Source organism: Balaenoptera musculus, chromosome 15 (assembly GCF_009873245.2).
Source record: "Balaenoptera musculus isolate JJ_BM4_2016_0621 chromosome 15, mBalMus1.pri.v3, whole genome shotgun sequence".
NCBI lineage: Eukaryota > Metazoa > Chordata > Mammalia > Artiodactyla > Balaenopteridae > Balaenoptera > Balaenoptera musculus.
This window is the reverse complement of record NC_045799.1, coordinates 22,135,281-22,206,115: the sequence shown is the minus strand read 5'-3', so window position 1 is coordinate 22,206,115 and position 70,835 is coordinate 22,135,281. Positions and strand designations below refer to the sequence as shown.

General features: G+C 47.9%; 2 protein-coding genes across 10 annotated transcripts; one reads left to right on the top strand and one right to left on the bottom strand.

The window, feature by feature from the left end:
- Positions 1-30,894: 30,894 nt before the first annotated feature.
- On the bottom strand, positions 30,895-59,000 carry LOC118880719 (BLCAP apoptosis inducing factor). 7 transcript variants are annotated; one of them, XR_005016372.1, is made up of 5 exons: positions 58,855-59,000; positions 50,409-50,527; positions 43,501-43,703; positions 36,517-36,720; positions 30,895-31,104 (listed from the first exon to the last, which is right to left on the bottom strand). XR_005016372.1 is itself a non-coding variant. In XM_036824563.1 (2 exons), the coding sequence occupies exon 2, from the start codon at positions 50,349-50,351 to the stop codon at positions 50,088-50,090; it is 264 nt and encodes an 87-aa protein (XP_036680458.1). In that variant the 5' UTR covers positions 50,352-50,527; positions 58,855-58,985; the 3' UTR covers positions 48,579-50,087. The 7 variants fall into 7 exon arrangements, 2 of the variants coding, with proteins under 2 accessions (XP_036680458.1, XP_036680459.1); XR_005016371.1 differs by lacking the exon at positions 30,895-31,104 and adding an exon at positions 33,300-35,364; XR_005016374.1 differs by lacking the exon at positions 30,895-31,104 and adding an exon at positions 33,300-35,364 and having other exon boundaries at positions 36,517-36,714.
- On the top strand, positions 52,339-54,775 carry NNAT (neuronatin). Of its 3 annotated transcripts, none has more exons than XM_036824565.1 (3): positions 52,339-52,524; positions 53,456-53,536; positions 53,764-54,775. In XM_036824565.1, the coding sequence occupies exons 1-3, from the start codon at positions 52,453-52,455 to the stop codon at positions 53,854-53,856; spliced, it is 246 nt and encodes an 81-aa protein (XP_036680460.1). In that variant the 5' UTR covers positions 52,339-52,452; the 3' UTR covers positions 53,857-54,775. The 3 variants fall into 3 exon arrangements, with proteins under 3 accessions (XP_036680460.1, XP_036680462.1, XP_036680461.1); XM_036824567.1 differs by having other exon boundaries at positions 53,456-53,531; positions 53,764-54,370; XM_036824566.1 differs by lacking the exon at positions 53,456-53,536 and having other exon boundaries at positions 52,340-52,524; positions 53,764-54,772.
- Positions 59,001-70,835: the final 11,835 nt, after the last annotated feature.

The following is a 70,835-nucleotide window of genomic DNA, read 5'->3' as shown; positions in this document are numbered from 1 at the left end:
ATCACTCTTGTCCAAACATCAATAGACTATATATATGTGGTTCTACTCCATTTATCCATAGGCCAATACCACATTGCCTTGATTACTATAGGTTTATAGTAAGTCTGGAAACTAGGTAGTGCAAGTCCTCCTACTTTGTTCTTTTTGTCTCAAAATTGTTTAGACTATTCTAGGTTCTTTGCATTTCTATATTGTTTTAGAATCAATTTGTCAATGTCTACAAAAAGCCTACTAGTATTTTGATTACAATTGTGTTGAATCTATACACCAATTTGGAGAGAACTGACATCTTAACAATGTTGATTCACATGCTGTGTGACCCTGGACCAATCACCTGTCATCTCTGAGCCTCTGTTTCCTCCTGGTCCCTGGGGGAGAGGTTTTAGTGAGCAGGCAAAGCTGAGCTGAGCAGTTCTGGGCACACAAGGGAGTGGGTTCAGTGAGTATTTGGGTTGGGAGGCAGGGAGCTGCAAGCCAGCAGAAGGTAGCAGGGCCATGGGGGCTGCCCCAAGCAGGGGTCAACTCCCTGGGCTCGGCCCTACCTTACTTCCATGTTGCAACACTCCGGGCACGTGGTCTCCTCTCCCTGGGCCTTAGTTTCCCCATCTGTAAATCAGAGGTGGCCAGGGTTGCCGGCAGATTAAACTAGACAGTGGATGAGCAGAAGCTAAGAAAACCAACTGTTTTCTCCATTCCACCTCTGGGCTGCCAAGTTCGGCAGGCGAAAATCACATCACCATGCTGATTGGCGCCAACACAGATTAATTTTCTCCAACCTCAGCTGGGTCTTAAATGCAGCTCAGCAACCCCTCAAGTGGTCCCCAAACTCTTTCCCTTTCCACCCTTGCAACAGCTGTTCTGCCTGAGCCCCCCCTCCCGTGCCCCATATTCCCCCAGGCTCAACAGACAACCTGGGCTCCCGCTCCATGGAGGAAACAGAGGCCTTTGCGGGGGCATCGGCTCTCCCTGCTCCCCTCCCAAACGTCTCTGGAGCCATCTGCCAGCACTTCCGTATGTCTAAGGCCAGCTGTCCCTTGCCCAGCTCCTCTTGGGCCTCACACCCCCTTTCTTCTTCTTCCTCCGATTTCTCCCACTCTACAGGTTTTTTTCTCTCTGCCCATAAACATTTTCAGCGGCTCCCATCCCACTGCCTCTGCCTTCAGCAGATCCCTCTCCTCATCTTCCTGGACAAGCATCTCCATCAAGCTGCCTCCATCCCTGCCTGCCATCCTCACCTTCTACCCCCAAGTTGGTGTTCCCAAGGGCACCCAGGGGCTCGCTTGCCCACTCGCCCTCTTGGGGGCTTTCGATGTTGGCCACAGTTAAGCGGGACAGCTAGCGGGGGCCCCAGGCAGGATGCAACCTGCCCTTCCCGGGGCGCATTCGGGACCCCAGGAGGTTCACCCAGGACAGAGGGATAAAGTTTCCCGCTGAGAACTTAATTAATTCACCTCAGGCAGCTCAGCCCAACACTGAGGTATTGTTTAAAACTAATCCTGCCACCTGGCCTGGATCCCGTCAACAAGCCCCTCCCCACGCCCTCACCGCTCCCGGCCTGTTTCTTCCCTCAGACAACAGCCTCCCTCTCTCCTCCCGCCCCTTCTGTCCACAGTCCCTCTCCTCGGGCTGCCCCTTCCGGTCTTGCTCCAGGTCCTCCGGGCAACTGAAACCTTCCTGGCCAGTTTCATCAGCCTGTGCGGCGAGGTCACAGTCAGCGGCTTAACTCGGCAGCATCCAAGATCGCCAACCACCTTTTCTTCCTCAAATATGTTGCCGCTGGGTCTCCTCAGCGCCTACCTGTCTCCTGGTTTCCCTCCCCATCTGTGGCCACCTTCTCCGCACCCTCTGTGGCTCCCCTTCCCTGCGCTCCAAGCCTCTAAGTCTTCTTCCTTCCACCTCCTCTCTCCTCTCTCCACGCCCAGTTTCTGGGCCCAGCTCTGAGCCCCAGACCCTTAGTTAAAACTGCCCAGGGACTTCCCTTGTGGTACAGTGGTTAAGAATCCGCCTGCCAATGCAGGGGACAATGGTTCAATCCCTGGTCCAGGAAGATCCCACATGCCGTGGAGCAACTAAGCCCGTGTGCCACAACTACTGAGCCTGTGCTCTAGCTCCCGCAAGCCACAACTACTGAGCCCGTGTGCCACAACTACTGAAGCCCATGCCCCTAGAGCCTGTGCTCCGCAACAAGAGAAGCCACCACAATGAGAAGCCTGTTCACCGCAACGAAGAGTAGCCCCCGCCAGCTGCAACTAGAGAAGCCCACACGCAGCAACGGAGACCCAACACAGCCAAAAAAAAAGAAAAAAAAAAAGAATCCGCCTGTCAATGCAGGGGACGTGGGTTCGATCCCTGGTCCAGGAAGACCCCACATGCTGTGGAGCAAATAAGCCCACGCGCCACAACTACTGAGCCTATGCTCTAGAGCCCACGAGCCACAACTACTGAGCCCACGTGCCACAATTACTGAAGCCCGTGCGCCTAGAACGTGTGTTCTGCAATGAGAGACGCCACTGCAATGAGAAGCCCGTGCACCACAATGAAGAGTAGCCCCCTCTGGCCGCAACTAGAGAAAGCATGTGCAACAACGAAGACTCACCGCAGCCAAAAATAAATAAGTAAATAAATTTATTAAAAAAAAAACCCAACAGCCAAGGCTTACCAGCGCCTCCTGAACACGCTTACAGCCCCTTTCAGATTCTTTCACTCTCTGCATCCTCAGGGTCACCCCTGGTGTGGCCAAACAATGCACCCACTCCTCCCATATCCCAGGATACAGGCTCATCCATTCTGGTCCCCTCCAGCCAGCCCTTGAACACACACCTGACATCTGATCATACCCTTCCTCCACTCAAAACCCTCCCAGTCGACCCAATAAGAACACGGACAAAAGACATGAACCACTACACACCCACAGGAATGGCTAAAATGAAAACAAAACAAAATAAAACAAAACTTAATGATATGAAGTGCTGTCAGGGATGAGGAGCAACTGGAACTCTCACACATTCCTGGGGTCAATGCAAAATGGCAAAGCCTTTGAAAACTGTTTACAGTTTCTTGTAAGTTACACATACACTTTACCATATAACATAGCAATCCCCTCCTGGGCATCTGCCCTAGAGAAATGAAAATTTTTTTCTACATAAACACCTCTACATAGATGTTTATAGCAATTTTATCCACAACTGTCCCAAACTGGAAACAATCCAAATATCCTTCAACTGGTAAAGAGATTAAAAAGATAACAACAAAAACTATGGTACATCCATCCAATGGAACAGTTCTCAGCAATAAAAAAGAACAAATACTGAAACACGCAACAACATGGATGAATCTCCAATGCATTATGATAAGCAAACAAACCAGACCCGAAAAAGCTACACACTCTGTGATCCCATTTATATGATATTCCGGAAAAGGCAGGAAGAGAACAGATCAGGGGTGGCTAGGGGCTGGTGGTGCTTGAGGGAATTTGAGGGGTGGGGGATGAAATGGTGGCGGTTATGTAACTATATGCATTTGTCAAAACTGTATACACCAGTTCCATTCATGTGAAGTTCAAGAATGAGCAAAACCACTCTTGGGTGATAGAAGTCAGGATAATAATTACTTCTGGATGGTGGGTGCTAACTGGGAGACTTCTAGGAGGGTGAAATTGTTTTTGTCTTGATCTGAGTGGTGGTTTCACGGATGTGTTCATAATTTAAAAATCATTGAGCTGCACACTTCAGATTTGCCCGCTGTGCTTCTTGTGTACTAAGCTTTAATACAAAACTAAATATATTCAGCACTCATTGGTTTTACCGACTGTTGCAAGTGGGCAAGGGTGACAGAAGGCGGGAACACATGACCCCAGCCATGATGCTAGACGGAACCCGTACCTATGTGGGGCCCCATCACCATGGAGAGGAACATAGAAGAGATCAAGCTTTCCAGGAAGAGAGGCGGTTTAATTAGGTGTTGGACTTAACACATGTCCAATGATAATCCCCCTACCTACACCCTTGGCCCCATCTGGTCCCTAGTTATCACATCCCTACTTGCTCAATGTCCCTGATGTGTCTTCTCGGAAAACTAGCATCTCAAATTTCCCTTTCCAGAGATCAGGTCCCCACTGGCCCCTACTTCCCCACCTCTCCCTTTCCTGCCTTTCCCTTCTTGGGGTGGCAGGGGGGGTTCCCAACCAGTTGTCCCCCCGACTCCTTCTCCTGACCAGCTCCTCTCACAGTGGTTCCCCAAAGTTCCCAGCTGCCAAGCCCAAGGGTCACCATTCTTTCCTCATCTCCTCCATTCCAACCTTTCTGCCCGCAGCCCATGGGTGACGGCTCCCACCTTCCCGAAACGCCCTCCTCCTTCCCTTGGCACACCATCCTCTCCTGTCCCCCTGACCCCATCTAGACCTTCCCCAGTCACCTTGCTGGGCTTCTCTCCCTGCATCCAGCACCCTGTTCTAGTGAGGCCCAGGGCAAGGCCCCTGGATTCCTCTCCACAGTGTGTCCTCAGCTTCGTGGACTGTGTCCTCACCTTCATGGACTGTTTCCTCCTTCCCCGCCCGAGCTCTGGGTTAGATTTGGTCTCTGAGCTGTAGACCCGGCCACCTAAAGCTCCCTGGATGCCAACCGTGCCGGACACCCCTCGGTCCCCTCCCTGCTTGGGTGCACACAGATGGCTCAGGCCTTCCTGTTCATCTCTTCCTTGGTCCCCAGAGCCACTGACTCCAGAAATCCTGCTGGCCTTCTGGCTCCTCCAGCTCACGTTTGGAACCTGTCCTTTCTGTAACATTGTCTTGTCTCCCATTGCACTCTTGTTGGGCCTCCTCACCCCCTCTCTTGTTGAAAGGGCTCCCACATACAGATTCAACTCTGTGCCAGTCATTCTCTACAAGGCAGCCAGAAGGATCTTTACAAATGGAAGTCATATCTCAGACCCACGATGCTCCCCACTGCACTTAGAATAAATAATAAGCTCAACAAGCTTGAGGTACTTGCCTGTCCCCGCATCATCCTTGCTCTCTGTTGCAGCCACCCTGGCCTCTTTGCTGTTCTGGGAACACACCAAGCTTGTCCTACTGCAGGGCCCTTGCTCTAGAGGTCCTCTCTTATGGGTTGAACTGTGTCCCCCCAAATTCATATATTGAAATCATAAGCACCATTATCTCTGAATGTGGCCTTATTTGGAAATAAGGTCACTGCAGACGCAGTTAATTACGATGCGGTCACACTGGACTAGGGTGGGCCCCTAACCCAATGTAACTGATGTCCTTATAAGAAATTTGGACACAGATATGCAGACAGGAAAAAAACCATGTGAAGATGAAAGTGGAGATTGGGGTGATATGTCTGTCTACAAGCCAAGGAACATCGAAGATTGCCAGCAAACCTCCAGAAGCTAGGAGGAAAGCGTGGGATAGATTCTCCCTCAGACCCCTTGGATGGAACCAAGCCTGCCAACACCCTGGTCTTGGACCTCTAACCCCCAGAACTGTGAGCCAATAAATTCCTTTTGTTTAAATTTGTTCTGCTTGTTACAGCAGCCCTAGCAAACTAATACACTCCCTCTTTCTGGCATGCCTCCTTCCCCCGGTCCTCACATGACTCACTCCCTTGTGTCATTTACATCTCTGACCGAATGCCACCTCCTCAGAGAGGCCTTCCCTGCTTATCCCATCTAGATAGCTTGACCCTTCCCCCACCTCACCAGCAAGGAAGATCTCTGGCCACTCTCAGCCTTTTGCCCTCGTCCTGCATTTCATCATCACACCTATGATCACTGAAGGCCAAGAATGTAGTTATTTGTGCACCTGTCTGTTGCCTGTCTCCTCTACTTGCTTATGAGCTCTATGCGATCAAGGGCTTTTGGCATCTTCACCTGTATCTCCTGCATCTTTGCCTGGCACGTGGGTGCTGCCGGTTAATATCTCCACTTGGATACATTTAGCCAATCAGAAAATACTTAGTGAGAGGGACTTCCCTGGTGGTCCAGTGGTTAAGACTCCGAGCTTCCACTGCAGGAGGCACGGGTTCGATTCCTGGTTGGGGAACTAAGATCCCACATGCCACAAGGCACGGCCAAAAGAAAAGAAAAAAAAGAAAAGAAAATACTTAGTGAGAATCTATGCTGGAGAACAGGACAGCCCCGGTCCCAGTCCTCATGGAGAACCCCATGTGCAGGTGAAAAGACCCATATTAGCAAGCAATCTCATAAAAAATAAGATATGAAAGAGACAGACCAGGTGCTTGCTGTGGTCTTCAAGGAAGGCTCCCCCTGAGAAGTGGTGTTTGGGCTGAGGCAGAACCATCGTGGGCGTTAGCTGGCTGAAGCAGAGGGAGGCATGCACAAAGGGAGGTTTGTTCAAACAGTAGAAAGAGCATGTGCAAAAGCCCTGAGGCAGGAAGAATAGGATAATGTGTGAGGGGTTAATGGGCCCTTGTGGTGGGAGTGTAGTGAGTGAAGGGCAGAGTGGTGGGCGATGAGGTTGGAAAAGAGGTCAGAGGTCAGAATCATGCAGGTTGGATTTTATGCTAAGAGCAGTGAGGAGCTACTGATTGTCCAAAGCAGTGGAGATTGTTTTAAGCAAGAGTGGACCTGGGGGAAGAGGTCAGGGGTTATTATAGTCATGGGCAGAGTGAGAATAACACCTGGACCAGGCAGTGGGGATGGAAATGAGGGGGTGGGTCTGAGAAACATCAGCAAGACTGAACAGGTTGGATTCGGTTCTGATTGTCGGGAGAGGTGTGAGAGGAGTGGGGTTGGTGACGACCCCTACATTTTAGGGCAAGCGAGACAGGTGAGATCAGGTGGGTGATGTTACATGGGTCTGGAGCCCAGCGCCGGGCTGGGTGGGCTGGATGTTTGGGAATCGGCAGCAGTGTGTAGATGGTCTTTACAGTGATGTGTGGAGAGGGTGCGAGTGAGCAAAGGGCTCTGGGTCACCTTGAAGGACTTCAACACTGCGGGGCTGAGGGGAGAAGAAGTCCTGGCAAGGGACATGGAGAGTGAGGGGAGAGCCAGGAGAGGGTGGCACCAGGGACCCCAGACAAGGCTGTAGAAGGGACAACGGTTGATGGTACCAAAGGCGCCGAGAAGCCAAGTAAGGTGAGGGCTGAGAGGCGGCTGTGGATTTGCCGGGACCTGGATGGGAAGGGTTTCAGGGTCTTAATGGGAGTAGACCCGGCTTGCAGGGCGGGAGATAATGGGAAATTTGCCACGATGTTGAGAGAGGCAGGAGCTGGAGGGGCGTGGGGTCCAAGGAGCAGCTACCCAAGCATGTTTGGATGGGGTTGGGGTCCTTCGCCCAGGGAGTGAGGGCTTGGAGATCCAGGAGGGAGGGGTGAGCCTGGGGGAGACCTGCTGACATCGGGTGGAAGGGTTCAGAGGCAAGGCGGTGCCCGCCCTGGATCAGGGGCAGGACCACCCGGTGGGAAGGGAGCAGGTCCAGGAGGAAGGTCAGTGTTATGTGGAAAGTGGAGAGTGTATGGAATAGTGGCTGGGAACACGGAGGGGAAGCTTCTAGAGGGACAGGGAAGGGTGAAAGGCCATTTGTTCCTGGTGAGATGGGGCCAGTCTGCTGGGTCAGGCAATGTCCCCCACCTGACGTTCCTGTCCCTCGGGCCTCCTGGAGCCCAAGATGTCCTACATCGAATCCACTGTCTCCCAGTGAGAACCGCTCTTTATAAATGGTCCTCACAGGGGACGCTGAAGGTACCCACCGGGTCTCCCAGGTGGGGGCATCCCAGTGCTCTCCCTCCTGCACCCTCACCTCCGGCGGGCCAGCTCGTCCAGTACACCTCCAGTCCCTCCCCTCCAGCCTGACCTCAGCCCCATGAGGGCCTCAAGATTCATAACAGCCAGGTGACGGGGTGGCCTCTGCAGAAGGAGCCTGGGGCACTCACCCTGTAGATGTATTCATTTTCAACTACAAATACTAAAATGTACGTAAAGAGTGTTAGTGTCTTAGAACATTTTCCCAGGTTCCTCCTTCTCAGGGGCCATGGCACTTAATGAGGCCCTCGAAAGCCACTTTCCGAGGCAGCGGGAAAGGGGGACTGGCATCGTGAGGGCGGCAGGGACTGCACTGGCCAGAGCTCCCATCATTCCGTGAGGTGGTGTAAGGCCCCCCTGTGAACCCCTGAACCCATGGACTCTACCTGGCTCCCCAAGGATGCACCACCCCCGGTTCAGGAGGAACCCAGGGCCCAGTCCTCACCCCTCCAACCTACCAGAAGCTTGTCTTTGGGGATGCCCACTGACCCCAAAAGCCCCCTTGCTCTGGTTCCATGATGCTGGTGTGTATTGGACAATGGGGTCCTATGGACAGCGGCCTGGGTCCTGGTGGCCTCCCGGGCATCACTATAGATAGAGAAGGTGGCCCGTGGATCCTGAGAGTCCAACGTGGTCAGGGCCGAAAATGGTGGAAGCAAGGAAAGGTCAACCAGTGCAAGCTCTCCTCAAAACCCTACCCGCTGTTTCTACAGCCAGAGGGACTGAGGCCCAGCGAGAGGGGCCACCTGCCTGGAGTCACAGAATGAGGCTGGGGGAAGGCACTGGGGGACACAGTGGCCCCTGACCCTGAGCCCATCTCATAACCCCTTGGGCCTCCTCTCAGTCCAGCCCCTGCCTCTGCTGAATGGGGGAGGGGCGCTGCTAAGGTGAGGGGAGCAAACGCCCCCCACCAACTGTGAGAGGGGCCCGGAGGCCTTGGGAATGATGGCCCTGCTGCTGCAGCCTCACTTTCTGAGGCCACAGGCAGCCAGAGATTCAGGAACCTTCCGGGTGGGCGGCCTGGTCTCCGCCCTGCCTCCCCCTCCCCCTCCCCTCCCCCTCTACCTCCCCCTCCCCCTCTGCCTCCCATCCCTCAGCCCTAGAGGTTCCCTTCACGTCCCCTTGACACTCCAATTGGTTTCAGTAATTAAAAAAGAAGATTGAGCTGCATTTCAGACATTTCATTTCATGTCAGAAAATGTTTCTCGAGCAGCTGGCGGGATTAATTCAGCGGCCAGGTGTGGAGCGTTTCAAAGGCAGGGCCGGGGCTCCAGCTGTGGGGCTGGACAGACTCCGGAGAGTGGGAGCTGCCACCGGGCCCGGGAGCCCAGAGGGCCCAGGAGAAGGCCGAGCTCACGGTACTTGGCAGCAGGAGGACGATTTAATTTTGTTCCATTCAATGGAACACACATTCTCATCCAAAACTAATTTCCCTACACCCCACGGGCCCCCAGCTCCTGTGTCCCTCTGTTCCATCACTCACCCTGCAAGACATCCTTCCCCTAAGAGCTTCAATACTCTGAAATTTCTTTTTTCTGTGTATTTGCAGCATTCCAGAATTCCACATAGTGACTTTTTCTTTTCTATCTCTGGAAGGATATGCTGGTTGCCTTTACAGAGGTGACCTGGGGGACAGGGGAAGAGGGACCCGAGGGAGACTTTTCACCTAGCATCCTTTTGTAGGTTTTGAATTTTGAACCATGTGACTGCATTTTCTAATTAAAATTTTTTTAATTAAAAAAAACCCAATTTCGGGACTTCCCTTGCAGCGCAGTGGTTAAGAATCCGCCTGCCAATTGCAGGGGACATGGGTTCGATCCCTGGTCCAGGAAGATCCCACATGCCGCGGAGCACTAAGCCCGTGTACCACAGCTGCTGAGCCTGTGCTCTAGAGCCCACGAGCCACAACTACTGAGCCCGCGTGCCACAGCTACTGAAGCCCACGTGCCTAGAGCCCATGCTCCACAACAAGAGAAGCCACCACAATGAGAAGGCCACGCACCGCAGTGAAGAGTAGCTCCCGCTCGCCGCAACTAGAGAAAGCCCGCGTGCAGCAATGAAGACCCAACACAGCCAAAAATAAAAATAAATTTATTTAAAAAAAACCCCAATTTCCATTAAAAAATAATACTTTCCTGGACTTTGCATGTCTTCCTAGCTCCCCTCGTCCCTCCATCCTTCATGGGCAGACCCTTGATTGCCTCCTTTTTCGGGGTTCCCATGCGTTCCCCTGAGGCTGCTTGGCAAAGATCCCCACGGTCAAGTCACCTCCCCTCACCCCTGGGACAGGGCCCACTGTCGGCCACTCCACCTTTGGGAGTGACACTCCTCTCCTCACCTGCCCTCTGGCCCTCTTGGCTTTGCCACGTGGCTTGCGGGATCTTAGTTCCCCGACCAGGGATGGAACCCGGGCCGCCCCCCACTGGAAACATGGAGTCCTAACCAATGGACTGCCAGGGAAGTCCCTGGCCCTGCCTTTTCAATCTCCCTGGTGGGCCCCTCTTAATGCTGGCGTGGTCTGGGTCACAGTATCACGCATCCCTAAAGCTCCAACCCCCTTCTGGACCCGGTGATCCCCAGGGTGCACCCCCCACTGGCACCGAGTTGAGGCAAGTCAGGGCACTTCCCTGCCTGTGGCTGCGGGGAAGGGGCGGGGTGCTCACACCAACTTGTCCAGTTTGCCCGGCTTCAAATCCGTACTCTGCCCTTCCTTGGCATGGGCAACTTTCTCAACCTCCTGAGTCTGTTTCGTCACGTGTAAATGGCGATATAAATGAGTTAGTAACTACCTTATAGGATAGTTACAAGGATAAATGAATTAATATAAGTAAAACTCTTAGAACAGTGTCCAGCACATTGTCAAAGCCCAAATGTGTTTGTTAGATAAAAATGTCCCAGACGGAACTCCTGATCTTCCTCTTTCAGTGTTCTCCACGGCTGTCCAGTCCCTTCGGAAAGCCAGAATCCTGGGGGGGTCTTGCTTGACACTGCCCCCTCCTCCTCCAGTGTGCACCCCATCACCAACTCTGGTCCATTTTACCTCCTAAATCTCTTTCCATCTCCACCCCCTCACTGGCCCACGATCCCCTGAAGTTGTTCTTATTAAGCTCATCAATGTCCTACTAATTGCCAAATCAAAAGAAAATTTTCAGCCTTCATTGGTTTGGAATTTTCTGCTACATTTGGTCCTGCTGATCCCTCTCTCCTAGAAATGCTTCACTGGCTCAGTTTCCATGACAACCTGCTCTTGGCTCTGCTCATGTGGCCACGTGGCTCTGACATTTCCTTCTCTCCACTGCTTTTGTAGGCGCCCCGGGCTCTGCCAGCCCCTGAAATGGCGGGTTGGGGGTCCTCAGACTCTGGTGGGCTCTCTTTACCTCTCAGTCTTCCCAAGCCACAGCCATTGACATGATGACCGCCTCTGCTCTGTGCCTCCAGGTGAGATGTCCACCTGAGAACCAGACTTCTAGCCCTGACTCCCTGCTGGTCATCTCCCCTAGGTGTGCACAGGCTCCTCAAAGTCAACTCTGAACTGTGGCAATGACCCCTCCCTGGTCCACCTGCTTCTCCAAGTCCTAGTGAGATCTCTGCAAAATAAAAATCTGGCACAAGCTGTTCCCTGTTGAATTTTCCAGTCTCGTTTTCCAGCAGTGCTTCTATCATCCCAAACTCCTGGGACACCCAACTGCCCCCAAGCACACACCTCACAGTTTCTGTCCTCCATGGAGTTCACGCTTCTCCCTCTGCCTAAGAACTCTTGCAGTCTCTTTTACCCTGGTCCCGAATCCTTGAGAAATCAACTGAAGTGTCACCTTCTCTAGGCATCTTTTTCGCGACCACCTCCCAGTTCTGGGTCCCCAAGTGAGGGTTACAGTTCCCTTTATCTGTTCTTATAACACTCCAGGCATTATCTCCATGCTATTCAGAACACTTTGGTTGTAAGCAACAGAAACCAAGCTTGAAACAACTCAGGCAAAAAGGGAATTTATTGGCTCAGGAAGGGCAAATGTTCATCTGGGTTCCAGGGAAATTGAATGCAGAGATGAGAGATTGGGGAAAAGTCCCTGATACCAAGTTGCATCCAATCCAAGTCCTATTTATTTATTTATTTATTTAATAGCTTTATTGAAGTATAATTGACATACAAATACTACACCTACTTAAAGTGTACAGTTTGGAAAGTTTTTACCTATGTATACACCCATGAAGCCATCACCAGTCAAGATAATGAATATAACCATCACCACAAAAGATTTCTTGTGTTCTTTTGTCATCTCTTCTTCCCTTCTAACCTAACCCTCTCCCTCTATTCTCCAGGTAATCACTGATCTGCTTTCTGTCACTATGTATTAATTTGCAATTCCCAGAATTTTATGTAAATGGAGACAAATATACTCTTGTTTTGTCTGGCTTATTTCACTCAGCATAATTATTTTAGATTCATCCAACTTGTTGTGTACTGATAGTTTATTCCTTTTTAATGCTGAGTAGTATTCCATTGTATGGGTGGACCACAGATTGTTTATCCATTCGTCTATTGATGGATATTCAGACTGTTTCCAGTTTGTGGCTATTACAAATAAAACTGCTATGAACATTCATGTACCGTGCTTTGTATGGATACATGCTTTCGTTACTTTGGGGTAAATATCCAGGAGAAGAATGGCTGGATCATACGATAGGTGTGTGTTTAACTTTTTAAGAAACTGCCAAATTATTTTCCAAAGTGTTTGTACCATTTAACATTCCCACCCACGATGTATGAGAGTTCCAGTTGCTCTGCATCCTCACCAACACTTGGTACGATCAGTCTTTTTAATTTTAGGCATTCTAATAGGCATGCAGTGGCATCCCATTGTGGTTTTAATTTGCATTTCCCTAATGACTAATAATGTTGAGCATCTTTTCCTGTGTTTATTTGTCATCTGTAAATCTTCTTCGGTGAAGTGTCTGCTCAAATCTTTTGCTCATTTTTAATTGGGTTTTGAAAATTGATTTTGAGACTTCTTTATATATTCTAGATACAAGTCCTTTGTCAGATGTATGACTTGCAAATATTTTCTCCCAGTTTGAGGTTGGTTATTTCATTCTCTCATCGGTGTCTTTCAAAGAACATAAGTTTTTAATTTTGATGAAGTCCAACTTATCAGTTTATTCTTTTATGATCATGCTTTTGGCATCATATCTAGGAAACCTTGCCTAACCCAAGGTCACAAAGGTTTTCTCAGATGTTTTATTCTAGAAGTTTTATAGTTTTAGATTTTACTCTTTTAGTTTTTACTTTTATTTTTACTCCTGAGTTAGTTTATGTTGGGTGTTTGATAATGCAAAGAACAGAGTCCCTGCTAATGTAATCTGTCTAGAAGGAAAAGCTTAAAAATCTTCAAAGGCTCCTCATTGTCTTTAGGATAATATCCTAACCCCTCTGGTATGGCTCAGTGGTGATTTCCTACCACTGAACTTGGTCCTTTGCTCTAGATGTACTGAACAAATTGTGATTTATTTTTTTATTTAAAAAAATTTTTATTGAAGTATAGTTGATTTACAATGGTGTGTTAATTTCTGCTGTACAGCAAAGTGATTCAGATATATATATATATATATATATATATATATATATATATATATATATATACATTTAAAAATATTCTTTTCCATTATGGTTTATCTCAGGATATCAAATATAGTTCCTCGTGCTATACAGTAGGACCTTGTTGTTTATCCATTCTATATTTAATAGTTTGCATCTGCTAACCCCAAACTCCCAGCCCATCTCTCCCCCACCCCACCCCCAAATGGCAATATCTTGAGCTCAGTGGCCAGTGCAACCCTTTCTTTGAGCTGTAGGGCAGGCTGAACCAGATAACCAGGCTGAAGCAAGACTCCACTTTCCTGCTTCTCCAGATACAAAGTTCTTTGAATTAGAGAAGACAACCAGGACCCCACCCTGCCATGATCTATGGCTCAACTATTTATTTCCCTGTCCTCCACCAAAATTGTCCTGAGTCCCATGCCTTTGGGTTCAGGGTCCCAGCACATTTCCTTTTAGTCTTTTAAAAATGTTTTTCTGTTATTTGTTTGTTTCCATAGCTGAGATCATATCTGGCATACATTTTGCACTCTGGTTTCTCACTTGCTGCTCCACTTTCATATCATAAGAATTTTCCAGATCTTTTGGTAAAAATCATGATTAATTGAATAATAGTCCATTGAGTGAATATAAAATAATTTGCTTAACATTTCCCCAACAGTTGATTAGTTTTGTTGTTTCAATTTTTTTTTTTTTTCATGAACAAGGCCATACTACATCTCTTTGTACATAAATCTTTGTCAATTTGAGATTATTTTCTTCTGATGGAGTGCCATAAGTGTAATTACTGGGTCAAAGGCTGTAGTAATTTACATTCCCAACAGCAGTATTGTCGGTTTCATCACACCCTTGCCAGCATGGGGTATTCCCATTAAAATTTTTTTCTTTACTCTGTGACGGGCAAAAAGTGTTATCTCACTGTTGTTTTAATTTACTTTTTAAAAAATAATTAGATATTGGAAAATAGGTTCAACCTATGAGCCATAAAAAATTAATCTTCTGTTAATTGAGTGTCCCTCTCCCTTCACATTTATCCAGCAGTGATGTGAATTTTTAAAACTCAATTTGTATGGATTCTTAAACACCAAGGATATTAACCCTCGGCGTGACATCTTTAAAAGTTGCTTTCAGTGTTCGTATACTTAAGTCTAAAATTTCAAACCTGTTTTCTCTTTCTTTTCTTTGTGAATGCTTCCCTTGCTTTTAAACCTAGAAGGTAGCACTTATCCAGAGTTTTGGATGAATATTCACTTCTACTTTATTCAAGTGTGATTTTTAATTTAAATCTTTAATCCATCTGAACTTGATATTGATGTATGACATGAAGTGGAGAATAAGGTGGATTTGCTTTTCCAAACAGCTTAGTGATCATTCCAGCACCTTTTATTGACTAAGCCTTTCTTTGTTTACTGCTTCAGGGTGCCCGTTTTTAACTGTGTGGTGTATGGTAATACTTTTCTCTTGTACTGTGTGTGCGTAGAATTCCCTCTACCTCACCACCCACCCCACTGTCCAAGCTTCCTGGGTGCACTGCTTGTGGGGGGTCCTGGGTGACATTATATAGAGTCTCTGACTTGGCTTTCAGCTTCTGTGCTGTGGGTTTTCGTAAGCCCACAGCACAGAAAATGGTTGTGCAGACTTTTGTCTACAAGGGAGCCTACAGAACCAGAGCCAGAGCTTTTCAGGGTGAGAGCTGAGGCTTGAGAAAGGAAAGACTGGATTCCACACAGCTTAGAGGATTTGGAGTCAAAGCTAATGCAAGAGGCATCCTGGATAAATCATAATGGAAAAGAATATAAAAAAGAATGTATATATAGGTATAACTGAGTCACTTTGCTCTACAGCAGAAATTAACACATTGTAAATCAACTATACTTCAATAAAAAAAGAAAACGGCTAACGGAAGAGGCAAAAGTTTATGCATAGATGGTAGATTGAAAAGACAATTCACAAGGTTGTGCTTGGGCCCCATGAGGGGGGCGAAGGGTTCAACCTGTGGGCAGGAGAGAAATCCAAGGGGATTGACCAGAACTTTGGCCCCAGGAGAGTCTCAGCCCCTAAGCTGAGTCCCAAGGAGGAATAAGATGGGGTCCCAGACAAGTCTGGGGGATCCCAGAGCAGAAGTCTTAAGTCCAACATGGTGCTTACGTCACAGAGAACACTGGCAGAGCGTCTGGTGCAGCCTCGTGGGGGCATCTGAGAGTGTCTGGGGTGCCCACAAAGGGACTAGAGGGGCCGAGTGAGCTGGTGGGCCGGGGAAGTTAGGGAAAGCTGGGGAAGATGCAGAACTCATGGAGACAATGGCCTGTGGCTGCCAGCATGTGAGGACGGGCCCAGGAGAGGTGAGGTCCTGCCGCGTAAAGCTGCGCTGCCTATTTGGCTGGCCTGCGATCACGTGACATTCCCTGAGTCTAGGGCCTGGACCCACACTTGGCCACCGCAGCCTCACTGATGTGGTTTTGAGTTACGTTTTGATGTCCAAGAGGGCTGGTCAAACCTCAGGCTTCAGGAAGCCTTCTGCTAAATGTCTTCTCTTGATGATCCACAAACTCTCTGTTCATCTTTCATAACTTTTCCTTCTGATTCTGGACTTGATTTCTGCTAGCAGTCAGCTTTTGAACAGCAGCTCCTGTCGGAGCTCATCCTGGGATGGAGAGAGGCTGGGATGCTGGAATCAGAGGCAGGGACAGCCGGCCAACAACACATTCTGAGGTTTTCCACAGCAAATGTCCCATGCTGGTCTCAGCTTCCTTCTCTGTAATATGTGCGGCGACCCATCCCTATCTGCCTCACAGCGTCTGTAGCACCCACATGGGATGATGGCTACGACCCCACTGTGTAAACTGTAAAGACCTGTGCCAGCCATCTCACCCATTCCTCCCCCGCCCCCTGCCAAAAACCCTCTCCTAACCTCTCATTCACTCTCCCATGCGGAACTCAGCAAACACACACAAATGTTTTTCTGATTGTTCCATTGATCACCAACTCTTTTTGGCTAAAAGGTTTTGATCCTCCATTTCAGATGTTTTATTTCAAGTCAGAAAATAATTTATTCAGCAGCCCCCAGCCCCCAGGCTGGGAGTGATTCCAAAATGAATGAGACAGAGTCCCGGCCATGGGCAGGATGAAAAATTCCTGCTAATGTGAGACACCGTTAAGTCACAAAGGTCACATACAAATTCCCTGGAAGAAAGTGGGATGCAGGTAAAAGGCTGAGTATTGAATTCTCTCCCGGGGGTTGGATGCACATTATTGCTCAGGATGGATCCCTCTTGTCCATGTGGCCTCATTTCCTCGGAGGCCTCATTTAGCTAATTGCCCTGTTCTGCAATGGCTCACATCCCACAGGTGCCTTCCTCTGGGAAAATTAATAGGCGGATATTGCTCTTCTATTAAAACCAAAGCCAAATGAAAAATCCTGCGCACTTTATCTACCCTTCCTCCTTCACAGGTAGACCCTGGATCACCCTCACCCCTGACCCCCCCAAAGAAAACTGGCAAAGGGCCCCAAAGGCCAAGTCCAGAGTAGCCAATCAGCCTTTACCTCCCCTGACCCTCTGTCCGTGGCCCACGAGCAACCACTCTGTCCTTCCGGAAACTCTTCTCCCTGGGCTTCTGGGGACTCCCCCCATCTTACTTTTCCCCCTCCGTCCCTCCTTCTCAGCCTCTTTTTTCTATATCCAGCCCCCTAAATGCTGATGCCCGCTGGGGCTAAGCCTCTGTCCTCTGCTCGTTCCCTCCATACTCTATAGTCTTTAATTTCACCCATTGCATGAGCTGCTTCAGTACCCCTGCACCCCCCATGCCGGAAACCCCCTGCCAGTCCTCGTCTCCAGCCCAATCTCCAGAATCCAGAAGTCCAAAGGCACCTCATACTCCACATACTCAACAGACAACTCTGTTTGTCCAAAATCTGGTCCTTCACTAGAGTCCCGCGTCTCATGGAAAGACACCACCAGACACCTGGGCTCTTCCTCTCCTGCTTACTTGCACTTGTCCCCCATCTACAGGCTGGCCTTGTGCCTTGGAGACTTGACCTCCCAATGGCTCCTGAATCCTTCCTGCTCTCTTCAAGTCTACTGCCAACATGTTAGTCCAAGCCACAGCCCTGGTCTGGATCATGGACGGGAAGTTGCCCTCTACCAGGTTTCCCTTCACCCCTGCAATCCTTTCCTCACTAGAAGCCAGAGTGATATCTTCAACATGCAAGTGGGAACATGTCACCACTATTTTAAAACTCCTCCATCCAGTGGTTAGGACACCACGCTTTCACTGCTAAGGGCCGAGTTCTATCCCTGGTCGGGGAACTAAAATCCTACAAGCCGCATGGTGTTGCCAAAAAAAAAAAAAGAAAAGAACCCCTCCAAAACCCCCTCCATCATTCTTGGGATCAAGCCTCAAACCTTCCCAGCCTGCTGAATTCTCCAGCTGATTTCTCACCCTCTTCACCATCACTCACCCGCCTTCTTTCCCTTCCCTTTGCCCGAGTCCTGCCCCTCCCACTGCAGGGCCTTCACCTGGAACACTCATTCTGATTCCCCTTAGTGGTCGATACCTGTTCATCTTTCAGATCTCTCTAGGAAACATCAGCAGACCCTCCCATCCCTGACTTCGGGCCCCCGGGCTGCTCTCGGCACCAGGCACCTCCCCTTTGTGATTATCATTTTTGTTATTATCCACTTACTCCTATGACTGCTTGATTCATGTCTGTTTCCCCGTTTAGACGATCAGCTCCACGTGGGCAGGCATGTGTCTGCCCTGTTCACACCATCTCCCCAACAGCCAGCCAGCACATAGGAAGGAGATACTCAGAAAATATTTGTTGACCTGAGTTGAAAACCTTCCCCTGAGTCCACACTTCACTTTCTAGCTCCCAAACAATCCTTGAAACTTTTCTAATTATCTAAACTTAATTATCTAAACTTCGGCAAGAGGGGCTTCTTCGCCAACTATCTATTATCCTCAGGCGCTGCAGTCAGGGTTCTGCTCCATCTCACCCCTGAAACCACTCTTGCTGAGGGCTCCGATAACCTCCTAATTACCGACTTCAGTGGGTGTTTTTCCATCCCTGTCTTATTGGAATTCTCTGCAGGGTCTGATATTGTTGATCACCCTCGCCTTCTTGAAACGCTCGGCTCTCTTGGTTTCCATGACAACACCCTCTCCTTGTTTTTAACCCGTCTCTATGACGCCTTTTCCTTCCCAGTCTCATTAATCAGAGCCTCTGACTCAACCACCCTTGAAATGTTAGGGTCCTGAAGACTCGATATTGTGAAGATGTCAATTTTCTCCAAATTAATGTACAAATTCAATGCCTTCCTAATCAAAATCCCACCAGGGTTTTCTAATGGGAACTTAATAAGCTGATTCTAAAGGTCATAAGGGAGAGGAGATGGGCAAGAATAGCCAAGATAATTTTGAGAAAGAAAAACAAGTGGTGGGAACACAGTAGGAGGAAAAGGATTGAGTTTGCCCTACTAGGTAGCATAGGATAAAGCAACAGTGATTAAACAATGTGGCCAGGAACAGACACATTGATCTATAGAACTGAAGAGTTCTTACCATATTCTAGGATGGGCATTTCAAATGATGGGCATTGGTTGCCAGGAGCACGAAGCCCCCATTCCTCGACTCTTTGACAGGGGCCCTCCCAAGCAGCCTCCCTCACGCTGGACCATTTTCTTTCCTTTTCTGATCATCCCTCCTCCCTACCTTCAAAACTTGTCTGATGCAGGTACCATTCCCTTAAGACTTGTTGTTTTTCCTTTTTTCTTGGTTTTTGTTTTCTTTTTTCTTGGTTTTCCTATTATAAAAGTAATATGTGATCTTGGAGGGTGAGTATATTGTATACGGTGTTCATTACGCTATTCTTTTTCTCGTCTGTATTTTTGAAATCTATTATCATAAGAACAGTGATACCTGATCATTGCAGAAAATGTGTACAGTGACTAAAGCATGAAGAACAGAAACATCTCGAATCCCAGCACCCACAGTCATGTTCTGTGAAAACGCATCTGAAAAACACATCTTTTCTTAGCCTTTTTACGCGTTTGTTTACAATAAATACTTTTATTATATATATAATTTTGCGCCATCCTCTTACACTGATTATATGCTAAGCACTTCTCTGTGTTAGTCAACATTCTTTGTAATTATTATGTTTAATGGCTGCCTAATAATCTATTTAATGAATGAAACATAATTTGGTTAACCATTCCCCTGGGGTTGGAGATTTTGATAGCTTCTTTTTTTTTTTCCCTTTTTATTTTTTTCCCTCTCATAAATAAAGCCACGGTGCAAATCTTTCTGCACTAATCTTTCTTTCCTTTAGATCATGTTCTTGGGATGAGCTTCCTGTAAATGGAATTCCTGAGCCAAACAGTATGAACCTTTTTGAGGCTCTTCACACGTCTTAAGCAAATTGCCTTCTAGAAAGGTTTTGCCACTTCACAGTCCTGCCAGCTGTGCATAAGAGGTCCCATGCCACTAGGACCGAGCCAGCACTGCCAGCCTCTTGTTTTGTAGTGCCTCCTTCAATGGGCCCAAAGTGATATCTCTCCATCCTAATTTACATTTGTTTTATTATGACTAAGTTCAACATTTTCAACTGAATTTGCCTTTTGAACTTCATCTTTCATAAATGGACTCTTGCTGCCTTTTATTGCCCCAACATTTCATTATGAAAATTCTTACTGCTCTGTGAATGTTTTATTTATGAGAATTTTCAACACACAGAACCTAACATTTCCTATAGTCAATTATATTTGTATTTTCCTTTACAATTCTCTCTATGACTGTGAAGGCTACAATGGCCTCCCTCAGTCACAGTTTAGATAATGAATCATTTCTACTTTTTTTTCTAGTTAGTAGTATAATTTTTCCTTTTTTTTTTTTGCATTGAACTCTTTAAATAACCTGACATTGATTTTGATCGTTAGGACAGAGGGAGGGTAAAAATTGCTCTGGGTTTCCTAAATAGAATAAAGATCATTTTGCTGCCCCACTTAGTGACAAATCCTTCCATTCTCCATTAATTTGTGATGCCTCTGCTCTTCTCAGAAGGCACAGTGATATTCTAGGGATCTCCATCTGGGTTTTCTATTCTATTCCACTGAGATGTTTTTCTATTTTTGAAAAAAATATTGTTTTGTTTTATACTGCAATATCTGTTAGGGTTAGAACCCTTGAAATCTCTGTTTATTATCAGATCAGTTGCCCAAGCATCCAACCCCCACGTCCAACTTCCTTTTGGGTATCTCATCTTGGGTTTCCCACAACACCACTTGTCCACACATATACACGTTTTTCTAGCTACTTCTTCTCCCTGGAAGTCAAATTGTATCATTGTGCTCCATAGGGGCAGGCCAGTGGCGGGTACGGCCCTGAAATCTGGAGGCGGGGTCAGGAGATCTGGATTTAGCACTGCCCCTGCCAGTTAGGCACTGTGACTCTGGATGCCTCAGTTTCCTCTTCTGTAAAATGGGCTTGCCATAACCAAATGAGGTGGAGAACATCAACATAGCTTCATTCTCCACTCAACAAATGTGTGTGAGGAGCAGGAACACCAGAACGGGCAGGGAAGAAATGGTCTCTGAAGTAATGGCCTTCAGGGAGGTTTTAGGAGAATAAGTAAGAGTAAGGACTCTTTCAGGGGAGAGCCTTTCAAAACAGAGGAAAAAGGCCACTACTGAAGAAGTGGTTACCAGGCCCATGAGGGAAATGAATGGAACGTTGAGGGAGGAAGTCGGGCAGGGATCCTGCTCTGGTGGCCAGAGAGGGCCTCCTCTGAGGGGACATTTAAGCCCAAAAGGCTGAGAGGAGGTAGGGGAGAGCTTTCCTGGGACGAAGGACGAAGTGAGCAAAGCCTGCAAGAGAGGAATTGGAGGAATTCGCTGTAGCCTGAGGATGGTGAGTTGGAGCAGCCAAGGGGATTGAAGAGATGGATGGGCAGATCGGGCCTTGCTGGCCTCGAGAAAGAGCCCGGGTTTTGTTCTAAGGGCGCAGGAAGTCACAGAGGGCTGCTGATGGGGAGGAAAATGACGTGACCTCTTTTACTTTTTAAGCGTCTGCTTTTACTTCTGTGTGATAAGTGGATAGGTGAGGAGCAAGAAACAAGGCTGTTTTCCTCTTTCTGACTTACTTCACTCTGTATGACAGACTCTAACAGAAAAACAAATACAGTATGCTAACACATATATATGGAATCTAAGGGAAAAAAAAAGTGGTTCTGAAGAACCTTGGGGCAGGACAGGAAAAAACACACAGACGTAGAGAATGGACTTGAGGACACGGGGCGGGGGAAGGGTAAGCTGGGACGAAGTGAGAGAGTGGCATGGACATATATAAACTACCAAACGTAAAACAGATAGCTAGTGGGAAGCAGCCGCATAGCACAGGGAGATCAGCTCCGTGCTTTGTGACCACCTAGAGGGGTGGGATAGGGAGGGTGGGAGGGAGGGAGATGCAAGAGGGAAGAGATATGGGAACATATGTATATGTATAACTGATCCACTTTGTTATAAAGCAGAAACTAACACACCACTGTAAAACAACTATACTCCAATAAAGATGTTAAAAAAAAAAAAAAAAGAAACAAGGCTGTGAGGCCCTTGCGGCAAGGAGATGGCAGGCGGGGGGAGGCGGGAGGTGGGGGGAAGCAGGTGGGGGGCATGGGCGGAGGTAAGGGTCAGACTGGGGATGATTCTGGAGACAGAACGGCCAGGATTTCCTGGGACTCCATGGGAGGTGTGAGGGCAGGGGAGACTCAAGGCTGACTCGAAGGGCCGGGTTTGGGGAACTGGGTCGAAGCCCGGGCCTTTGGCAGAGAAGGGGAATGCAAGCGGGGAGAGAAAGTTTTGGGGAGAAGAAGGTAGCATCCTGATTGGCTGTGGCAAGTTTGGGGTGTTGGTGAAGGACATCTGAGTAGAGATGTCAGCCAGGTAGTTGGGCAGGCCAGTCTTAAAAGGGCAGGGCTGGGGTCATTAGTGCCCACCCAGGGTGAGAAGATAGAGGAAGATGGAAAGGGCCCAGATGTGAGTCTTGAGGGAACCCTACACTTAGGTGGTGGGTGGACGAAGCCAAAGAATAGACAGTGAGGAGGTAAGTTAACTGGGAGGTCTTGGTGTCATGAAGGCCAGGGAAAGGTGTTTTCAGGAGGGGGTATCAGCTGGGTCAGTTGCTGCCACAAGGCCGAGTGATGTAAGGAGAGAAAAGCTGGATCGGGCAATGGGAGTTGTTGAAAAGAGCAGGTGGGGATGACACCTGGCCAGTGGGCAATGCCATCACCTGTGAAGAGCTGGGTCCACGTTGGGAGGAGAAGTCCCAGCCCTTCCTCCTGTGCACATCCTCTGAGAGCCTCTCCCAGCGTCCAGCCATGGAACTAACCTGGTGACATTTCCAACCCCCAACCCTTCCACCCCAACCTACACTAACAGCTTCTTTTGCCTCTAATCTCACTCCCTCAGAAGTTCTCCCAATGTCTTTTTGGTAGAAAGAAAAAATTTGGAACCTCCACTTCAGACATTTGATTTCAAGCAGAAAACAATTATCCTGCCTCTACCTAGCTCGCCGCCTGTTACTATGTACCAAAAGGCACAAAAAAAAAGAATAAAGACGTGGCCCCAGACACGAGGCAGGATGAAACCACTGCTAATTAGAGCTGTAGTACTACTCAGAGGGCAGAGACAAAGCCTCCAGAAAAACATGGAGATCAAGTTACTTGATAATATGTACATTATTTAATTTGCCCCTTTCCACAAACACAACTAATCCCGTCATCTATACACTTAATCCCACTGCTCTGGGACCCCTTTTACCTGTCCCTGCTTTTCAAACTCAGGCTCATACAGCCCTCCGCTCTCCAAATGTCAACTTGAAAGAAACAGCACCTTCTAGAAACTTCTTTCCCCCCCCAGGTCCCCCTTTTCCCTCCTGCTTTCTCAGCCAGTCTCCAGGTCATCTTCCACCCAGCTGGGCTTTGCCTCCTCCCCCAAAGTTGCAGTGGCAGAGGTCCCCTAAGTCCAGGTCCAGGGCGTGCCCTCACCTCCCCCGATGTCTGTGCACCTGGCCCACCAGTGGCTACTCTGTCCTAGAAACTCTCCTTCATTGGCTTCTGAAGCCCGTCTTTCCTTATCTTCTCTTTCTTACACTCCACTTCCATGTCCAGACCAGCCCCGTCCAATGTCAGTGTTGGCCAGGGCTTAGTCTTCTCTTTCACTGAGTACCTTTCCCCTCAATCTTATGCATCCCTAATGCTTTGCAGACCTCCTGGGAGCTGATTCTCTGAACTGACTGTCCAGTCCAAGCCTCCTTTGAGCTCTAGACCAACGCATCCATCCTTCTCTTTAATGACCACCCTCCCATGTGCAGTGAGTGCAGAGCTCTACCTTGAGCTCCAGAACCTGAGAGCCAAACATCTACCAACATCTCAGACATCTCAACCCTGTGACTGAAACGAAACTCCTGGTCTGTTTTGAATCACTTGATTACCCTTTTTGAGTTCAAATTCCTAATCCTTCTTCCCCACAGTGATCCTCATTTGCTGTTTCCTACTTTTTAAAAAATTAATTAATTAATTTTTAATTTAAAAAAGATTTTTTTGGGCTTCCCTGGTGGTGCAGTGGTTGAGAATCTGCCTGCCAATGCAGGGGACACGGGTTCGAGCCCTGGGCTGGGAAGATCCCACATGCCGCGGAGCAACTAGGCCCATGAGCCACAATTACTGAGCCTGCGCGTCTGGAGCCTGTGCTCCGCAACAAGAGAGGCCGCGATAGTGAGAGGCCCGTGCACCACGATGAAGAGTGGCCCCCACTTGCCGCAACTGGAGGAAGCCCTCGCACAGAAACGAAGACCCAACACAGCCATAAATAAATAAATAAATAAACCCAAAGTTTTTTTTAAAAAAAGAACTTACCTGATAAAAGTAGAGCAATAATTTAAAGCAAATCTGATTATTTGTGAATGTATTTTAAAAATAAATAAATAAATAAATAAATAAATAAAAAGATTTTTTTGGTGGCGTTGGGTCTTTGTTGCTGCGTGCGGGCTTTCTCTAGTGAGGCTGTGAGGCTGGTGTATCTTACCTCCTAACTCTTTCCATCATCATCACCAGTAGCTTAGTCCAAGCCATCATCTCTCATTTGGTCCACTGCAGTTGCCTGCTAATTGGTCTCCTCAAATCCACCCTTCCTTCCAATGATCCAATCTTCACAGAGCAGCCAGAGTGGTATTTTAAGAATACACACCTTTTTCATGCCCACCTCCTACTTGAAATCATTCAATGGCTCTTAGAGAAAGATCGACTTTGATTTCTCCAGCTTCACCATACACCACGGTCCCTCGCTCTCTGACATTGTTCCTACCTGAGAGTCATTTCTCTTTGGTTCTTGCTAACAGAAACCACTGCAGGTGATATGGACTGATCTATGAGAGTCACGAAGGGCAGGCCTATTTCTCCCGTCAGGGACTGGCTTCTGAGTGGGCATGTGGTGCAAATCTAATCAATAAGAGTTGGTGGTGGTAGAGTCTTCTGGGAAGGGTTTCTTAGTCCTCAAAAAGAAATATCAATTTAAGGAAGAACCACTTTCTTTCATCCATCTCTGGATGTTGGTATCGTGGATACAATGCCTGGAGTGGCTGCAGCCATCTTGTGACCATGGGGACAGGAGCCCATAAGCAGAGGATGGGAGAACTGAAAGATGGACAGAAACTGGGTCCTTGATGACATTAGAGCTGCCTCCCTTGGGATTCCTCATTATGTGTGATAATAAATCTCTTACTGTTTAACCATTTTTGAGTTGGGTTTTCTGTCACTTGTGTCAAAATCGTTCTTCCTGATAAGTGCTGCAGCCATGATGGCCTCCGGTTTCTGGAATGTACCACCCTCCTAGCACAGGACTTCACACATGCTGTATCCTTATATGCAAAGCTCTTCTCATTTCTAGTTAACGTCCACTCCTCTGATCAAATATTACTTCTCTGATCTAGGAAGATTTCTCCATGGCATCTATCAGAGTTTAAAATTAGGGATTTCTTTATTGTCTTGATTAATATCTGGCTTCCTCGCTGGACTGGCAGTTCTATGTGGGGAGAGACAAGGTCTGTCTTTGCTCAGCATTGTGTACCTTCCCACACATCTGTCCCAGTGCTTAGATGAACCACTGATTCAGTCAAGATTCTGGTAGGGTGGTGCACCCAAAGGATTTAACTGAAATTATTTAATGAAAGGACTATTCACAAAGTGTGGCAGGATTAAGGGTTCCAAGAGATGACAAAGGACCCAGAGATGAGCGACAGTTGGAAGCCATCAGTACCTCTAGGCCTAAAGAGATGAGAGGAGGGTGTGGGATTTCAGAACCTGGAGAGACAGCTGTGGCTTTAAGAAAGGGACCCCACCTGTGGCCATGAGTAAAGGATGGTAGTCACTGCCAACCCACAGCCCGTAGGAAGGCAGCCAGGAGAACCTCACTCTCCTTTCCCCTCGACTCTCCCACTGGTTCCTCCATTGGTCAAACTCAACTAGAAACCAGAGGGCAGAAAGCATGGGTGGTATAAAGGTTGGCCATCCAGGGCACGGAACAGGATGCAAAAAGAGAATGGCTCTGGAGGGGCCAGTGAAGAATATCCAGAACAGTCACCAAATGACCCTCTAGCTACTCAGTTCAATGCACCTTTCCCCTTTCTTATCAGTCTTAACCACCCTGCAGAATTTGACAGTGTAGACAACCCTGCCACCAAGTTTTTCAGGATTGGAAAGGGCATCACAGGGAGTCTTCTCCATGGCTTGCTCTCCTCCCTCGAGACATCTCCAATCATACCCACTTGTTCCCTTTCAGCTGGGTTCAGAAGATGGATCCCAGCTCACAAATCATTCCTCTTTTCATCCTCTCCCTCTCTGCTGATGCCCTTTTTCAAGAAGAGAAAATTCTAGGGTCTCTCATTTTCAAAACTCCTCCATTGATCACTCGCATTTTTCTTGCTGCCACCCAACTCCTCCCCTAGTCATCCAGCCTCAGGAGAGGTCTGCATCTCCTCCACCCATTCACTCCATTGCCCCTGTAAACTAGCTTTTACCCCCTCACCCCCCAAAACAGTACTTGCTGAGGTTCATAATAGCCCCCTGATTGCTAAATTCAAAGGGCTTTGCTTCTTATTTTTCTGAGATTTGGGCCATATCAGAGTGTGGATTACTTTCTCCTTGAAACTCTTCACTACCTTGGTTGCCTTGGCAACCCCCTCTCCTAGTTGTTTATCTCATCCCTCAGGTCCTTCCTTCTCTCTCTCCTTTGTCGACCACCCACACCTCAGTCAGCCCCTCAAATGTCACCATAACTCACGATTCTGCCCTGGGTCCTCTCCCATTCTCTCCCTGGCGATTTTACTCACTCCTAGAGTCCCTGTTATCCTCTGTCCCTGGGTCAGCCCCTCCAGTCAAATCTCTTCCTGGACTGGGATCCAGCTGCCTGCTGGGCCCCACCTGGCTGTGCCCCCAGCCCAGCTCTACCTGAGACTGAGCCCATTGTTGCCCCCTTCAAACTACCCCCCATGCTGTGCTTCCCCTCCCAAGCACCTCCCCACCATCCACTGAGGGTCCCATCCAAGACACATGGGAATCACCCTTGGTTCTTTCATCCCAACAGCCAACCATCACCATGCATTTCTGACTTTATTTTCTAAAGGTTTTTGGGTTCTGTCCATCCCTCTTGCCGTTGCTCCAGGTCAGGTCTCATCCTATCTTACGCGGACCATAACCAGAGTCTCTTAATTGATCTCCCTACCCAGAGACTGTCACTTTCCAAATCTAGCCTTCACACTGGCTCCCACAGTGATTCTCCCACACCACAAATCCGAACACATCGCTGGTGTAACAATAGCACCCACTGACTGCAGGATGGTGTCCAAACTCCTTGATGCGGAGGGCATCCAAGGTCCTGAAGGGTCTGATCTCTATCCACTTCTGCAATCCACTCTTCTCATTCCATCTTTCTTCTCTAGTATTCCAGGAACACCAAATGCCCTGAAGCTTACTCTTGCTACTCCTCACTTCTGGGGCTTTGCTTGTGCTGCTTCCTTTGCTTGGAATGTCCTTCCAGTCCCTTCTACCTTGCTTATTCCTACTCATCTTTAAGAAATCAGACCAGTGGTCACCTGCTCTGGAAAGTTCTGTACATATCTATGTTTCATTATTGCACTTACCATACTGTATTATAATGGTCCACTTACATGCTGTGTAGTAGGACACTATTCTGTACGTTTCTCAATGTGTTTCCCATCCCCCCCGCACACTTCCTTGCCTGTCACTGTTTTAATGCATAACAAACAGGTCCAAACTTTAGTGACTTAAAAACACAATTTATTGTTTCTCATGGTTCTGGGTGTTGACAGGGCTCAGCTGGGTGGTTCTTGCTTAAAGTTACTAATGCAGTTGCGGTCAGAAGGCAGCTGGGGCTTGAGTCATTGAAGGCTCAACTTGGCGTACTGTGCAAGATGGCTCATTCACACAGTTGGCAGCCGGGGCTGTTGATCGGAGCGCTTACATGTGGATTCACCATAGGGGTTGGACTTCTCACAACATGGCAGCTGGATTGCAAGAGGGAATGTCCCAAGACCAAGTGTTTCAAGAGGCCTGTGTGGAAGCTACAAAGCTCCCAATGATCTAGTCTCCCAAGTCCCAGAATGTCTTTTTGGTTATTGGCTCTATGTTCTAATGGCCAAGTAAACACTAAGGGCAGCCCAGATTCACAGGGAGGGAAAGTATATAGACTCTACCTCTTGATGTGAGGAGTAGTATGTGCATACAGGGAGGGCAGGAATTGATGGTGGCCATCTTTGGAGACTAGCTACCATGGTCACTCTCTCCCCATTCAGTCAGAGCTTTGGGGGAGGATTTGGGTTGTTACAGCATGAAGGCAATAAGAAAGACAGTCAGTGGTTTCAAATAGTCTCTTGAAACCTACAACAGAGACACGGTGTTTGGTTGTGGTCACTGGTCTTTTGTAAAGAGAAAAGAACCCAAGAGACTCAGAACTTGAAACTGATGCCATGAACAGGAAATAGGGAAGAATGCAGAAGCTGTCTTTCTGCCTGTAAGGGATAAAAGTTTGACCACCTAGAGGGAGGAGGGGAATCACATGGAGACAGAACTAACAGTAGATGCTAGATCTCCCAAAAGAAATTTGGGGGTATCCCAGAGTAGAAGGGGATATTGCCTGGTTCCTCATGGTGTTTCCCAGGAGACCAACACCTCCCAGCAAGGGCTGGAGAGGTTCAGAGCCCTGATGGGAGCAGGTGTTTGACAGATGGGCCTGGGGGTGTCCTCCACAGTCCTCTGTGTCCCTGTAGCAAGGTGATCATGATGAGGGTATAGGGTAGAGCGTGTGTGTAGCTGGTGGACTTGGAAATGCTTTGTGGTCAGGACAAGGGTTCGGTGGGGACGTCTTGGTTCAGTGGATGGCAGTAGATAGAGCCTGGTGATCCAGAATCAGACGTACACCATGGGACGAGGGCAAAATAGGAGAGCCCAGAACATGGACCACCCTCAAGGAGAAGGGAAGCAGCGGTGGAAAGCGGAGAAGCTGGAAGTGGACCAAGAATCTACTTAAGAGAGACTCAGGGAACGTTCAGATGCGACTGCATTTACCTCAAACCGACTAAGTTTGTGCTACTGAACAGAAAAGGAGGGGGTGGGGTAAGAGTGACCTTGAGTCATGGAGAAATAAAGAAACTGTATTTTGGCAATACAGCTGTATCTGTTTGTGGCAGTTTCTGGGCCAGCAAACTGGGGCTATCTTCAACTTTTCATCTTCTCTCATCTCTTGTGCTTGGTTGGCCCCGGGGCTCCTATTTCTACTTCTAATCGTCTCTTCAATCCACCTCCTCGCCACCTGCCGCGTTGTTTAGCTCAGCACTGCATCCCTTCTCACCTGGACAGCTGTGGTGGCCTCTTAGATATTCTCCCTGCCTCCAGGCTTGTGGGGGGGCCCCTTCAAACCCTTTTCTGCAGGCAGCCAGAGGAGTGACAGGACATATTTATTGTTTTCTTTACCTAGACCAGTGCAAACTCTCCTGGAAAATCATTTTGCTGTCCCGTTTTGAACGAAGTTCACCTCCTTATTACATTACCCACCTTACTGACCATCACTGATTGACTCTTAACCAAATTCCTGCACTCTCACTTCGGGATCTTTTGGTCACGAACTTGAGGGATGCAAAACATCGGTAGCCATGAATGCCAGCATGTGGAGAAGCAGGTCTGGGTGGGGGGGGCTGGCATGCGGCGAGACATGGAGACATGGAGATGGGAGAGGACGGGTCTGACAGTCAAGTCTCTGGCTTCAGGGGACCTGGATGCCCAACTAGCCTGCCTATGGTTTGGCTACAGAAGCCAATCAAGTTCTGTTTCTGTCTGAGCTGGTGTGAGTTTTTTTTCACTGGCAAAGAAACATGACTAAATGAAAACGTGATCACATCGGTCTCTCTGCTTAAGCACGTTCACTGGTTCCTCACTACCCTTGGGATAAAAGCCCAAATTCCTCGGCATGATGCACAGGTCACTGCTCTCCCTCGTGTTGCATCCAGGCCCCAAACCTGTGTGCCCCACACATGCTGGACTCATTTCTGTCCTTGGTGTATCCCATGGAGGTTGCTGGCCTCATGGGGACCAGGTGAGAGATGAGATCCATGCCTATTCTGCCTGCTCCCCTCACCTCCCCCCAATCACACAGCTCTCAAGTCTTTTGAATCCAAGTCTTTACCTAGGATTTCACCTTGGCAGTCTCTTCTAAACTCTGGGCCCTTCCTTTTCCTATATCAAAACTTACCTCTCTCGGGCTTCCCTGGTGGCGCAGTGGTTGAGAGCCCGCCTGCCAATGCAGGGGATGTGGGATCGAGCCCTGGTCCAGGAAGATCCCACGTGCTGCGGAGCAGCTGGGCCCGTGCGCCACAGCTGCTGAGCCTGTGCCCTGGAGCCCCTGAGCCGCAACTACCGAGCCTGCGTGCTACAATTACTGAAGCCCTCGTGCCTAGAGCCCGTGCTCCGCAACAAGAGAAGCCACCTCAATGAGAGGCTCGCCCACTGCAACGAAAAGTAGCCCCCGCTCGCTGTAACTAGAGAAAGGCCGCAAGCAGCAACGAAGACCCAATGCAGCCAAAAATAAATAAAATAAATAAATTTATTTTAAAAAAATACAAAAAAACCCCAAAAAACTTACCTCTCTCATGTTTTATCTCCTGAGAACTTGGGTCTTTGCATTTCTTTAATTGCAAAAATAATTTGTGGACATCTTAGAAAATTGCTAAGTACCCAAAGTACCCAGAGGCAACCACTGTTCACATCTTGATGCACTTCTTATCAGAACTGTTTTAAAACAAGTCTTCTGTTTCTTTCCATGTAATACATACACATTGTTAAAAAAAAAAAAAAAAAACCAAGAGGATAGAAGAGCAGCCTTCTCTGCCTTCTCCCCATCCCCAAACTCTCACCCCAGAGTATGTGATCTGTTCCTTGAGGTCACCTCTCAGCTCTAAGAAACAATTAGATGCCTTGCATTAGGAAGGATGCTTTCACCAGCATCTAACAAAACACCCGAGAGTGGCTTAAACAGTAAGACCATTTTATTTATTTCAAAGAAAGTCCAGAAGTCAGTGGTGCCAGGTGTCCGAACTGAGTCAGCACAGAGTTGCATCTCCTGGCCTTCCCCTCCTGGTCACAAGATGGCTGTCAGAGCTCCAAGTATCACGTTTTCACCCAACAGCACCTAGGCAGAAAGGAAGGGGCAGGACCAATAAAGCTCTCCAGATGCATCTCTTTAACCAGGGAGGAAAGTGCTTCCTTGAAGCTGCCTGACAATGTCCACAAGATCCTAGTCAAAATCGGGTCATGAGAGTTTTCTGACCAGCATCTAGGATACCCTATTTCTAAATAGTTCATAAGACCCACTGATACCCCATGTGGCAGATTAGGCTTTGGGTCACTTGGAAACTACTCCCCTCCATCCCTGCTTCTCCCACCACAGTTGTCAAGTACCTCTGTTGGTTATCTTTTTAATTTTAAGAAACCTATTTGCCCCTTCACTCCTGACTCCACTGTGTGTCCACAGACGCTCCTGTGCCTCCCATTACCGTCCCTGTCAGTCCTCCGACCCCTTCCCTCCACTGCTATCTCCCAGCTTCTACATCTTTACTTTCACATCTGCCTATGGTTTGGCTACAGAAGGTCACTGGTCATCACATCGTGATGGATGATAATACTGACATTCCATTCTGTAACCATAATAAAATCCAGGTCAATACAAAAATTGAGTATCAATGAAAAGTGAAAAGGAAAAGATAAAATTCTCGTTACTTGAGACAACTATACCATGTAACTTCCTGTGGGTACCTACCTATGCATTTACAAATTTTTAGAAAGTCTAGAAAGGTGTACATTGGGCCCATTACAGTAGCAGCCTCTGGGTAAGAAGGAAATGGGATGGCAGTGGGTGGCCAAAAGGGACTTTAGATTCATCTGCAATGTTCTATTTCTTAAAAAGGAGAATATATTCATGTTGCGCTTGTGTCATTAAACTTTAATTTGAAAAAATTCCCATTCATTTTCAGCCAATTATGCCAGCTCTGTGTGTTTGGCAGTGCTTGCACGTCTGTGTCCAGGAAGGAAGAACGTTTACTTTGTGTGTGTCTATGAATGAAGTACAGTGATTAGTGGATTAAAAAAAAAATGTAGCAAGCAAAAGAAAAACAAAACAGGGGGTGCAGAGAGAACTCATTCACAACAACAATAAAAACTATAGGAATAAACCCATCAGGAAATTGGTAGGTTTGTTACGGAGAAGACCATAAAATGGGACTAAAGGGCAGACAAGATGATCAGAATGAGTGTAGGGCTATACTGTGTTCATGGATTGAAAGACTCAGGATTGTATTGATGTTGATTTTCCCCAAATTAATCTTTAAATTCACAGAACTTGACAAGCGGGTTTTAAAATTCATGCGGAGGAGTTAACGTGCAGTAATAGTTAGCTGAGTTAACTGAACAGGAAGCACAATGAAATGGAGCATTTTACTTAACAGATATCAAAAGGTGGTCTCAAGCTAGAGCGGATAAAACAGTCTGATGAAGACAGAAATATATAGACCGGTGAAAGAGAACCAGCGCCTCAGACCTACCTAGACATGGCAATTCAGTATATGAGGGAGTTTCACTTCAGATCAGTGGAGAGAGAAGGAACTAGACAGTCCGTCATGTTGCAATAATCAGCTGTATGTTTGCAGAAAGGTTAGATCATATCTCATTTCAATCATAAACATACATTCCAGCTGCATTCAAGACCCAAATAAAAACAAAATTACTAGAAAGGAATACAGAGTATACTTAAACCTTAGGAGTAAGAAAGGCCTAAACATGATATATAAATACAAGGAATAAAGGAAAAGATGGATAAATTTGATTACGTCAAAATTGATAACTTCTGTCTAACAAAAGCCCCTACAAAATTTGAAGAAAACAGACAAGCTGGAAGAAAACATTTGCCATATATATATATATATATATATATATATATACACACACACACACACACACACACACAAAAGATTAATATCCAGATTATATTAGGAAACTCAAAAATCAATAAGATAAAGACAAACAACCTAATTTTTTCAATGAGCAAAAATAAACAGATCATTCAGAAAAGAGAAAATACAAATGCCTAAAACACATATGAAAATCTCACTAGCAAACAGGTATGTATAAACTTTAAAAAATGATTCAATTTTTCACCCAGCAAATTGGCAAACATTTAAAACAATCACTTATGGTGTGGGGAGTCCTCCCATACCCTCTGGCTAGAAGTTTAAATGGTACAGAAGTTATGGAGGACACTTTGGTAACGTCTAAAACTAAAAATGTGGAAACGCTGAGAACACAAATTCCACTTCTCAATCACTACCCTAGAGAAACATTACAGAAGAGGCACGTGTAAGGCTGTTTTCTGTGGCGCTGCTTATGATGGAGGAAAGAAAAGGATGCAACTAGATGTCCATGGATCTTAGGAAGGAAAAATGTAGCACATTCATGGGAATGAATATAACACAGCTACTAAAAGGAACTGGCAAGAGCTATTTGTATCAGTATATCTTAGAAATATAAGATGGAATGAAAAAACACAGCTTACAGTAAAATCTTTTATAGAGTGGGATGATTCATTCAAAATACCTCCATCGACACTTACATTTCTATGGAAGGAGACACATAAAACTGTGAGGGAGGGAGGGAAACTAGGATTTCAGAGGGTGGTGAAAGGAAACTTTAGTTACATTCATATTGTCCTACTTTCAAAAGGAAAATGTATTCATGCTTTACTTCGTTAATTAAAGTATAATCTGAAAAGATTCTAATTTGTTTCCAGGCAATTATGCCGGCTCTGTGTGTTTGGTGGTGCTTGCATATTTGTGCCCCCGGAGGAAGAATGTTCACTTTGCGTGTGTGTCTGCAAGTCAAGCCCACTGATGGGTAAACAGGTTGAAATGAAATATGGAAAAACAAGGGCCAAACAAATAAAGGGAGAGGAGACCCTATTCACAGTTGACAACAAAACCTGTAATAAACCTAGGAATAAATTTATCAAGAAATATGCAAGACTTTAGAGAAAACCATAAAACTTCCCTGAAAGACATGAGAGTGACCGGAACTGAGAGATAATAGCAACGAGCATTGGCAGAAGACTCAAATATGATAAAGGTGCCAATTTTCTTCAAACTTACCTAAAACTCAATGTGATCCCAATTAAAATCCCAGCAGAATTTTTCCTGAAACTTGACAGGCTATTTTAAAATTCATGTGGTGGGACAAATATGCAAGGATGATCAAGGCAATTTTACAAAAACAACAAAGAGGGTGGGATTTGTCCTGCCAGTTAGCAAAGCATATTATCAAGCTCAGGAGTAGACAAATAGATCAGTGGACCAGAAAGAGCTCTGACATAGACCCGCATTGGAATTTAGTGTCAGGCAGAGGCAGCAGTTTTAAATCAGTGGAGAAATGATATATTATTCCATAAATGGTGTTGGGACAATTACCTATCCATTTGGGGGGAATGGGGAGGAATTAAAGTTAGATCCTAAGATTCGTGCATATGGAATTTATTGTTTGTATAAGGGCTTAAATACGTATGTATACAGAAACTATAAATTTTAGAGAAGGAAATACAGTAAATACTTATGACCTTGATACAGGGAACACTTTCTTAAATAAGACTGTAAAAATGGCCTAAAAGTAAGATTAGCAACTTTGATCGTATCAAAGTTAAAATTTCTCTAAGACAAAAAGATACTACACAATGAAATGACACAAATCACAATGTAGAAAACATCTGCAATATACATGACAAAGTACTAATATTCAAATAAAGAACTCTTAAAAATCAATAGCAAAAAGACAAAAAAAACCTTAAAAAAAAAAAAAAAAAGAAACAGGCAAAGGATATGCACAAGCAATCCAGAGGAGGAAATGAAAACAGACAGCAAACACATGAAGACTTCAGTCTTGCAGGTAATTCAGAAAAATGCCAACTAAAGCAAGATACTATTTCTCACTCATCAGACTGGTTAAAAATGGAAAACTTGGACATGGTCTGGGGAAATGGACACACACACGCTGCTAGCAGGAGATTACATTAGAAGGCAATTTGGAGAACACTTTAGAAATTTCTATTAGAATTTAAGATATGAATACCCTATGACCCATCAGTTCCATTTCTAAGTATCTATCCCGGAGAAATACTTGTACATGTGCAAAATGAACAATTATAAGATGCTCTTACAGGTTTGTCTTAATGGAACGACACTGGAAACATTTTAATAGTCAATCAATAGGAAACAAGAAAATCAAACATGGTGTAATCCTAAGGCCGCCAGTCGCCAGCTGCAAGGAACACTGCGGCAGAGCACGTCGGCTACACCAGGAGTCCCACAGGGCGCACTAAGCTGAGAGCAACACCTCCAGCTTGTACACATCATGTCTGTGCAAACAAACTCACGAAAAGGGAACAGAAGATGTGTTTCAATGGGCATTGGAAAACATTTTGGATGAACAGCAAAAGCCTAAGAGCAGCTACCTCGGGAGGGGGAGAGGGATCTAAGGGTGGGGGGGTGTTCAGTAGAGACTTCTTTATCTGTAATACTCTAATTTTATTGAAAGGAAAATGTATTCATGTATTACTTGCATAATTAAATTTTAATTCAAAAATTCTAATTCATTTCCAGCCAATTAGTTCTACTTTATATGTGTGCTGTGCTCTCATTTGTGTGCCCAGGGACAAAGCACATTTACTCTGAGTGTGTGTCTGTGAATGAAGCATCGTGATTAGTAAATTGATTAAAATTTGGAAAGAAAAAAGAAAAAAGAAAAACCTTTTACACTCACAAAAGGAGCAAAACTGATAAGGTACTCAGGAATAAACCTAATAAGAAATGTGAAAAACCTTCATGACAAAAGTGACCAACCTTTATTAAACGGCATTAAAAATCAAACCAAACAAATAAGACTTTGATTAAATGGAGACAGATACCATGTTCACGGATGGGAAGAACTGATATCCTAAAGATGTTATTTCTCCCTTCAATGAAATCCCACACAAAATTCCCACAGGATTTTTTTCATGGAACTTTGACAAGCTGATTCTAAAGCGTATATGAAAAAGTAAATGTGCAATACGACCAAGGTAATTTTAAAAAAGAATAAAGGACAAGGAAGGGAGGGGTGCTTAACTTACTGGGTAGTAAGATAAAACTTTTGCTCATTAAAATCTGGTATTGGCCCAGAAGTAGACAAACAGATCAACAGACCTGAACAGAGTGTAGACATAGGGAACTGGGAGAAAAGATAGTGTTGGGACAATAAATGGTGCTTAGCCAACTGGTTATCCATTTGGAAAAAGATCAAATTAGATCTCTGTGCCACACCATACATGGAAATCCGTTTCAGATGGGTTAAAGAAAAACATTTAAAAAAAATACAGAGAGCTTCAATGTAAATACAGAATGTATGTATCATTCATGTGGGGGGGAGGTTTCTTAGACAAGAGTGCTACCTGCTCTAGTGCTAGCACTGCAGATGTTATCACCACAGTTTGATATGATGCTTTAATATCCTGTTTCCAGTCGGACCGTACCTCCAACCTCCCGCACGTGCCTGCGGAGCGTCTCCACCTGGACCTCACAGACCTCTCAGCTCAGCCTGGTCCTGGGAAGAAGGACTGTGATCCTGGATGGGCTGAGGTTGAATCCAGCTCCTGCTACTTGGGCTCTATGTCAGAAAGGCACTTGCTTCTCCAGTTTCTGTTCCCTCCTCTATGATGTAGGGTGACGCTCTGTTGCTTGTGGGGGAAGGTGAAGTTCACATGAGATGATGAATGTGAACATGCATAAATGGCACAGAGCTTATAAAGATGAGGACAGCCGACTTCTCTACTTTTTCTCCACCTACCCACCCGCGCAAACCCCTGCCACCATGACTTAATACCCCAATTCTTTCCTGCATCATAATTCCAGAGAATCGTCACAGATTCTTTCTGGTCAAAAAGGGTGAATGTTGACTTCGATTTTTTCATTCCAAGGCAGATAATATTGAGTCAGCACCCAAAGAGCTTACTGCCTGTTGCTAGGTGCTGAGAAACACAAAAAATAAGAAGACAGGATCCCAGCCATGAGACAGGATAAAAATGGTGCTAATTAGAGCTGTAGTTGGTACATAGGTCAGATAAAAGCTCCCAAAAGAACATGGAGATCAAGTTACTCTCTAAAAGGTAAATAATTAAATTTTGCCCCATTCAGTCAAATACACATTATTGCCCCAAACTAATTTATCCATCACCACACTTGAACCCAACCCCTGTGGGAACTCATTTCACTAATTGTCTCCATCCTTAATCACTCCATTACTCAGGCTCCCTTCCCTCAGAATATTCATATGCCAGCACTGCTCTTTCCTTGAAGACTAAAATTTAATTTAAAGGGCCTAGACTTTGCTGCCTCTCTCCTTCCTCTCCTTAATCACCCCCCGCACAAGCTGCCTCCGTTAAGGTCCCCAGAGGTCTCCCATGGGCCCTGGGGGTGGCAATCAGCAGGGACACCAGGCTGCCCAATTCCAGGGGCACTATGGTGATTGTGCAGTTGCACATCGGAGGGGCTTGTGGATGTGCCCTTGACCCCTGACCTTTCTGCACATACCCACTGATGACCACTCCATCTTTCTGCTGAAAGAACTCTCTGGCCCTTTCTTTTATGTACCTTAGGAGGATCGTTCTTTCCTTTTACAGGCTCCACTTGTTGGTGCCTGGCCTCTTCTTCCTCAGCCTCCCTCATCCCCTCAGAATGCTCCAGAAACCTGATACCACTTCAATTCACATTTCCACTCAGGATCCCTCAGGAATTCTGAACCGGTCTCACTCAGTGTTCCAGGTCCATGCATTTCATTCAACCACCTCCTCCCCATCTCCCAGCTTGGATGCCTCAGCTGTCTACCACCAGACTTGGGGGCTGCCTCACAGGCCTAGTTTCTTTGTAGAAAAGCACTGCCACGCCACCAGTAAGGCAAGCCAGAAACTCAGGGGACTTCTGGAATACCTCCTCCTCTCCCTCCCCCTCTTCAATCCATCCAGCACCAAGACTGACCAGAATGTGTTTTGTCCAAACAGACAGAAGCTTCCTAACTGGTCTCCCTAAGTCTACCCGTGATTCCTCTAATGACTTCTCCATGGACCAGCCAGAGTCTCAGATGACAGGAAATACTAGGGCAGGCCTCAGGCACACGTCCCTCACTCTCAGGATGGACACAGGAGCTCAGCCCTGGCCTCTAAAGCTCTGCCCAGCCAGCACTGCCTGCCTCTCTGGTCTCACAGCACCTCGCTTTGCACACACTGTTCCCTCTGCCCCGAATGCTCTTCAATTTATTCTGTCCAGTTAACTCTGTCTCCTTAGCTTGGTTCAAGTGTCACCTCCTCAGGGAAGCCTCCTGGAGTTGGCCTAGGGCAGGTCCCCTTGTTGTGCACCCTCCAGCACTTGGTACCTTTCTTTTGGAGTGCCTGTCAAAAGTTATACATTTATGTGTGTGATTATCTGATTCACGTCTTTCTCCCCTACTACCATACAAGCTCCATGAGAACAGGAAATCTGCCTATTTTAACTCATTCACCACAGAATCCACAGTGCTAGGCACAATGCCAGGCACAAAATAGGTGGTAAACTAGACTATGCAGAATGAATAAACTTTTGTCGTCACTAAACAACACGTCACATTTGAGCGTTGACATCTGCCTATGAACTTGCTCCTGTCTTTCCTACGCTCAACTTTCCCACCCCTGTCCTTCACATCTCCAAGTCTTCTTTCCAGATTCCTCAAAGGACTCTTGGCGACAGATTCACCTCTCCCTCACATCTCAACATTATTTAAGCTTATGCCCCATCACTCCTCCAAAATGCTCTTATTAAGGTCATCAAAAGCTTACTCATCATCAAATCTAAAGAAAAAAATCCTGTCTTTATCTTATTGGAATTCTCTGCTGCATTTGACAGTGTTGATTACTTTCTCCTTGAAACTCTTCACTACCTTGGTTTCCATGGCAACCCACTCTTCTGGTTGGTCTCAGGCCTTTCCTTTTCTTTCTCCTTTGTCGCCTACCCACACCTTGATTGGTTCTTCAAATGTCACTGTAACTCATGATTCTGCCCTGGGCCCTGCCCCATTCTCTGGTGATCTCACTCATTCTCCGGGTTCCCATTACTCAAGTGGTCATGGCCCTGGGCCAGTACTTCCAGTAGAATCTCTTCCTGAGCCCCAGACCCTTGATCCAAGTGCCTGCTGGGCTCCACCTGGCTATGACCCTGACCCCTTGGCTGTATCTGAGACCACTGTCTTGCCCCTCAAACTGGCTCCCCATGCTGCGGTCCCCTTCCCAGAGGTCTCTCCACCGTCTACCCAAGACACATGGGAGTCTTTGTCTTCACGCTCTCTCTCCCCCTAACAGCTAATGATCCATCATTTCTGGTTTTTATCTTCTACAAGTTTTGGATCTATTGCCATCTCCACTGGTCTAGTTCAGGCCTCTCCCTCTCTTATCTGGACCCTGGCCTCCTAACAGGCCTCTGCCTGGTTACTTCCTATAATGGATGCCTGGGGGGGGTTGGGCTTTCTAGCATCCCTTATTCCACCCTAACAACGCTTGTTACATTTAGGGAGATTTCCTGTTCCCTATTTTACATGGCTGTGGTGGGACACGGGATGCTCTCTCACACAGAAGCCACAGAGGCCTCTCCTTCAGGTCTTGCCTCTCACCACCCCAGTCCTGTCAGAGGATGGCATGAGGCCCGAGCTCAGCCAGTTAGACCAAGGCTCCCTCTTGACTTTGGAAGAAATAGAATTACTCGATGTCCAGGAGACACCACCAGATAGTGGTGGTGAAGACCCTGAATGAAGCATTCAAGACTGTGCCCTATCCCCACCGACTTCAATGCCCATCATTCCTTCCCTCTATCCTGCCTCTCTGGGTCTCAGCTTCCTAACCTGCGAAATGGGACTAACGGTAGCTGTCTGCCTCACTAGGGGAAGGAGAGTGGGTTTGCCATGACCAGATGAGACAATGGTCACAACCTCACCATAAAATCTAAAAATAAAGAGCTGTGCCCACACCAGAGTGCAGAGTGCATTTCCTGAGACCCAGACAACCTCACATACAGACAGCTTGACTTTTATTTCCCTGTTTGTTAATTCCTTGGTATTTGTCACAAAATCTTTGCGGTTAAAAAATTCTGAACCTCCATTTCAGACATTTGATTTCAAGCAGAAAATAATTATTCTGTCTCTACCTAGCTCGCTGCCTGTTGCTAGGTACCGAAAGGTACAAAAATGAATAAGACACAGCCCCAGACATCAGGCAGGTTGAAACTACTGCTAATTAGAGCTGTAGTCAGTACTCGGAGGGCAGAAAAACAACCTCCAGAAAAACACAGAGATCAGGTTACTTGGTAAAATGTACATGATTTAATTTTTCCCCTTTCCATGAACACAACTAATCCCTTCACCTATACACTTAATCCCACTGCTCCGGGGGCCCCTTTCATTACCTGTCCCTGCTCTTCTGTCCTCGCATAGCCCTCCTCCCTCCAAATGTCACTGTGTAAGAAACAGCACCTTCTAGAAACTTCTGTCCTCTCAGGTCCCCCTTTTCCCTCCTGCTTTCTCAGCCAGTCTCCAGATCACCCCCACCCAGTTGGGCTTTGCCCCCTCCCCCAAAGCTGCTATGGCAGGGGTCCCCAAAGACCAGGTCCACGGGATGCTCTCACCTCCCCCGACTTCTGTGCATCTGGCACATGAATGGCCACCCTGACCCCTGGAAACGCTCTCCTCCCTGGGCTTCTAGGGCCCCCACGTTTTCGGGCCTCTCCTCCAGCCACTCCTGCTCAGTCTCCTCGGCAGCATCCTCTTCCTGCATCCGTCCCTGAAGGGTCAGTCACAGCTCAGAGTCTGGCCCCGCCCCATGAACTCTGCACCTTCCCCTAGTTCTCCATCTACCCCCTAGGCAGATGTCCACACTTCCTCTGTGAGCTCCAAACTGGCATGTAGACTTTCTTGACAACAGCTCTAGTCAAGGTCACCAATAGCCATTTTTCCTCCTTACCACCCATGCCCTTTGATCTTGCCTCTGATTTATACAGACAAGAGGACTTTAGGTGACAGCCCTTTCAACCTCTTTTCCATCACGTCTATCCTTGTTTCCTCTCAGCCCAGCCCAGAATTTCGTCCTGACCCAAATCATAACCCTAGCAGCTTCTCCCCCATATTCCAAACTCCCCAGGACAGGTGCCATGCTGCCTGCTTTCCCTCCCTCTTTCACTTTCCTCTGCCCACCTTGTGGGGGCTTCTGACCCATCTCTCACAGGAACTGCTCCTGTGAGGATCTAGGGGGCCCATAATTGCTCCATCCAGGGGGCCCTCAGTCCCTACCCAACTGGCTTTTCTCTTTTGTTGGCTGATTATTCTCTCTTGGAAATGCTCCACATCCCTGGGTTTCCATGCCAACACAGGCTCCAGGTGCTTTTTCCATCTCTTTCTGCTTTCTCTTTTGCCTTTGTGGGCTTTTCTTTCTCTCTGCCCACCCTTAAATGGGGGAGAGGTTCTCTGTCTTAGACCCCCTTTCTCTTCTCAGCTGCCACATTCTCCTAGGGCAGCTCACAAAAGTCCATGGCTACAACTGCCATCAGTCACAACCCAAATCTTTCATTCAAATCTCTGCTGGGATCCAAGCTCTCTCTGAGCTCCTCACAGGCCATCTCCACCTGGATGCCCACCTTTCATTCAACTTGTCCAAAATTGAGCTCAACGATCCTCTTCTAGCCCCCCAAGCCTGCTCTTTCTCCTGGGTATTCTCCTATCCTCCCAAGACACAAACAGGGAAGGCATCCTTGACTCTCTTTCTTTGACCCCAGCAACAGTCAGTCAGCAGCTTCTCCTAACTTTACCTTCTCTTCATCCTCTTGGCCCCCACCCTAATTCAGGCCTTGCCCTCTCTACCTGGACCAAAGCAAACATCTCCTCACTGGTTCTCACACCTCCAAATGTCTCCAAGTAACCAGAGTCATCATCTTAAAACAGAAATCTTACCATGGCGCCTGCCCACTCAAAATGCTTCAGTGACTCCCTGTTGTCAAGAGGAAAAAGACCTAACTCTTCAATTAGACAGTCATGGCACTAGGTGATCTGGTCCCGCCTTCTCCATCCCCTGCCTCTTATTTCACACTTTGGCAACCCTGTCTATGAGTTTATCCGTGATGCCTCTCACTTCTGTCTCTGCCCTCTACCTGAATAACTCCTACTCATCCAGGCACCTCGTCTAGGAACCTCCCTGGATACTCCCATAAAGCTTCACACTTGTACCACCCACCCCAGCTGCTCCATGCTTTGCATGTGTCCCAAGCATATCTCTGGCCTTCTTACTACATATCATTTTAGAATCTGTGTGTTTTTCTACCTCTTTGACTGTGTGCCCAAGAGCAGACAATATATCTTATTTATCTTCACATTTTAACACCCAGCACCATGCCTGACACAAAGTAGACACTCAATAAATGTTGTATAAATATATAGGCCAGTTGCCCTTTCTTGAAACTTTCATCTCTCCTCTCTTTGACTATCATATTACTTTCCAAAAAGTTACACCAATTCACATTCCCCTTCGCACTTAGTGCCTCTTACACTGTATCCTCATCAGCATTGAGTATTCTTAAATTTTTTTCCCCTAATTTGTTGGTGAAAACTAGTGCTTCTTTTTTATTTTTTATCATTGATCTTCTGATATTAGTGAAATTGAATATTTTTTCAAAAACTTTTGTCAGTTCTATTTCCTCCTCTGTAAACTGTTTACATGAATTACATACCTGTCTGTTGCATTTTTACTGTTAAGGTTTTGTGTGTGATCTTTTACACAGTATGGATCTGCAGATAGTTTACCCACTCTGCCTTTTGGTTCTGTTTGTGACATTGTTTGACTTTGGAAATACTTAGTTTTGATGTATTCAAATTGGTTGGTCTTTGCCTTCTTGCATTTTGTTTCTTTTTAGCTTAGAGGGGCTCCCCCTTTCAGACACGTTAAATATCCAATTCCTTTTCTCTTTGGTTTTTAATGGGTTTATGTCTCCTTTCTGATCAAAAGTTTTTGAATTTGGGGGTGTGCTCTGAGGTGAGGTTGAAAAGGGATTATTATTTTTCAATAGTCAGAGTTCCAACTTTGGACAAGTCTTCCCCTTGTGGCTCTGACACTGAGCTAAGTTATTCCTGGCTGATTATGGCATCAGGACCACAACATCCTCAGAGAATATGCCACCTGGACAGGGAACCAAAAGGCTATGGGAAGGTATGATTCTAGACACAATAACAATGAAATGCAGGGAAGCATTTAAGGGGTGGCAGCAGAAAGCCTTTCTGCAAGCCCTGCCAGGACAGTGTGTGGAAAGATAGTTCACCCACTTTGCCTATATGAGTGGCTGAATCTAGCTGGCACCCAACAAACAGTCCTGGAAGCTTCTGACTCTGCAAGGAAATGTTACTCAGGGACCACAAGGGAGGGAGAGCCCAACCCCTCCCCTCACCTGCATCAACCTACCTGCATAGACTCTGCCAGGACATTTCACCATCAGCAAAAAAATCTCTCAGCCAGTTCCTGCCACGTTCAGCTTCCAGGAGGCTGCAGCCATCACCACGATTCCGCCATGCTCCAAGATGTGGACTGACCCGGATCCTGGGGTCACCATGCCCCTTGTCCAATTACTGTTCTGGGTACCAGGGCATCTGAGGGTGATGCTAGAGCTAGAAAGGAACTCAAGGATTATCTAGTCCAACTGCTTCATTTTACACATGGGGAAAAACTGAGGCCCAGTGAGGGGAGGTGACTCACAGCCACCTGTTGCCACAGGAAGGATACCAGGCTATAGAGCCTTTTACAAGGTTCTTCTCACATTATCTTTTGTGACATATTAGTGTCTGTGATATCTGTGTGTAAAATATTAGTCTAGAGGCTGGAAAATACTGCCACTTCAGAGTCGCCAAGAGGAGACTTGGGAGGCAAACTGAATTCCCTCACTTCTAGGAGAGTGAGGGCCACTTAATTCCTTAGGGAGTCTAGAGATTGACTGACTGAGCCTTCCACCCATCCACCCCCTTGGCCAGCCAACCAGCTGGTACCGTGCCTGGTCAAGGGACAGAGATCAAGCCCCCACCCTCAAGGGTGGTGCAGGGCTCTGACAGCCAAGCAGGACCACAAGCAACAGGGAACCACGGAAGGGCCGTGTTTGTCTTCCTCCCTCAGAGACCCTCCCAAGTCTGCTTTGACTCTAAGATTCTTGACACTTCTGCACCCCAGAGATGTAAAGTTTATTCTTTAATGCAAAAAACCCTTTGATTAAATGCTTGCTTAACATACTTTCTTTCAACCAATACCTTTAAGACTGAAGTAACAAGCATAAAGTTCACTGATATTTCAGAGAAGATGGCTTTGGAAACGTTAAAGACTTCCTGGGCCAGCCCCTCCTAGGTGAACAGATGTGGAAACGGGGCGGGCGTGGGGGCGGTGCCTGGAGAAGAATGAGCAGAGGAGAGCAAGGTCACATGGCAAGGGGGTGGGGATCAGGCCCAGGGCCTCAGCTCCCCGCCCTGCCCTAGAGGGCGGCCACTAGCATTGTGGGGCGGGGATTGGAAGAATTTAGCTTTGGAAGAAGCAGTGAGGCGTCCCCCTGTAGACTCTCCACAAGTTGTCCAGGAAAAGAGGTGAGAGGCCAGAACCGCTCAAAGGGTTAGTCTGTGGAGAAGGTTCGTGCTTACCCCGTACCTGACAGGGCACTCTCAAACATCCCCGCACCAGTTCCTCATGAGGAGGAGGCCCAATAGGCAGTGATTTCTTTCCAAGAGGGAAAAATCCATGGACGGTCCTAGGCGAGCTGGTGGCCAAGCAGGGGTGCAAAGCCAGGGTTCTGGCCTCTCAGGAAAGAGCACCATCTAGGTGTTCCTCTCCCTTTTAGGATCTTGTCATTTCGGGGCTTGTAAAAAATAATTAAGGGAACTCATGTCGAGGTGCTGACATACGGCCTCGCAAATGAGGTCTCTCCCTAACTCCACACAGCCTCGATGACACAGCGCGGTCATCATGCGCCTGCAGGACCGCCTCGATGCCCTCCCCCCTGCTGCAGGAGCTCCTCACGGAGGGCATGGTCTTATCAGGTTCTGGGCTGGGCACGGGGCCTGGCAATGCTCCCTGCAGGAATGAATGAGTGGGAGAGCTGGATGATCAGACCGCATCCCTATGAAGCCTGAGCCCAATACGGCTCGGTGGAGGGTGGTAGGGCACAGAAGAGAGGCAGTAACATTTGTGAAGACCTGGCCTTGAGCCAGGCTACACGGGATGTTACCATCTCTGTTTTGCCAGTGAGGAAACTGAGGCTCAGGGATGTGTGGTCAAAGAGGCAGGGGCGTAGGGCCCGGGCTCCCCGAAACCTCGTCTCTCAAGGTTTGCCGGTCCTAAACTGTTCCCCAAGCCCACGCCCACTGAGTCCCGAGAGGGAGACCCAGGGCTTCTGTCTGAAGCCTCCAGCTGCTGCTCAGCCAGCTCCTCCCCTTCATCTTGAGCCCGCTCTATAATCAAAGTTTTTCTCGCGATATGGAATTCTCTCCCTGAAGCCTGGCAGACCAAACTCTGCCCTTCTTCTGGCTTTTAGTCAGGATCACCTTCCCTGGCTTGCTGAGAGCACTGCTTAGTTCCTCCCTCTTTTCAGAGCAGTGACCCTTTCTCCCTTTAGGGGGCTGGGGGATGAGGGGTGAGCTTTGCAACAGACGCCAGGAGACTGGGTTCTGGCTCCGGCAGTCAACTGAACACAAGGGACGACCCCTCCCTGACCTCACTTCCTGCAGCTATTCAACGGGAGTCTCTCATCTTTCTCTGTCCTCCCTCCCCAGCCTGCTCTTGCTCCTGCCTTCCCCTCCTCACCCACCATGGCTCCTTGGATCTACTTCTCCCCATTCCCAATGATCTAGACAGGCCAGTGGCCTTCTTGACAGTCCTGCTGCTGTTACTGCTCAAATGCTATCCCGTTCCCTACTGAAAAAAATCCCACCTTAAATTAAGTGCTGCTCTGATTGGGCCACCCCCTACTCCCACCAGATCCTTGTCTATGATGGTTCCAGTCAGTTGGAAACTGAAGACTGCTCACTCAGGACTGAGTTTGGGAGCCCGCCACCAACACGTCAACCTTAAACCCCCTATCTCCCAGTACAGCCCTCCAGGGCAGCCAGATACTGGTGGTCCTTCATTTTACTTTCAGCCCAGTCTCTTTCGCTGTAAGCAGAGATGCTTGATTAGATGGTGAGAAATAACATCTCATTTATTATTTCACTGCTCCAGCATTTACACTTGTCCTCAGGTCTCAGCCTGAACATCAATCCTCCCCAGCCCACACCAGGTCCCCCTAGACTCCCCTAGACTCCTCTTAGGGCACCTGCCACAGTCCATATTCTGTCTATCTGTGGGATTACCTGCCCAAGGTCACCCCCTTTCCCATTAGCTTGGATGACTCCCTGAAGGCAGAGACGCTCCACCCTGTCCACTGTGTGACCCCAAGGCCTGGTCCTGTACAGGATTCTGACAAGCACCTCAGGTTAAACAACAATGCAAACCCCCTAGGGAGGTGGGGGGAGCCCAATCACTGCGGAAGAGAAAGTCTGCATGACCACTAGCACTAGCACTCAACAGAGGGCTGAGTGAAGTCATCTAGGCAACTGGATCTCTAGGGAGAGGGAAGAGTCCAGGAAGGCTTCCTGACAGAGGCATATCCAGGCTAATGTGGTACAATCATTAAAGCATAAAGCATACGCAGGCTGCCCTGCAAGGGCAGTGCCACCTTCCCAGAGCTCAATCACCCTCCTCAAATGTATCCAGGAGGACCCGAAGATCCTCGGAGAAAGGATTCCCAGTATATTAGGGGCAGGAAGACTGTGTTTGCTCCAAAGCGCACATCTTACCTGCAAGGAAACTGAGGCGCAGAGCAGGGCACAGACCAGTTCCTAAAGAAGCCCAGACCTAGGCCTCATGGGATCTTGTGGTTACCAGGTGCCACATGAGCAACATTTCACACTAGGAGCCACGGCGACTGGCAGAATTGCAGGGTGTGGTTTTCTAAGACCTGGTACCCTGCTCTTTTCCAGAAGAGGTATCATCCACTTCTCATTTTCCTGAAAGGCATTTCAGGAAGAGGGGGCAGGGTGCTGCTGGTGCTGCCTTGGCAGGTGGAAAGCAGTGCTGGGCAGACAGAATGCTGATGTGGCATCACCTTGGGAAAGGGTGGGCTGCAGGTTCCCTGCTGGAAAGGGCCACAAATCTTTCAGAGGGAGGCCTGTTTGTGACTCTTTAGTGAGCTTGACCTATGACAGAAAGCTGCTTTCGGAGGGAGAGCAAAGTAAGCAATAATCTTGGCTTCATTTATCATCCAGGTGCCTCCATGGGAGAGCGTGGCCACAAAAGCCTTGTTTGTTTGTTTTGTTTTTGGAATTTGCAGTTGTCTATTTTCTTAAGTCTTCCCACTAGGCTAGAGTCATGCGCTCCTGGAGAGTCAGGCCTGGGTCTTGCCCCTGAAATCCCCAGCAAGCCCACTACAGGGGCTCAATGTTTGCTGAACAAACCATCCTTTCCACGTGTAACACTCCTCAACTTGTCAAGACTTTGCTGAACCACAAAATACATCCAGAAACACACACAAAAAAAAGAATGCTGAGGTAAAAACACAAAAGCATCAGAAAGGAAAAATACCCAGCAGATATAATCAATAAGTTTGGTTCTCTGAAAATACCTTTAAAATGAACAAACCTTTGGCAAGTTTTGACCAAGAAAAGGAAAAGCACTGATAGGCGATGGTAGGAACGAAAAAAGGGATACACTGACAATGGGGAGATTGCAAAGGGCAGGAGAAAACTACACAAAACTTCATAGCAATAAATTACCAATCTAGGTATAACAGATGACCTTTTATGAAACAACCCAAGCCCTTTTACAACAATAAACTCTCACAACAGCCCTGTGCCTTGGACAGGCAGTGCTCCTGTTATGTTTTCTAGAAGGAGAAGAGATGGAGAGGTGGACACCCAGCACAGGGCCCTGGCAAGCCACCCAGCTTTGTCTCAAAGGTCACGGCCATGGGAGCACGTGCACATTGACGGCACAGAACCACGCCACTCCCGCACTTCCAGCCATCGCCCGGAGCCCCCTGCGTGGACAGCCAACCTTATTTATTTTTCCACTTGAAATGCCATAAGGGGTTTCACTTTATTTTTACTTCAAAAGCAGCACCATAAAAATTCTTGATGATTAGAGCTCCAGCTGTCTTAAGTTGTTTGTCAAGGGATCGGTTACTCAAATCTCCTACGGAGGGAAACAGTTTCAGGCGAGAAGCCATGGGAGCTGAGAAACGCAAATGTCTCATCTCTGAAAACTTTCAGACTCCCTCCTGTTCACCGCCTGGCCTGCCCCCTGCTCCCCCTCCCCCAATCCCACCATCTGCTCTCCAGAGAGCAGATCAAATTTTCAGCCTAAGGTACTGTGGCGCCAAGGACTCAGCCCCTCCATGCTACCCCCTGCCCCCCACCAACTTAGAAATCCAACACCACGACCCAAATGGACTGCAGCCACATAAAACCACAGAGTAAAGTTTATAAAGCTTTATTAAACATTTCAAACAGCTGTGCAACGAACACACCAGAAATAAAAGCTCCAGAATAGCAGTCCAAATGTTCCACAAGTGTGGCCTCGCAGTCCCATTCCCTAGATGGACTGCCTCCAGTTCTGTCCTCTGCCTGGCCCACCTCCCTCCCCCTTCAGGCAAGAGAAAGATGGATGGTTTAGACTGGAAGGACAACCATGCTGATCCCCAGCGGGCAGGGGCCAGGAGACAGTCTCATTTGCCAACACTTTTACTGAAGCGCAGAAAAAGAAAAAAGCAAGTGACAGTCACAAAGTCTTCCCGTGTATTCTTCATAACGTATACAGTCTATACGCGCAGGACCGGAGAAGCTCCTGGCACGAGGACGATGGCCACTGCTCCCCTCTGTCTCGTCTGAACCACCTCGGAGTCCAGTGTGCTGGTCACTCTGCAATCCCCATACTAAATACCAACTGTAGCGGCCCCTACAAGCTAGCTATTGCTACACCTCAAAATCAGAACACGTTCGATAAAGCTTCTTTAAAAAGGATTTACACATGTACTTGTACACGTACGTATGTATACACACACGCGCACGCACGGCACACCACACCAAAAAATATCCAAACACCTATCAGGGGATCGTGGCTGTTATGAAACACACAATACTCTCCCATTCACTCGGCTGGGGACCGCTAGATCTACGTAAACACACCACACGTCAATCCTGCAGAGCATGCATGGGAGACAAAATGAGGCCCCCTCCTTGCGACAGTTGAGAAAGGCAGGAGGAAGGGCAAAGGAAGCGAAGCTGGGCCGCTGAGCAGGAGCCCAGACCCCCAGGTGAAAGAGCAACATGTATCTGTTACTTCTTCCTTCAAAATGAAGTGGGGAAAATACTGAAGATTTGTGGACAGCAGTCAAGACACAATTCTGTCTAGCCTGCTGGCCAGGGAAGAAGAATGAAAAAGCGAGGCTCTCGGGCATCAGCAATCTCTTTATATTCGAGATAAGTGCAAAACTGAGCCCTGTCTTGGACAGGTGCTCCCCAAAAAAGGAAAGGGCTAAAGAGAACTAACAGGAAGCCAAGAGAGGGACGGAGGAGTCAGTAACACTCTGAGAAGGGAGGAACCCCTGACAAGGAAGGGTCACAGAGGTGACAATGAGACTGGCATTTTATCTGCCCGGATCATGCTGGGGCAGTTGACCAGGATGGGTGCAGGCTCCTCGTGGGAATGAGGCGAGGGGGGTGGCCATCCTGCCAGTCGGGGGCCAAGATGGGGACAGAACACATACAACCACAAGACCACCCACGACTACAGGACTCTACGATAAAAGCACCGGTCAGTGCTATTATTCACATTATAAGGATAAAACGTCACAGGCCAAAAAGGCGCCATTAGGAATGTGGCACCCGCAGGGCCGCGGGATTTGAAACTCCAATGCTTTATGACCTATGTCAGTGCCTCCCCTCCCGTCTTCTGCTTCCTTGGAAAGCTAACTGGGCTGGCCGTTAGGTGCCCACAACGCCGGGGTCGTGTGCCGATTCCGGAAGCGGGGAATCGGAGCAGTGGTACAGGAAACAGTTTCCCCAGCAGCTATAGCAGATGAGGAACAGGGCTGCCAGGAAAACCAAGGCACAAATTGTGCAAGGCTTCCGTTCCAGGAGGAAGCTGAGCAGGTAGAAGCCCATGAACATGGAGTGGCTGAACCACAGGGCAGGGTTGAGGGGCTTGGGGATGAGGAGGACGGGCAGCAGCCACTGGAGGCAATACATGATCTCTGCTGGACAGGGCCTTCGCCAAGGCCACCGGGCACCGCTGCAGGAACCGACCTAATGGGAGCCAGCGGGCGCGGGCGGCTGCCCTCTGCTTTCTTCAACCCTCGCTCTCCAGGAGCTGAGCCGCTGTGGTCTCTGGCTGTCAGCCCGGGATCACCAAGGCAGCAGGGATCCTGAAGAGAAAAGTCAACACAACAGACAAACAGACACAAAACAGACAGACAGACAAAAAAAAAAAAAAAAAAAAAACAGGAACAGAATGTATACTTATTTGGAAAAATGGATCATGGTTAACAACAGCAAATGTGAATGCCCTTTCCTCCCTGCCCACCCATGGAAGTCTACTCCTCTCCAAGTCACCCTTTCCAGAAGCATCCTGGGTGTCTCCCCTTCTTGGGGGCTAGGCCAGAGGGCTCTAGGCAGGTCCGGCACAGTGGCCTGGCTTTGCCTGGGCCCTGCCCAGCAGAGATCATGTATCGCCTCCTGGGGCTGCGGCCCGTCCTCAAGGGACCCAGACCTCACAATACCGCCCTGTGGTTGCCACTGGACGGCCATGGGCTCCATGCTGTGACCCCTGAGGAATAAGAAAAGGATTCTGTGTCTAGTATCTCTCACAGCAGGTGCTCGGTGGAGAGTTAAAGTAGTTAGCGGCGCACTGCTGGCGGGAGATTGCCAGCAACGGATCCTTGCAAGCTCTGGGAAGCCGCCGCGGCAGCATCACCGAATATTTTGTTTTAAGATGGCAGCCTAGAATGAGCTTGCCTTTTTCAAATAATCCGGCGTCATTTTGCCAAAATCAGCCAACTTCTTCGAAAGTCAATGTAGGGGAAAAAAAAAAAATCACCATGCTACTTCGTCCAAACTGACCTCTCTGGGTTCACTTGCGCTCTCCAGCTGCTGCCGGCACTGTATAGAACTTGACCTCTATGAGCTTTTAATCAAAATTAATTTTCTATCCACATAGGGGCAAATGCCAGTTGGCCCCCGTGCCAGGCAGTTTGCTGGAGAGAAGTGCTCTCGAGCAGCGGGCCACCGGTGCGCCAGGGCCGCGCTCGCAGACCGCATTCCGGTCTTCGTGCCGCGCCAGGAATCGGAGCGGCGGCAGCCACGACCCTCTGGCAGCGGTAGCAAAACCCTCCTCCAAGCTCCAGACGCCCAGCGCAACGGGTACAAAGAACCTCGCTGGCTGAGGAAGACCTACCAGCGCCTGGGGGGTAGGGGAGCAGAGGTTGAATTACCCGCCTAGCAGAAAACTATCCCAGAGCGCATTCAGACCACTTCTTTGGAGAGCTCATCCCATCCCTTCCGCGCATACAAAGGCGCCATCCCTCCTACAGGGTAGACACCCGGTGACTATCGCTTCTGCACCTAGGGCTCAGTGCCCTGGCTCGGCTCCCTACAGCCGCCACCGCTGTAGATCTAGCAACCGTAAGAAGCGGGATGCGGGCGTCAGGGAAAGGTTCCGCGCTCAGAGGCTCTCGCAAAGCAGAGGACGTGGTCTTCTAATACATCGAATATTAGAAAATGAGTGCTGAGCGGGGAGCCTGTGAAGCCAAGGCTTCTGGAAGGGGCACCTGTTTTTGCTCCGTGGGGCAGATGATCCCTCTCTAAATTAGGTCCCCCTTCTTTTCCATCCTTGCCCAGGTGTGATCTGGCGCGGCACCGGACACTGGGCTCGAATTTGCAGGCCCGGGCTCGGAGAGATGGGCTCCGCTACCAAGGGGTGCGCACCCCTACTCTTACCCTATGCGCTAACTCAGAGTTGCATTTCCCCTCCATTTTACATTAAAATTCAAACGCGGGCACAGCGGAATCTTCTGGAAAGGGGCTAAGATGAACTCAGGAGGCGGGGGTCGGTGTGGAAAGAGCAGATGGATTATTTTTTTTCCTCTCCTGACGAATGAGGAGCGCCCCCGGCCACCCCTCCTCACGGACCCCCCCCCCCAATAGCGCGCATGCGCACTTGGGCGGTGGGCGGATACTTAAGGCGCGGCCACCGCGGCTGCGGCAGTGCGCCCAACAGCGGACTCCGAGAGGCCAACGGACCTCGGAACCGGCAGCACTCGCTCCCAACCACCCACCCACCACTCTCGGAACCATGGCGGCAGTGGCAGCAGCCTCGGCTGAACTGCTCATCATCGGCTGGTACATTTTCCGCGTGCTGCTGCAGGTAAGTGTGCCCGGGTTCTGGGTGGGAGAGGGTCGCGATGTGCGCCCCCTGAACCGGCAAGTCCGCGTCACAATTGCCGCATCCCGACCCGTCCTGTCCTGATTGCCGCGATCCCTGCCCACCCAAGTGCCGCGGCCGGCACCGCACGCCCCCGCCCGTCCCCTGCGTCCTCCTCCTTGCGTAGACCCTTCCCAGTGCGCCCGCCCGGGAACAAAGAGTTGGGGCGCGGCGGGCGCCAGCCGCGGACGATCGCCGAGGCGCTTAGCGACCAACGTGGTAAGAAAATACCGCTACGTGAGACTCGACCCCAGGAGGGAGGCGGGGCACTTCTGTTTTGCGAAAAGAGACTTTACCGCTCACACAGCGGAATTTTTCCGCCTTAAAAAAATTGCGCATTGCGGGGAAATTTTCCTTCAGAAAATATAGTACTTGCGGGGGTGGGACAAAAAATAAGTTAGAAAAAGGCACTTCTCAGGGGGGAAAAAAAACCCAGCACTCCGCCATCAAGATTATAACAAATCAGAAAAATTCGCGGGAAAAAATGAATTAGAGAAAATGCGCATTGCAGGAAGAATAAATCAGACAAAAGCACTTGGCAGAAAAAAATGCATTAGATAAAAAGCGCCTTGCAGAAAAAATATTAGACAAAGGAGCTAACAAACTATGAATCGATAAGAGCGCTTTGAAGAAAACAATTAGAGGAAAAGGTTCTTTGCAGGAAAAATAGAACAGAAAAAAAGCCCTTCCGAAAAAGGACAGTTCGCTTTATTAAAAAAAAAAATCAAATACAGGCAAAGCGCTTTGTGTAAAAAGAAATAAATCAGAAGAAATTGCTTTGCCCATAAAATCATCTACCCTAAAAGCACCCCTTGCAGGAAGAATTCCCTGCTAAAGGAATCCTTTGCCAAAGGAATCGCATATTTCCTTCAAGGTGTTCCTGGAATGCTGCATTTACTGGGTAGGATTCGCTTTTCGAAATCCTCCAGGGACACAGCCCATTGCGAGAAGTGAGGTATACCTAAGTTGTGGGTCCAATCAGCTTGCGGCCATGCAGCCTTCAGCACAGTTGGAAAAGCTCCAGCTGCCCTGACTCGTGGACAAGCTGCGCCCGCACCCGCCTCTCCTCATTGGACAGGCGGGCGGGGCAGGGGGCGGGGCGGGGGCGGGCACGGCAGCACTACAGACACGCTGCGGGTGCTCGCCTCTAAGGGCAGGTCCTGGGTCTCTCTCTCGCCACAGGTGTTCAGGTACTCCCTGCAGAAGCTGGCATACACCGTGTCGAGAACCGGACGGCACGTGTTGGGAGAGCGCCGCCAGCGGGCCCCCAACTGAGGCTCCAGCCCCCTCCCCTGGGCGGCCGTGTCACCAGGTGCTCCTGTGCAGTTCCACCAGCATGGGAGCCAGTGCCGCGCAGGAATGGGGCGTCCCCTGTGCCCTCTCGCCAGAGGAGCACTTGCCAAGGTCAGTGAGGGGCTGGTAGGCCCCTGGAGAAGCAGCACCGACAATGACGACAACACCAGATCCCTTCCCCACCCCTTTGCACCCGTCCTACTGCGGGTGGCGTAGAGGGAGGAGGGGGGAATGGGGGAGCAGACCCCTGAGATCTGGGCACAGGCAACGCACTCAGATCTGGACCAAGTCGGGACAGTGCCATCCCAGCCCCACAGCCACGGCCATGCCAGCAGGCCGCACCACAGAGATCCAGACAACCACACCAGCCAGCAGAATGGACATTCCAACTTCACCAGCCGAAGAAGCCCTGAATCTCCGTGCAGCAGACAAGTGACAACTGCGTGCCTGTGTGGCGGGACTGGAGGGCAGAGGGTGAGGGAGGAGGGTTAAGAAACAGAGCAGGGCCCTCTCACTGTCCCTTGCCTACGGCATGTGCATTCCAGCCTTGCTGCCTTTGCTCCCTCAGTTCCTCTTTCCCCCCACTCCCACCCAAAAGAAATGTCACTCAATTTGGACCTACTGAACAAGAAAACGAATCCCATCGTTACCAAAACACCTCCTCCAAGCCCCCAGCCCCTCACTGATCTTGTATCCCCCAGGTCTCACGCAATTGTGGTCAATATTGTGGTAATCGCTAATTGTAATGATTGTATAAGTGTGCATTAGTTGTGTCTCCCCGGCTAGATTGTAAGCTCCTGGAGGACAGGGACCGCCTCTACAAAAAAATTAAAAAAGTACCTCCCCTGTCTCGCACAGTGTCCCAGGACCCTGCGGGGCGGTGGAGGCGCACCAAAAAGTTTTGTCTCCTGTGACTTCTTTTCCGGCTTCAACACATACTTCTAAGACTGGGCTGATGTACCCATTGTGGAGCGGGCACTCTACTTGGGAGAGGGACGGAGGGGAAGCAACAAAATGGGAATAAACCTTCACACACCCAGTTCCATCTCAACACTGTCCTGAGATAAAGGACCACATCCCCGCACCACCACCCAAAGAAAAAGGTGGACATCTTCACTTGTGGTCTCGGAATAAGGGACCACTTATACCTCCCCAAAGGTGTGGGTGCCTTCAGTTTTCCTGGGATAAGGGGCCTTGGCAAGTAATCAGTGGGAAAGATGGAAGGAGGGAAAAGATAGGAGGGGGAAAAGTGGGAAGAGCCCTCAAAATGGAGGTACTAGGGGCCAAGAGGGTGATCAGGAATTCAGAACACAGTCTTATCTCCATCCAGGATCCCCAAGGAAATGAGCACGGGGTGGGGGGGGCACTGGTTTGGACAATGACTATGGGGTAAAAGGTGTGGTGTGGCACCTCCCCCGCCCAGTTCATCCCTCCAGGCCCTATAACCTCTACCAGGACCACTACAAGGGCATCCTGCCAGGCCCGCCTACTTTCCCAGGGTCTCCTCCCCCACCCTCAGGAAACTCTCTCCAGCTCACTCTCCCCACTACCGGGTCCTGTGCTTCTCCCAGCACTAGCCTCCATATCCTTAAGGGTGCTTACCGGGTCCCTGGCCCTGGGCTCTCCCCTGCCATCATGCCAGGGTGGTGGGGTGGGCTGGCTGCTCGGCTCCCAAGGTCTCTCTCCCACTCCTCAGTGAGTCAAGGCTTCTTTTACGTGGGGTCAGCTGACTGCCTCACCAAATGGCACTGCCGCCTGTTAGCCTCGTCTCTGGCTTTATGTGTCCCTGTCACCACACACCTGTTCCTGGGTCAACATCCAGGGAGTGAGTTGAAGGGCTATAAATCTTTCTGCCACTTCCTCAAATCCCTTAGTCACAGCTGTCACAAACAATCTTGGAGCACAAAGGACCTCAATCCCTTGAGCTTGATGTTACCCGCCCCTGCGCCAGACCCTAGCGTTTCTCAGCCCAACCACTAGCACCTTTAGAGGCACCTATAACTTCAGTTCAAGATAAGAGAATTATGGGGGTGGGGGGTGTAGACCTCAATTCCACTATTGGCTTTGCCATCAGTCAGCCCAGGGAACCTGGTCAGGTCACTCCTAGCCACCTTCGGTTCCCCTCTGTAAAAGGACTGCTAAGATCCCAGTGAACCCCAACACACTAGAAACAGTCTGCCATCAAAGTGGCAATCAGGACTCAATGGGACTAGGGTGCGGATGTGCGATCAGAGCCTCATCCTCCTCAGGCTGGGCGGTTCCAGCCCCTACCGTAGCCTGTAGGTGGGGTAGGTCTCCTCTTGCCCCAGGGTGACTCAGCAGCAGGCAATGCCCACACCTCCCTTCTGAAGCCTGTATCTTGGCAAGCCTCAAGACTGGGAGTTTCTGTGGTTTTCCACACTAAATGCAGAGAACCATGAACATATTTCAACATGTGTTCTCGATAAAGGGTGCCCCTCCCCTCAGAGCCCTCAAGGGGCGTGCCCACGGCCCCACTGCCCCAGATGCTCTAATCTCAGCCCAGTTATAAAGTAGCTGGGTTCAGGGGGACAGGCTGCAGCAGCGTGGAATGTCTGGCTGCTCTCGACACTGTAGGCCCCCTTTTAAAAGGCAGGAGGCTGCTGGCAGCCCCAGGGCTTTCCAGATGATCTTGGCAAAGCCCAACTGCAGGGCTTTCTCCATCCCTCCATCAGCAGGGCTCTGAGTGTGGCATGATGAGATGACAGACTTCCAGGCAAGGGCCACCCTGATGGGCTGCACCCGCATGGGTGGCTTGAATGTGCAATGTCCACTCCCCCCTTTTGTGCCCCATCCAAACCCTCATGTTATGGCAGGAAACACAGTCCACCAGAGAAGATGGAAGGAATGTGTTCACTTTCTATTCCTGTGCAATGCTTAGAAGTCTAGTCCAAACACATCTTGTTTATAAAATTTTTTCCAGAAGCAATACCATTAAAACATTTTATTCTGACAGAGAGCAACAAAAAGAGTTGAAAATGACTACAGTTTTGTTGCAAAGCCCTTAGTCCACAGGCCCCCCCTTTGCTTAAATTTTCTCTACCACATCCTCAAGACTTTGCCCCCACGAGGCCAAGGATAGAGCAGTTGAGTTATGAGGGAACTGGAATGGCTTTGTCAGACTCCAGCAACAGGCAAGACTCTTGGGACTAATGCCCCCAAAGGATGTTAGTTTCTTAGCCTAACCAGTTGAGGTTAAACCGCAGAGGGGTTTAGGTACCATGACTGTTGGAAGTGTGTGGTGCTATGTGACACTGTTACCTCTACCTGTGGAATATTTGGATTGCGATTGAAGGACAAGTTTCTTGAGCTTCAGCTGCAGGACAGCAACAGCTTATTACATGTGGGTTGGATTGGATGAGGGAGCAGGTGTGCTGTGAGTCATTTGCTAGACATTTATTTTCAAACTTCTATCTACTCAGAAGCCAGTACCCTACAGTGAGATTCTGAATTTGCAGTGAGTTTTACCCCCAGAGATTTAAACGTGCACACATATACAAAACATTAGTCTAACAACAGTCTCTTTTTCCCTGGAGACCTCTGATTTCCTCTATATGCCCCAGAGACATGTCACCATCTTCTCTGGTTATGATCCTGCTCCCCCTCCCCCTCCCTTTCTCCCTCCCACGGGGCCCATTCCCCAGCAGGATCCAGATTCCAGAGCATTCCCAGAACAGGAAGTCAGAGAGGCAGGCAACACATGGTCCTTGGTATATCACACAGCGACAGGCTTGAAATGGAATGCATATGTTTCAAAGATAAGAGAACAACAACAGAAAAAGACAGCCAAACCCAGACTTCCAGATTCCTCTTTGAAACAACATGTTACAGATAAAAGGTTAAACTGTTTTTGGCAGCAATTCTAACAAGACCAATTTCAGATACGGAAGCGATCTGGTCACTGGAAACCGACCAGGGCTCGGCAATCTTTCAACAGATTTGCTGACATTAATTAGTCTCTGATTTAAAACAAACAAACAAATAAACAAGATCTAACACTTGGCATTAGCACTTAAGCTGGAACTTTGTGTGTGTGTGTGTGTCCTGGCTTTGGTGTTGCCGTCCAGAAGGCTGAGGGGATGGTTGTACCATGTCAGGCAGGGCAAACAGAAGCTGTCCCCAAAACACCAGTTCCCTGAAAGGGATAAAACATGATCCGAACCTATAAACAGAAAGGCCGTTTCTTTCCCAGGACAGACCCCAGTCTGCCCCAACATTTAGCGTTGAAAAGGGACACGGAGGCCTGGAAGGAAATTAAATAAAGTGTGGAAGAGGGAAGGAAAAAGCAACTGTCCCCCATCCCCCATTCTTCTCTCCAGGCCATTAGTGTTCCAGGCAATCCATTCCTTCAGCTGCCCTTGAGGGCCACTCCCCACATATATTGTAGGAAAGGGAACAGGTGTCCAGACTTGGTGTAAAATTAGAGGGAGTAAGAAGCACCCGCGACCCAAAGCAGAGCGTCAACCTATCACCCCAGACACCAAGGCGGGGACCCGGGGAGGGAGACCCTTTTCTCCCCTCTCCCCCACGCCCCTCCTGGTTTAAATAAAAAAAAAGGCAACTTAAGTGGCGGGGACAGAGTGACAGGCATCTCAGAAGCTGGGCCCCCTGCCACGGGTACCGGGGCCGGAGAGAAGGTTGTCGCACCCCCAGCCCCGAGCTCCCCAGCTCTGCCTGCCCCATCCCAGAAGCAGACAGGCTAGTGCTGACCTTGGAGGCCTGAACGAGAACCCAGGAGTCCAGTGACCTGCCCTCGGGCCAGGAAGAGACCCCCAAGGCCCAGGCTGGGGGCCAAACAGGGCAATCACGTGACACCGGACAGGGGCGGCCCCCAGGGTGCGCGGAAGGAAAACCCCAGAGAGGGACCGGACGACGCCTAAGGTGACCCCGAAGGGACAACATGGCGGCGCGGCCGCATTGAGGGCCTCTCATCCCGCCCCCAGGAGGCCGACGCCACGGTACCTGCGAGCCCTGCCATGGCGCCGCCGCCACCGTTGACGCCTTCGCAGCTGCTGCCTGCCTCCGCCTCAACTCGCCTCCGACGCCGCAGGAAGCAGGGGAGACGCCCCCTTCGTCTTCTAGTCGAGCCGACCGAGGACCCCTTCTGGGATAGGGCTGCCTACGGCAGATGCCTGATAATACGACCTAAATTGGGGGCGTCTTCTATGCCCGATATCCTCCTAACATGTGCCACAGATGACCATTTGAAGACTTTTTGCTAACGTGTTCAGAAATCTGGGGGTTCTGATGTCTTCAAATCCGAAGAATTTTTGATCAGGCGCATCCAGGACAGCCCCCAATCACGCCCCTCCCCCACTCGGTCCCCTCATACATATGCAGTAGATTGTGATCTTTACACATTTAGAGCGGAGGGGGCGTACCCTAGTCTCTGTAAGTGAACGTTTGCTCGCTTTGATTCTCGTGGATGACCCGTGTGATCTGTGAAAACGTTCCCGTGGCTCAAAGTCCGCCTCCTCCCTGGCCCCGTTACCAAGGCCAAAGGTCAGGAGCGGAAATATTCCGGCTCAGAATTTAGGATTTGACTTGGGTCAGGACCTGACCCTTCTTCTTGCCCTGTACTTTGGGCGAGCCACTTGCCCACCCCGGCTGTTAGCTTCCCCGAATCTGATGAAATGCCTACTTCACAGGGTTGTTATAGGGATTAAATGAGTCAATGTATCGATTTATTAGCTAAGTAAGCACATTCCTTGAGCGCTTACTATGTGTAAATGCAGTGCTGAAGACAAGAGGATAGAATGGAGCGTGAAATAGGCACTGTTCTAATTCAAGGTGATGCTCGGCTACTGGGGGAGAGTGGGGGAGGGGTGGAAAAACAATCATCAGATTACTTATATGTGGAATCTAAAATATGACACAAATGAACATATGTACGAAACAGACTCATAGATATAGAGAACAGACTTGTGGTTGCCAAGGCGGAGGGGGTGGGGGAGGGATGGATTGGGAGTTGGGGATTAGCAGATGCAAACTATTATACTGTATATAGAATGGATAAACAAGGTCCCACTGTATAGCACAGGGAACTGTGTTCAATATCCTGTGATAAACCGTAATGGAAAAGAATATGAAAAAGAAATGTATATATAGGTATAACTGGATCACTTTGCTGTACAGCAGAAATTAATACAACATTGTAAATCAACTATACGTCAATAAAATAAAAAATTTTTTAATCATCAAATGATCACTATCTGTTAATAATTTTAATCAAATCAATATATAATTATGCATGATGGGAAGTGCTGTGGGGGAAGATGAAGAGTGCTATGAAAAATTAATGGAGCGGAATTCCCTGGCAGTTTGGTGGTTAGGACTCCATGTTCTCACTGCCGAGCGCGCGGGTTCGATCCCTAGTTGGGAAATTAAGATCTTGAAGGCCGCGCCGTCTGGCCAAGAAAAAAAATTAATGGAGCCCTCATGTAGTGCGAATGGTAAGGGTGGAAATTCCTTGGGAAGCTGGCATTTAGGCTTAAAAAACAAAGATAGTTTTGTAGGGCAAGAGTGAGAGGGGAAATGTAGGCAGAAAGAACCACTTGTCCCAGATGTGGAGGTGGGAAGGAGCAGCTGAGGGTGAGGAAGGAGCAAGTAGGGCAGGTAGTGCTACCTAATGAATTTGGATTTTATCTTTATCTTTTTATCATTTTCATCAGGGAAATGATACCAGGTTTGGGTTTCTGAAAAACCACCCTACATGGCTTGGAAAGCACTTTCGAGTGGGTGTGGGGAGACCAGCTAGAAGGCTGTTGCAGGTTTCCAAGTGCAAAGGAATGGTGACCCTGGCAGGGCGGTGGCTTGGGAAGGTGGAGAAGTAGAGAATGTAAGATGGAATGTGGGTGGGTGCTGAGGCATTGGCAATGACACCTAGATCTTTGCCTTGAGTATGAAGGACTGAAAGAGCCCTTGACTAAGGTGGTAAAGCCTGCAGAAGGCTCAAATTGAGGGGGAAGATCAAAGTTTGGCTAAGAAGGTAAGTTTGAAAAGCCTGGGCAATGATTGGGTGGAGAGGGTCAATAGGCAGCTTTATATGAGACTGGTGCTCAGAAGAGAGATCTGGGCTGGAGATACATATTTCAGTAACATCAGCACACAGTACACACATCATGGTGCTGGATGAGGTCCCAAGAAAGTGAAGGTAGATTAATAAGTAGGCAGAGGAGGAGGAGCTAAGAAAGGAGGCTGAGAAGCAGTGACCCGTGGGGTAGGAGGAGGACCAGGTGAGCATGGGATCCCAGAGAGGAGGTTTCAGGAAGGAAAGAATGTTCAGTGGAGCTGACTGCTATGGAGGACAGAAATGGCACCATTCGGTTTGGTTACAAGGAGGGGCTTATGGACTGTGTCCTTTATGATTCAAGTTCCAAAAACAAGACCCTAAGTCACTTGGCTTAAAAAAATAAGTACCCTGCCACTCAGTGGCAGGTTAGTTGAGTGGCTTGACCATGTCATCACAAATATTCCGTCTCTTACGTTCATTCCGTCTCTGCTGTGCTGTCCTCATGTTGGTTTCATGCTCATGGTCATAAGATTGCCACCCCAGTTCCTGGGGTCACATCCACATCAAGGAGATGACCATTCCTCCTGTAGCTGAGACTCAAACAAACTAGATGTGACCTCTGTCTTGCTGCTTCTGGGCTGAGGGATCTATGCACTCATGCCAGGCACACCCAATATCCAACACTGGAGGAGAAGAGGTAGATTCCTCATAGTGGAAACTCTTGTTTAGAAAAGAGAAAGGCTAAGCGTTGGCAAGGATGTGGAAATTCTTGCACACTGCCTGTGAGGAAATTGGTACAACCACTTCAGAAAACTGGCAGTTTCTACTAAATGTAAACAGACACTTACGCTATGACCTAGAATTTCCACTCCTAGCTTTTCATTCCAGGAGAAATAAGTGGCTATTACAAACAGACTTGTGCAAGGATTTTCATAGCAGATTTATTCATAGCTCAACGTGGATACAGCCCAATGTTCATCAACAGGAGAATGATAAACAAATTATGGCATGTCCATCCAATGGACATCCAATGGACTACCATGTTTTACATATAAAAGTACAAATTGCTGGGAGTTCCCTGGTGGACTTTCACTGCCGTGGCCCGGGTTCAATCCCTGGTCGGGGAACTGAGAACCCGCAAGCGGTCCGGCGTGGCATAAGAAAAAAAAGTACAAATTGCTGACACATGTGACACTATAGATTATACTCACATATGGTATGTGGACTAAAAGAGTCCAGACACAAAAACAGTACATATTGTATGATTCCATTCACAGAAAGTTCAAGGGCAGGCAAAACTAATCTATGGTTCTAGAAATCAGAAGTCACCTGGGTCGGAGGGGGCATAGATATGGGGGAGGAGCAAGAGGGACTTTTCTGGGGTGCTGGAAAAGGTCTATATCTTAGTCTGGTTGGTGATTACATGGGCAAAAATTCAAGTTGTACCTTAAGATTAGAGGACTTTACGTACTTTATATATGTTATACCCCGAGAAAAATAAAATATAATAAGAGAGGAGGAGGTCCTGCCATCCATGGCGTGTGATGTGTGCTGCTGAGCAAGAATCAGAAGGTCTGTTTTTGGAGGGACTTCACCCTCCAGTAAACTTCATGCCAGGTCTGGGCATTGACAAAGTCGTGGTAGCCAACCCTCTTCCCCTCAGGGCCCCAGAAAACAGGAGAAGGTGAGGCAGGGCCTCTTATTCACATGGAACTGACTTCTCTTCCCTTCCCCTGGACCCACAAGACTGCTCCACCACTGCCCCCAGCTCCGTTCCAGGTGGGAGAAATGACACCAGAGCTGAGCTCTGACTTGAGGGATCTGGAAGTTCCTTCTGCCCTACAGTTTTGTTCAACAGACCTTAACTTCCTGTCAAGGCGTCTCCAGCCTGCCCCCTCCCCCAGACAGCTGGACGCACCTGTGACTCCTGCCCTCTCGTGCTCTGCGCTCCCCATGTCTTGTCCATCCCTTCAGAATCCCCCTTCGGGCCTTTTCTGTCCCCACTCCCAAAACCTTGGTCCAGGCCGCAACCCTCTCTCTCCTCGGCCCTGTACCAGCCTCCTTGTTGGTCTCCCTGCCCCCCGCATCTCCCCCAGAACCATTGTCCTCCACACAGCAGCCAGGATGATCTTCCTAAAATGGTCCTGTCACTCTTCCTCTTGAGGGAGTGTCCCCTCTCCCCTGTCTTCCCCTGTCAATAGCCTCTCCAGCGTCCAAGCCCCAGGTCAGCACCACCTCCTCCATGAAGCCTTTGCATTCATTCAGCAAACATTGACTGAGCACCTAAAATGTGGCCAGGCACTGTGCTAGGCATGGAGGATAGAGACGTGAGTAAGACAAACGCGGTCTGTAGACAGTCTGGGGAGACGGGCAATCAAGCAACGCCTATGTGTGTGCACTCCCTGTGTCTGTTAACTCTGACTTGACTATGAGCTCCTTGAGGGCAGGGCTCATTCTGAGGTCACTGCTTGGCCTCAGAGCCCAGTAGAGGGCCTGGCAGGGAGGAGGGGGCAGTAACTGTTGAATGGATGAATATGTGAATGAATGAATGAAAAGCTAGGCCAACCTCCTCCCTGTTTCACTTTCCTCCAAGCCTCCAATTTAGCTGGTAACCAGGTCCATGGAATTCAGTTGGAACTGGATGGCAAATTTGGAGCTAAATGATAAAGAATCAACAAAAGGTTGGTATTTATAGAACAAGGTTTTGTGAAGCCATAATACCTACTTTCCTACATCATCACTCCATTTGACAATATATATATATTTTTTTGACCACACTGCATGGCATGTGGGATCTTAGTTCCCCGACCAGGGATCGAACCCACGCCCCTTGCATTGGAAGCCTGGAGTCTTAACCACTGACCTCCAGGGAAGTCCCTAACAATTATGTTTTTTGAAGATCAACATTATTTCCTTACCAAGACTTAGGTTCAGGAAATTTAACTGTAATAGAACAATAGTTATTTGTTAAATCAGCAAAGAAGCTAGGCGATATCAAAAGATTTAAAATGTAATAAGAAACAAATGAACAAATATAACAAAACAGAAACAGGCCGACAGATATTGAGAGCAAGCTAGTGGTTATCAGTAGGGAGAGGGAGGAGGGGAGGGACAAGATAGGGATAGGGGATTACGAGATACAAACTACTATGTATAAAATAAATAAGCAACAAGCCTGCTCGAAGCCATGAAGACCCAATGCAGACAAAAATAAACAAATAAATAAATAAATAAATTTTAAAAAAAGTGTATATTGTACCACACAGAGAAATACAGCCATTATTTTGTAATATCTTTAAATGGAATATAATCTATAAAAATGTTGACTCATTATGTTGCACACCTGAAACTAATACTGTAAATCAACTATACTCTAATTAAAAAAATGTAATAAGAAACATTGTTACCAAGGTGACCAAAGAGGTGAGCTCTAGGGTAGTACATACTGCAGCCAGAATGACTTTTTTTTTTTTTTTTGGTTTAATAGTTAGCCATTCTTTTAAAAAGAATATTTATTTATTTGGTTGTGTGGGATCTTAGTTGTGGCAGGCAGGCTCCTTAGTTGTGGCATGCAAACTCTTTGTTGAGGCATGCATGTGGCATCTTGTTCCCTGACCAGGGATCAAACCCGGGGCCCCCTTCATTGGGAGCACGGAGTCTTACCCACTGCACCACCAGGGAAGTCCCCAGAATGCCAGGGTTTTAATCCCACTCTGCATTTACTAACCGTGTGTCCTCAAGCAACTTACTTAACCTCTCTGTGCCTCACTTTTCCCATGTGTATAATGAGGAAAACTTGAGACTCTACCCCAAATGTTTATTTCTGGGAATTCAGTAAGTTCATGTTTTAAAGAGCTTAGAATAGCACCTGTCACAAAGTTAGCACTCAGCGGGCTACCTATTAGTACAAATGGATAAAACAGGTTTTCCCAAGGGCTGGATGAGCTGTGGGAACCCAGAAGGGGAAGGCCCCTCCCAACCATGGCCCTTAAGTTTGCCATCCTTAAGGAGGCAGGACAAGTAGGTTCAAATCCCGGCCCTACTTTCACGACCTCGAGAGGTCCCTGTGTCGCTGTCTTCAGTTTCTCCAAGGTCCTTTTGTTCCAGACTTAGGACTTTTACATTTGGGAAGTTAGTGCTGTTGTTTTAGCCTAGTCCGTGGCGACATCTAGTGGTAATATGGGGAAATGCCTAACATTCTTGTTAAAGTGTCTTCAACCGATTAATGATATGAACAATAACAGTACAGTATATTAAGTTCTTCCTATGCTAGACACTGAGTGTTACATGAGCTGTATTAGTTAATTTTAAATGTAATTCTATAAATAATAGACTGTTATTAACCTTATTTTACAGAAGTCAGTTGCCTAAGACTACACAGCTATAGGTGACAGAACTGGATTTGAATTCAGGCCATGTGGACCTGAAGTTTGCATTATTAATCCCTCTATGTCAGGCCCCTGCATGAGTACTGGGAAAACACGAAAAATTATATTCCTGCCTCATGCAGAACATAACTATAATCTATAGTTATTTTAGGGAGAATAAATGAAACTTAGACTTCCATGTTTGAATAAGCTGTAAAATGTCTCCCTAATATTCCTTGGAGAATTTAGGACCTAGGGAGCTCTTCCTTCCCAATTGGCCAAGTCAATCCCAGAAGATTATGGGATCCTGGCAAGGACTATCTATGAAGCCTAGATTCCAGAGTCCCAGTTGTCATTCATTCATTCAAGCCTACAACAAACACTTATCGAGTACCTAGTGTAAGCCAGGCGTCGTGCTAAGCTCTAGGGATACAGGGGTGAACAAGAAAGAGAGAGAGCCCCTGACTTCACTGAGCTCACAGTCTGATGGCGGAGGAGCCAGACATGGAACATGAGATTATAAACATGTCACTGTATCATGGCGAAAACTCGTAAACAGGGGAACCTAAGTTAGTGTGGGGATGGCCAAGGAAGACTTCCTGAAGGTGATAATATCTAACCTGAACCCTGAGGATGAGTAGGGAGTTTTCTGGATCATGAAGGTGGGTGACAGCATTACAGGGAAAGAGAATAGAATTTGAGACCGCCTAGCAGTGAGAGATTAGGGCTGGCCCAGAGAACACAAACAGGTCAGCGTGGCTGGATCTCTGAGGGTGAGAGGGGATTGACCTGGTCGTGGTCATATCACACAGGGTCTTACAGGCCAAGGAGAGGGTTTGGATTTTATCCTAAGACAATGGAGAGCCAATGAAGGGCTTTAAGCAGAATATTTGTATATTTAAAAGATCACTCTAGGTGAAGTAAATGGATTGAGAGCCAGAGAGGTTGTGTGGAGATGGAGGGGAGGCTGAGGCTGATGTCTGGGTGGTGGTGGTGGCTTCGTGGAGGGTAGAGGCAATGGTGATACAGGGAGGTGGACTAGTTTGTTTCTTTGGAGGCAGGGCTGTCAGTATTGACTGATTGCTTAAATATGAGGGGGAAAGGAAAGGAATTGAGGATGATTCTTGGGATTTGGGCTTGAAAAATGGATGGATTTACTGAAATGGGTAAGACTGAGGGAATAGCAGACTTGAGGAGACTATCTTGAGTTCAGATCTACCCCAGCAGGTAGAGATTCCTTTTGTCGTTGTTGTTTTGACTCAGGTTATGCTGTGACATTGCCCCAGACACAGGGATGGGAGGAGGTAATGGGTGCCAAACGTGTTGCTGAGAGAGACCGCTGGGCTCTGATGCCCTGGTGTGTATAGGATCGTGCCAATGACTTCTTCTGAAGAATCAACGCAAGGAGAAAAGAAAATCAGAATGCTTTCCATACTTAGTTGCACAAAAGAATACTTTTTTGACTTTTCCTTGGAGAAGGTAGATGGGCCCACATGTCCATTAGCACAGGAACTTCTTTCTGACCAATGAGTCCATTGAGGTGAGGATTTATTTGAGACTCAAGTTGATGTGACTCTGAGGAAAGGGTGCAGACTGTGGCCCAAAATTCCCACCTACAATTTGAAGTGTATACTCCTTTGGTAGAAAGCAGTGCAATTTCAGCTACTTTAAGTAAAAAAGGAAATGTATCAGCAGAATCTTGGGGCTCATGGAATTGAGAGGCGATTGAAGAAGCAAGCGTCAAAACCTCCCTTACTGCCCCAGGGCCTTTGCACATGCCATGCCCTCTACCATTCTACTGGAATACCTCCCCTCCCCTTCTTCATCTGGCTGACTCAAACTCATTCTTTTTTTTAATTTTTAAAAAAAATTATTTATTTATTTATTTATTTTAATTTTTTGGGCTGCCTTGGGTCTTCGTTACTGTGAGCGGGCTTTCTCTAGTTGCGGTGAATGGGGCTACTCTTCGTTTCAGTGCACAAGCTTCTCATTGTGGTGGCTTCTCTTGTTGCACAGCACAGGCTCTAGGCACGCGGGCTTCAGTAATTGTGGTGCATGGGCTCAGTAGTTGTGGCTCACGGGCTCTAGGGCACAGGCTCAGTAGTTGTGGTACACGGGCTTACTTGCTCCACAGCATGTGGGATCTTCCCAGACCAGCGCTCAAACCCGTGTCCCCTGCATTGGCAGGCGGATTCTTAACCACTGTGCCACCAGGGAAACCCTCAAACTCATTCTTTTTTTTTTTTTTTTTTTTTTAATTTGGTTGCACCAGGTCTTATTTATTTATTTATTTATTTATTTTATATTTATTTATGACTGTGTTGGGTCTTCGTTTCTGCGCGAGGGCTTCCTCTAGTTGCGGCAAGCGGGGGCCACTCTTCATCGCGGTGCACGGGCCTCTCACTATCGCGGCCTCTCTTTGCGGAGCACAGGCTCCAGACGCGCAGGCTCAGTAATCGTGGCTCACGGGCCCAGTTGCTCCGCGGCATGTGGGATCTTCCCAGACCAGGGCTCGAACCCGTGTCCCCTGCATTGGCAGGCAGATTCTCAACCACTGCGCCACCAGGGAAGCCCCAAACTCATTCTTAAGGTCTTGGTTTTACTGTTGCTTCGTCGGATGTCTCCCTGGTTTTCCAGATGAATTCAGGTACCCTGATAGATGCTGTTCCCAGTAGCAAGTACTTTTCCACTGTAGCCCTTAACATAATATTGACTAAATAATTATTCATTTGGTTAGCGTCTGCTTTCCCCAGTAGAGTGTGAGCTCCGTGAGGGAAGAGACTAAGTGTGTCTTGGTCCCTGTTGTACTTCCAGAACCTAAGACAGGGGGTGATATATGAGGTTATGCTGCAAGGACAAACCAACCCAAGACCTAGGTAGCTGATGACCACAAATGTTTATTTCTCATTCATACTTCATGTCCATTGTGGCTCAGCTGTGGCTCTGCTCTAGATTGTTTCACTCTGGGACCCAGTTAGATGGAGCACCCTCATACTGGTAGGGACTGGATCTGACTCATCTGTGTGTGCTAAGGCCCTAGCACAGGACCAGGCAAAAGGGCGGTACCACTTGAAGTTGGTTGAGTAGAATTGTGCTGAGGTCCTGGCAGGGAATGGGGGTTAGTCCTAGGAGTCAGCTGAGTGGGAAGACCACAGACTCTCCCTTTGGGATCTTTGTCAGTCATCACACATGCCTCGTATATCCTTCCAATAGTAAAACTGAGTCTTAGCTTAAGCAATTTGCTCAAGGTAACAACTAAGGAGCAGCCTGGAGTAGAGAAGAGTGGATAAGACCTAGGCTTTGGAATCAGAAAGATCTGGGTTCAAATTCTGCCTCTTGTGACAGTAAAACATCAGCTTAAATAATGACAGTAATACATTATTTCCCATGGAATAAAATAAGAATCCATGAGTCCATACTGTTAATAAAGAAATAAATGGGAGAGAAGGGAGAGCTCTTTCTTACAGCAGAATGCCAACTAATATGTATAGAAGGGATGATGGGGTTAGAAAAATTTTGCAACCATAATAGCAAAATACGAATCCTCTATGAATAAGAATAAGAATCATCAAAGGATGCTAGACCGTCTGGGTGAAAGTTTGATGAGGAATAGTATATTCACAGTCTCGAAATGTCTCCTTCCAAATGGCTTATTAGTTACAAAGGAAAAAATGATGATAGTGGAGAAATCTGGCAGACCCCCACCTTAGCCCAGGGATCAAGGTTAACGTCACAGTGACAGGACAAACCGACATGTGTACCCCTCAATGAGATGCACCAAGAAGGGTACCACTTATGTGGTCTTCCTGCCAAAAGGGCAGAACCTGAATCTGATCATGAGAAAACAATTAGACAAACTGAAATTTGGGACGGTCAACAACGTAACAGACTCTCCAAAAATGTCAATGTCAAGAAAGAGAAAGAAAAGAACTTAAAGGAGGAGAGGGAGATGTAACAACTAAATGCAACATGAAATTCTGTATTGAATTCTGCCCTGGAAAAAAATGGCTATAAGGGACACTATTGGGGAAGTTGGCAAAATTTGAATGCGGACTATGAATTAGATAATGGTCTATTTTTCCATGTTAAATTTTCTGATTTTCATAGTTATACTATGATTATGTAAGAAAATATCTTTGTTCTTGGGAAATTTAGGGGGAAAAAAGGCATGATGTCTGTAATTTACTTTCAAATGATTCAAGTATACATGTGTATATAGAGAGAGACAGCGAGAGAGAGAGACAGAGAGACAGAGACAGAGACATAGAGAGAGAGACAGAGAGAGAGGGAGACATAGAGAGAGAACGGGAAAGAGAGAGAATTTTAAAGTAAATGTGGCAAAGTGTTAATAATATGTGATTCTGGGTCAAGGGCATATGGTAGTTCATTCCACTATTCTTGTGACTTTTTTTTTATAAATTTATTTTAAAATTTATTTTGGCGCATTGGGTCTTCTTTGCTGTGCACGGGCTTTCTCTAGTTGCGGCGAGGGGAGGCTACTCTTCGTTGCGGAGCGGGGACTTCTCATTGCGGTGGCTTCTCTTGTTGTCGAGCACGGGCACGTGGGCTTCAGTAGTTGCGGCACACGGGTTCAGTAGTTGTGGCTCGTGGGCTCTAGAGTGCAGGCTCAGTAGTTGTGGCGCACGGGCTCAGTTGCTCCATGGTGTGTGGGCTCTTTCCAGACCAGGGCTCAAAGCCATGTCCCCTGCATTGGCAGGTGGATTCTTAACCACTGCGCCACGAGGGAAGCCCTTGTGACTTTTTCTTTAAGTTTGAAGTTATTTCAGAAAAAAAGTTAAAAATGAAAAAAAACCCTTTAAAAATCATGGTTTCCTCATTTTTTTTCTATATTTCATCAAAATCCTAATTTTAGCAATGTGAAAAAAACTGTATATTAGAACTGAATAAACATAGAAATTGTGTGATCAGAAAGCAAGACAAACAGGAAGCAGTCGCTGCCCTGATGATCTCTGGGACCCCACACAACCCCCTGTGCCACAGGAGGGAGATCGCCAATCCCACACAGTCTGTCAGCCATGAGACAAATGCCGAAAACCTTTTTGTGGCCTTAGTGACGTGGTTATAAACTCAGCTCAAGAACTCGCTGAAAGTATTTTGCACAAGATAAAGAGACACTTAAAAATTGAATTAAAAGATCGTGAGTGGGCTTCCCTGGTGGCGCAGTGGCTAAGAATCCACCTGCCAATGCAGGGGACACGGGTTTGAGCCCTGGTCCGGGAAGATCCCACACGCCGGGGAGCAACTAAGCCCATGCGCCACAGCTACTGAGCCTGTGCTCTAGAGCCTGCGAGCCACAACTACTGAAGCCCGCGTGCCACAACTACTGAGGCCCGCACGCCTAGAGCCCGTGCTCCGCAACAAGAGAAGCCACCGCAATGAGAAGCCAACACACTGCAATGAAGAGTAGCCTCCGCTCGCCGCAACTAGAGAAAGCCCACGCGCAGCAACGAAGACCCAACGCAGCCAAAAATAAATAAATAAACAAATACATTAAAACAAAACAAAACAAAAAGATTGTGAGTATTTTTCCAAGCTGGAAAGCA

Coding starts and splice junctions, on each gene's coding strand:
- LOC118880719 (XM_036824563.1), bottom strand. CDS start 50,351: ATGTATTGCCTCCAGTGGCTGCTGCCCGTCCTCCTCATCCCCAAGCCC.
- NNAT (XM_036824567.1), top strand. CDS start 52,453: ATGGCGGCAGTGGCAGCAGCCTCGGCTGAACTGCTCATCATCGGCTGG. Junction 52,525..53,455: donor TTTTCCGCGTGCTGCTGCAG/GTAAGTGTGCCC, acceptor ATTTCCTTCAAG/GTGTTCCTGGAATGCTGCAT. Junction 53,532..53,763: donor GACACAGCCCATTGCGAGAA/GTGAGGTATACC, acceptor CTCTCGCCACAG/GTGTTCAGGTACTCCCTGCA.